General features: G+C 33.3%; 1 protein-coding gene, 1 long non-coding RNA gene, 2 other non-coding genes and 1 pseudogene across 5 annotated transcripts; 2 read left to right on the forward strand and 3 right to left on the reverse strand.

Annotated features, from left to right (window-relative positions):
• Positions 1 to 2,795: 2,795 nt before the first annotated feature.
• On the reverse strand, positions 2,796 to 4,112 carry LOC148761344 (uncharacterized). The gene is made up of 3 exons (XR_016027821.1): positions 3,986 to 4,112; positions 3,255 to 3,339; positions 2,796 to 2,871 (listed from the first exon to the last, which is right to left on the reverse strand). It is a non-coding gene; the product is annotated as an uncharacterized LOC148761344 (long non-coding RNA).
• Positions 4,113 to 12,303: 8,191 nt separating this feature from the next.
• LOC148761345 (small nucleolar RNA R71) lies at positions 12,304 to 12,410 on the reverse strand. Its single transcript, XR_016028113.1, has one exon. It is a non-coding gene; the product is annotated as a small nucleolar RNA R71 (small nucleolar RNA).
• A 5,580-nt stretch (positions 12,411 to 17,990) lies between these two features.
• On the forward strand, positions 17,991 to 18,097 carry LOC148761346 (small nucleolar RNA R71). Its single transcript, XR_016028112.1, has one exon. It is a non-coding gene; the product is annotated as a small nucleolar RNA R71 (small nucleolar RNA).
• Positions 18,098 to 46,415: 28,318 nt separating this feature from the next.
• LOC148761347 (uncharacterized) lies at positions 46,416 to 47,446 on the reverse strand (annotated as a pseudogene).
• A 2,431-nt stretch (positions 47,447 to 49,877) lies between these two features.
• On the forward strand, positions 49,878 to 53,307 carry LOC18593126 (MATE efflux family protein). Of its 2 annotated transcripts, XR_016027826.1 has the most exons (4): positions 49,878 to 50,622; positions 50,720 to 51,592; positions 52,140 to 52,821; positions 52,910 to 53,307. XR_016027826.1 is itself a non-coding variant. In XM_088808843.1 (3 exons), the coding sequence occupies exons 1-3, from the start codon at positions 50,569 to 50,571 to the stop codon at positions 52,716 to 52,718; spliced, it is 1,506 nt and encodes a 501-aa protein (XP_088664969.1). In that variant the 5' UTR covers positions 49,878 to 50,568; the 3' UTR covers positions 52,719 to 53,307. The 2 variants fall into 2 exon arrangements, 1 of the variants encoding a protein (XP_088664969.1); XM_088808843.1 differs by having other exon boundaries at positions 52,140 to 53,307.
• Positions 53,308 to 72,089: the final 18,782 nt, after the last annotated feature.

A 72,089-nucleotide genomic window follows, 5' to 3' on the forward strand; every position in this document is an offset into this window, starting at 1 on the left:
TCATTACAAAGCTAAGAGAAGGAGTTACAACTTTCATGTATACCACTTTGCCTAGTTTAGACTAGATTGAGGTGAAAATCATGTTTGAAGTTGATAGATGGATGTAGTTCTACACTTAAGGCAGCATGGATTGAGGCCGAGACCTTGAGTAACTCATGGCTGCGGTGCTGAAAGTGAGACCGCTACAACGTCAAAGAACTATGGTCATGGCATTGAGCATCTTGGGAACATCATATAAAAACTTGAGTGCGTAGTGTTGTGACGTTGAAGAAGTAATGCCTTGGCATTACCAAGAAAGGCCTTGGAGCCAAAAAATCATGGCCGCGGTGCCACCCCAATTTCCATAATTAAAACTTTGACAAAAAATTTGGAAAGTGGGGCATTCAAAGGGAGAAACGACAGCAGCTTTTTTGGAGAATTGGAGCTACAAATCAAGAAAGAATTCAAGAGCAATTGAGAGAGTTTCGAGATTTACCAAGATCCAACATTAGTTTCTTTCTCTACTTTTGTGTTATTCTTATTTTCTTGTTTTGAATTAATGGCTAAATTTCTTTGGATATTATTTTTATTAGATATTATGAGCTAAATAATTTTTCTAAGATTGTGGTGGATTTTAACATGTAATCTGAATATTTGTTTCTCTTTTATTTACTATGAAGGGGTATAGTTTTGCTTATTTAAATATATTCTTAATACTTTTGATTGCTTGGCCAATAGTTGACTGATTTGTGAATCTAATTGAGACTTGATAGAGAGATTTTAGATTTGACTAAAGTTTGAATAGTGTATGTTCACGTCACTTAGGTGATCTAATTCACGATTCAAGTAGACATATGCCAATTGCCATACATAGCCAAATTAGAGTACTATTTTGATGAACCTTATTTAATTGATTACTATAAACATATAGTGACCCAATTAAGTTAGGTATTTGTGCAAGCATCTTGACAGAGACTTGTACATAGCTTTGGATTCTAGGTTAGTAGAACCACCCATGAATGTAAATAATAAGAGAAACTGATATTAGATGAAGTGTGGAATGAACCCATAATCCTAGGTCTTTAATCTATTTCTTTTGTCAACATATTTAATTTTTGTTATTTAATTTGGTGCTTGTTTTAATTGATTTGCTAAATTTTAGTTACTTAAATAAGATTAATTTGTCATAAAGTTTAGTACTTAGTGAAACTTTAGAAAAAAATCCATGTGAGAATGATAATCTAGACTTGTTATCTATATTACTTGTTCTATACGTATACTTGTGTTTGCAAACTTGACAACATGTTTTTAGCGCTGTTGTTGAGGATTTTGTTTTCTTTGTATTTGCTAATATTAAAATTTTATAGATTAGTCTTAATTTAAGTTTTATTTTTATTTTGCAGTTCGGTTCAGATGTTGTATGAGAAGAACAAATAACTTGGAGACTATCCCCGTGTGATGGAAAAATTGAGAGCTAAAAATTGTTGCTTAAAGGATTATGTTGTTCCTTTAGTACAAGGAATTCCATCAAGCATTTGAAAGGCTAGCTATTCAAGCCAATAGTTTCGAGATCAAGCCGACCATCATCAACGTGATTCAAACTTTAGTCTAGTTTGGGGGTTTACCAAATGGCCATATATAAAACCTTTTGAAAATTTGTGATATGTTCAAACACAATGGTGTCATAGATGATGCAATTCGTTTAAGGTGTTTTCCTTTTTCATTGAGGGATAAAGCTAAATCATGGCTGAATGCAATCCCTATTGGCTCAACAACAACATGGGATGATCTTGTGTCACGACCTGGAACTCCCCATCGAGCCTGTGACAACCACCGCAAAGCCTCGACAAACATTCTTCACCCCGAATGTCGATTAAAACCTCGCAAGGATCTCGTATCAGCTTTCACACTTCCCCAATGAGCAATAGTTATCAAATAATCAAAATACGAAGGATTACAAATCATTTCCAAATCATAACATAACATATTTTTTTGCTCATAGGGGCATTTTTGTCATTTTTGTCGAAAACCTCGAAACTTGCTAAAAATGTAGTAGGTAAGCCGAAAATATATATTTAATGATTTAAAAAAAAATTAAGTATCTAAAATGTTCATTTGAAGTGAAAATTTGACCATTTAAATATAATAAAAATATTCAATAAAATAAACTATTTTCTTGTAAAATAATTTTCATAAAACTATCAGTGCATAATTCTTATAGCGTAAAAGATAATTGTATTCATATATACTATAAAGCAAATAACCAAAGCATAAAATTTCTTTTACAGTGACACGTGGGCCCACATCTATCCAAAATGCATCGGAAGCTGGAAACCTATAGCTTTTACCGATTCGAGTCCAAATGAAGGTCCTTGTCAAAGTCAGCTAACTATGGAATTCCCTGAGCCTGAAATGTGAGGAAATAAGGGTGGTGAGATTATAAAATCCCAGTGAGTAAACATATACCATCTAAACTATCTAAAGTCGAGTAAATGGAGACAATTAAAATAAGTCATCATACTGTAATTTCATTAGCTTTCAACTTATTTCAACCAAATAAAATCAATCCATATAAATCGAGTAATCAACTTGGCTTATGAATTTCTTAAAACTTTGGCTGGTGCCAAAACTCATACTCGGTGATACCTTGCGCAGGGCATCTAACCGAGTCCGCCAAGGCTATTAAATTTTGTATACACTTAAAATATATTTTAGTTTGAGAAAAATACAGCCGTTCCTTGGCGTTGGCTGAGTTTCCCTTCACGTGGTGGTTTGGCGTGAAGTGAACCCTAAGCTTTACCCCAGGAGATACCCTACGCGCCTCTCCGTTCGAGGTAATAATATAATGGAGTTTACCGTGCCCCTCTAATAGGCTGGTCCACGGAACCCCCTCTGCAGTAAATAATTAATATATACTCCACCAATTTAATAAAATTCATTCTAGCATTACATGGCAATTTATCGCAATCTAGCCTCTCAAGGCTGAATACACAATACAAATAATTCTGACACCAAAATCAATTTAGCCATTCATGCTCATATATTATCATAAGTCATTCAATTTAAAACCATAAATTTGCAACACAAGCAGGCAGTCTCCAATTACTCTATTTTCAAAACCAGTATTCGATTTTTCAGAAAATTTATAAAATTATTTTATAAAATCACAATTTCTCTTAAAACATAGCAATTTACCATTTAAACCCATTTTTCATAAAATCACACAGTTGTATAAAACTACTCTAGATAACTAAAACGATAATAAGTTTACTCACAGTATTAGGAGTAGAAATACTCCTATCTTTCGCCCTCGGGTGCAGTCTCTTACCCGAAACAATTGACTCACCACCTATCCATAATCTATGACACAAAATTCAATAAATTGTGTCAATTTATCATAAATTATTTCAGGCTCTTATCCATGCGTATGCACTAGATAGGATTTGAAATGTCTAGACAATCGCTTAATTGAGGTATCCGATCTAACTAGCCTATACACGGTGTAAATTCCTAAAATCCCCAATTCGACTCCAATTCCATCCATTTCAATTTCAATTATCCAATTATATCCACAATACCTCAATGACTGTGAATTTCGTCCAATTTATCAGTTCGGACTATAAATTACGCTTTTACCCCTAGTGGGTAAAAATTTCAATTTATTGCACCGAAAATTCCCATTTAATTTCCAACCTCATAATTCATCATTTTTTCCACCCAATTCTCTTAAAATAAAGTCAACCTCATCCTCACATACCATTGGCTAGATTCGGCTTAGAGAAATTCATGGAGAATATAAATATTTTTCTTGTTGTTTTACTCATAAACATGCTAAACAAACACTAAACACTAACATAGCTTAAAATCAAATTTATCTAACAACTTTCTCTCTTTAAACCCATATGACCAGAATTGAAATCATCCTCAAATCACATGATTCAACCATGAAAAATGATGGGAAATGCATGGGAAAGGTAAAGCACAAGACAAATTTAAGAAATGTTACCTTTTTTCACTTGATTTTTGAATTTCCACCTATTTTCCCTTTAAATTTCTTGGCTAGGGTTTTATTTTCTCCTTTCTCTCTCTTGTTTCTTGCTTGGCCGAATGTTGAAGAAGAAGAATGGGTTATGGGTTATGGGCTGATTTTTTTATGCCTTTTTTTATTAGTTTAATGAAATAATATTATTTTATTCATATTTTGAATATTTTATTAATTCAATTTTTTTCTAGCCATCCACTTGTTCTACTTTTTCCACCATGCATTCCCTTTGACTTATCCAACTCTTAAGTGAAATTTCCAGATTTTTCCAAAGTTTTAGTGGAGCAAATTTTTCAAAATTATACTTTTGCCCCCGAACTTTTCAAAAATTACATTTTTACCCCAAAAATTAAAAATTTGCCATAATGCATAATTTTCACTCCTCATACTCATTTCACACTCCAAATAATTAAATTTGATCAAAATCCTTTCAAAAATTAAATTTTCGATTTCGGATGGTAAAATTACCATTTTACCCTTTTACTCCAAATTATAGCGAAATTAAAATTTTTCACTTCTAAACTTCAAATCTTACTCCAATAAGTCAAATGGGGCCAAAAATATTTTCTAAAATTCTCATTTTATCCCCAGGTGGTAAATGACGATTTTGCCCCTAAATAGCGAAAATTCCAATTTGACTCCAAATTGATCCTCGAACTCCGAATCACCATATTAAACCATTCTGGGACTTTAAAATTCTTAATTTCATCGTAAATTCTCTATTTGATCTAGTTCGAGGTTTAACTCAACTTTGTTGTACCTCTAGGTACAATACCGACTTTTGTAAATTTTTTTTGGGACTCTCTTAGCATGCAAACATGCTATCCATCACATGTATGTCATGACAAATATTTTTATAGAGTCGAGCTTGTCATCTTGTCCCCCACTTGGATCAACCATATGATCCTTCTTCTTGACTGATTTCGACATCCGGTTAAATATTAATATTTTAAAAATTTTATCTTGTCTCTTTGGTACCTGAAATACCTTATTATGCCTCACTTGACTTCTGAATCGCCTTTTATCTCACAAATTCTCCTCCGATAAAATTATTATTATTTTATTGTTATTTTCTCACTTGCGAAATATTTTATCCTAAACTACTCATTTCGTCTTTTATCACTTTTAAACATTTTAATTGACCTCAATTTGCATTCGATCAACTTTATTTATCACCATATCAAAGAATGGGGTATTTCAATCCCCCCCACTTAAATAGAATTCGTCCCCGAATTCCCGTCGATGTTGCATTATCAATCTCCTTCTATGATTATACTCCTTGTTTCTTCTATAAGGACATTCAATTTATTCACCTCGTTCACCTTCAGTTCAATTAAATGCTTTGTTTATGGCAATTATCATCCTTTGGAACCGGATCAATAATACTTTTCACAACCATGATATCTTATATCGAGACACTAAGCATGCCTTGATCACCATTATTAAATTTGAACCATAACTTCACCTCAATTATACTGATTTCGATCACATATCATACTTACTTATGTATACCTAATCATCATTTTATTAATTCGCTCTGTACCAAATTTCTCAACCTTGATTCATCCATCTTATACTGGTCCATACCCTTCCTTTAATAGAGTTCCATTAAGAACTTAAATAATTCAAGGTTTCCTTCAAAGTCACTCATAACTTTAATCGTTCATTACATGTCCGTTAACACTTTAGCTCACTGACCTCTCTGGACACTATTTCAAAATCTCCCAATTACTGATAACCATTCTTCACTTTAGTTAGTAAAATTATCAATTTCATATATACATAGATACATGCATTTTCAAATGTCAACATCTCTCTTTATATATAGGAATCCATGTGTTCACATGCCTTGGACTACATTCTCCCTTTATTCATCCGTATCCCAATCCTAGTTTCAATATAATAATTCTTATAGTGCATGTCAACCTTCTTATTATACTTGTGTAAAACTTCATATCATTCATATCATTTCCAACCATATGTTTAAGTTTCCTTATACTATATATCATTCATCACAATGTCATCTCCATTGAATTATAATCTATTATGCGTGTATGCTTTATAATCCTATTGATGCCTCAAAGATTTATCTTAACTTGATCATTGCATCTCATGCAATACCATAATTCCTAAGAGTAATCCTTTTGTCCTTAATCATCTTTCATGCCTCTATATTACCTTGTATCTTTCTTGCATTACGATATTGATTTGTCACTTAAGACTCAAACCCATTTGAATCAGGTATGCCTTAAGCATTTTTGAATTCCAATTTTCATAATATATTAGGAAAGTTTCATTATCTGACTTCATTTTCAAGGTCAACTTCTATCATCCTTTGTTCCACTCCTTCATGTGAACATAACATCATTCTTCCTTAACCAATTTATAAATTGTACTTGAAATTGCAAAACTTAAAACTATATTCTCCTCAAGTATTTTTCAATATTAATGCTAATATCACTCTCAGGTTACAACTTCCTTTTTATAATCACATAACTTAGTGCTTGCTTTAACGAGATCCAGAGTAAAACTTCTCTTAAGTATTTCCTTGGGAATATCTATCTTAAACTTCTATCTCACAGCATGTGATCCCTTAACTTGTGATTTAGTCGTTAGGCTTCTCAGCAAGTTTTAAAAATTTTACGTTTCATACTTGCTGTGTATGATTAGAATCTCTTCTCAAAGGTGTTTATGTATTCCTAAAACACTTACTCTTAAAGATATATAAATATGTACTCATCCATTCAATCCTTAACTCATCTTCATAGGTTTCTAGGGTGTCACACAATTAGCCTCATGTTGTTCCTAACTCTTGTCATTTTACTGTATCAAAACAGATATTACAAATTCTCGTAATGATATTCTATATAAACTGATTTTCTATACCAGTCTCGTAATTCTTCCTTCACACTTTCATTACTTGGTATCTCATCCCAATATAGTCATCTCAAGAATCTTTCAAAATTTTTTTTTCTTTTAATTATATGCCCATATACAAAGCAATAAAGAAGTTTTTCAATTCATTTGGGTAAATATTCTCCAGAATATTTAAGACTCCCAGATAACAAAACACAATGACCAACAACCAAAATTCAATTTGTAAGCTCATTATCGTGTCACTCCCATCTTACTTATGCATCATAGGCGTAAGGTATTCTGAGCAGTATAACGTTGAACAGTCAATGCTGAAGTACTGTAGCTATTAGAAGTTTTCCCATCAAAGCTATTTGTCTGCATTCAAAGTCACCACATCAATCATTCTCAACTAGTGGTTTCCCTTCTAGATATATATCATGAGTTCCATAAGTATAGGTACCTTCTATTTTCTTGTCATACACACTAAGCCAGATTAATAGTTTCATCTCATGTCATCTTTTAACTTTTATCAACATTCATAAAATTCCACCTTAAAACATCCTTTCCATACAGTGTAATAAATTCATGATACATATACCACTCCACACATAAGTTGCTTACTATCTACAATTTTCTTCAAATTTATTGTCATCCCTATCCAATTATCTTCTTTGTCTTATACTCCAATAATTTTATTGACTTTCGGTATAATTAACTACGAAAACAGCCCAGCTTTCTCCTCACTTTATTCTCGCAATCCTTACTGAATCAAAATTTTATATTCCCCATATTCCATAATTTAACTTCATTGGGGTATGTTTGTGCCCAATTATTACCTCATAGTATCATGGCATCACTGAGTAATCCCTTTCATGCTTAAATTACAATCATCAACTTAATCACGTTACACATTTCGAATGTCATTTATAACCTTATTGCTTCCTTCTATAACCTTCCTCAATAATTATATTACAAATTTATCTCTATTATACTAAAAGATTCCCATACATATCCAATTATTTAAACTGCTATTTTACATTCCGTTCGAGTCATACAAAATATAAGCCACTCCTAACTCCTTTACAGAGGTAACTACTACATTTTCCCTTAAACGACACTTGCCTAGATTTATGATAATACAACTTCAACTAAAGTATTAAACATCTTTAGGTTCCTCATTGTCCTGATCTAGGCACATCAATGGATCCTCTTCCTCTTGAGATTTTCTCCTTTGTTCTTCAATCCAGGCTTGTTGTATTTTTCTACGTTCCTCATCACTTATCGGTGCAGCATTTCTTCCACAACCGGGAGGAAAATGTCGTACAATGTTCACCCCCTTCCTAAGACGAATATCTCCCCTTGCAATTGCCTTCCTCGTATGTTCTCTATGGTACTCTTAGGATTGTTTCAAAAGGAAATCTATTTCAGTTTTCAGAATATTGGAGCTACTCTCACTTTCAAAATTCTGGCTACTCTTAAAGCTTTTCTTATTATGAACCCATTCTGCTAAGTTTCGATGAATTCTATTATTAGGAATTCGGGATGGACCACCTTCCGAATCACCTGTATCAGGGTGCCATTTGCTTCTAGCTGTAGAATCTAGAGATCCCTCGCTATCACTATGAGAGGTATCGAGACTACCACCTCTTCTAGACATGGTGCGTATGTCACCAGTGCACCTCAAAACCTATATGCAATCAAATAGTAATTATTTAATTATTTTTGCATCTCAAAAGTAGGTAGATTTCTATATGAAGATGCATACATTCTATTCAATCTAACTATACTTAACTTATCTTAACTTAATTGGACTTGGGGCCACGCAGTGTCAATGTGGATTTCTTAAAACAACCTTAAAATCAAAAATTTTAAAATCCAAAGCTTTAAAATCAAAATATCTGATCTTTAAACCATGCTCTGATACTAATCTAAATTGTCACGACTCGGAACTCCCCATCGAGCCCGTGACAACCGCCGCGAAGCCTCGACAAACATTATTCACCCCGAATGTTGATCGAAACCTCGCAAGGCTCTCGTATCAGCTTTCGCACTTCCCTAGTGAGCAATAGTTATCAAATAATCAAAATACGAAGGATTACAAATCATTTCCAAATCATAACATAACATTTTTTTTTGCTCACAGGGGCATTTTTGTCATTTTTGTCGAAAACCTCGAAACTTGCTAAAAATGTAGTAGGTAAGCCGAAAATATATATTTAATGATTTAAAAAAAATTAAGTATCTAAAATGTTCATTTGAAGTGAAAATTTGACCATTTGAATATAATAAAAATATTCAATAAAATAAACTATTTTCTTGTAAAATAATTTTCATAAAACTATCAGTACATAATTCTTATAGCGTAAAAGATAATTGTATTCATATATACTATAAAGCAAATAACCAAATCATAAAATTTCTTTTACAGTGACACGTGGGCCCACATCTATCCAAAATGCATTGGAAGATGGAAACCTATAGCTTTTACCGATTCGAGTCCAAATGAAGGTCCTTGTCAAAGTCAGCTAACTATGGAATTCCCTGAGCCTGAAATGTGAGGAAATAAGGGTGGTGAGATTATAAAATCCCAGTGAGTAAACATATACCATCTAAACTATCTAAAGTCGAGTAAATGGAGACAATTAAAATAAGTCATCATACTGTAATTTCATTAGCTTTCAACTTATTTCAACCAAATAAAATCAATCCATATAAATCGAGTAATCAACTTGGCTTATGAATTTCTTAAAACTTTGGCTCGTGCCAAAACTCATACTCGGTGATGCCTTGCGCAGGGCATCTAACCGAGTCCGCCAAGGTTGTTAAAATTTTGTATACACTTAAAATATATTTTAGTTTGAGAAAAATACAGCCGTTCCTTGGCGTTGGCTGAGTTTCCCTTCACGTGGTGGTTTGGCGTGAAGTGAACCCTAAGCTTGACCCCAAGAGATACCCTACGCGCCTCTCCGTTCGAGGTAATAATATAATGGAGTTTACCGTGCCCCTCTAATAGGCTGGTCCACGAAACCCCCTCTGCAGTAAATAATTAATATATACTCCACCAATTTAATAAAATTCATTCTAACATGACATGTCAATTTATCGCAATCTAACCTCTCAAGGCTGAATACACAATACAAATAATTCTGACACCAAAATCAATTTAGCCATTCATGCTCATATATTGTCATAAGTCATTCAATTTAAAACCATAAATTTGCAACACAAGCAGGCAGTCTCCAATTACTCTATTTTCAAAACCAGTATTCGATTTTTCAGAAAATTTATAAAATCATTTTATAAAATCACAATTTCTCTTAAAACATAGCAATTTACCATTTAAACCCATTTTTCATAAAATCACACAGTTGTATAAAACTACTTTAGATAATTAAGACGATAATAAGTTTACTCACAGTATTAGGGGTAGAAATACTCCTATCTTCCGCCCTAGGGTGCAGTCTCTTACCCGAAACAATTGACTCACCACCTATCCATAATCTATGACACAAAATTCAATAAATTGTGTCAATTTATCATAAATTATTTCAGGCTCTTATCCATGCGTATGCACTAGATAGGATTTGAAATGTCTAGACAATCGTTTAATTGAGGTATCCGACCTAACTCGCCTATACACGGTGTAAATTCCTAAACTCCCCAATTCGACTCCAATTTCATCCATTTTAATTTCAATTATCCAATTATATCCACAATACCTCAATGACTGTGAATTTCATCCAATTTATCAGTCCGGACTATAAATTACGCTTTTACCCCTAGTGGGTAAAAATTTTAATTTATTGCTCCGAAAATTCCCATTTAATTTTCAACCTCATAATTCATCATTTTTTCCACCCAATTCTCTTAAAATAAAGTCAACCTCATCCTCACATACCATTGGCTAGATTTGGCTTAGAGAAATTCATGGAGAATATAAATATTTTTCTTGTTGTTTTACTCATAAACATGCTAAACAAACACTAAACACTAACATAGCTTAAAATCAAATTTATCTAACAACTTTCTCTCTCTAAACCCATATGACCAGAATTGAAATCAATCTCAAATCACATGATTCAACCATGGAAAATGATGGGAAATGCATGGGAAAGGTAAAGCACAAGACAAATTTAAGAAATGTTACATTTTTTCACTTGATTTTTGAATTTTCACCTATTTTCCCTTTAAATTTCTTGGCTAGGGTTTTATTTTCTCCTTTCTCTCTCTCGTTTCTTGCTTGGCCGAATGTTGAAGAAGAAGAATGGGTTATGGGCTGATTTTTTTATGCCTTTTTTTATTAGTTTAATGAAATAATATTATTTTATTCATATTTTGAATATTTTATTAATTCATTTTTTTTTCTAGCCATCCACTTGTTCTACTTTTTCCACCATGCATTCCCTTTGACTTATCCAAGTCTAAAGTGAAATTTTCAGATTTTTTCAAAGTTTTAGTGGAGCAAATTTTTCAAAATTATACTTTTGCCCCCGAACTTTTCAAAAATTACATTTTTACCCCAAAAATTGAAAATTTGCCATAATGCATAATTTTCACTCCTCATACTCATTTCACACTCCAAATAATTAAATTTGATCAAAATCCTTTCAAAAATTAAATTTTCGATTTCGGATGGTAAAATTACCATTTTACCCTTTTACTCCAAATTATACCGAAATTAAAATTTTTCACTTCTAAACTTCAAATCTTACTCCAATAAGTCAAATGGGGCCAAAAATCTTTTCTAAAATTCTCATTTTATCCCCAGGTGGTAAATGACGATTTTGCCCCTAGATAGCGAAAATTCCAATTTGACTCCAAATTAATCCTCGAACTCCGAATCACCATATTAAACCATTCTGGGACTTTAAAATTCTTAATTTCATCATAAATTCTCTATTTGATCTAGTTCGAGGTTTAACTCAACTTTGTTGTACCTCTAGGTACAATACCGACTTTTGTAAATTTTTTTCGGGACTCTCTTAGCATGCAAACATGCTATCCATCACATGTATGTCATGACAAATATTTTTATAGAGTCGAGCTTGTCATCTTGTCCCCCACTTGGATCAACCATATGATCCTTCTTCTTGACTGATTTCGACATCCGGTTAAATATTAATATATTAAAAATTTTATCTTGTCTCTTTGGTACCTGAAATACCTTATTATGCCTCACTTGACTTCTGAATCACCTTTTATCTCACAAATTCTCCTCTGATAAAATTATTATTATTTTATTGTTATTTTCTCACTTGCGAAATATTTTATCCTAAACTACTCCTTTCGTCTTTTATCACTTTTAAACATTTTAATTGACCTCAATTTGCATTCGATCAACTTTATTTATCACCATATCAAAGAATGGGGTATTTCATCTTGCTCAGAAATTCCTTACCAAATTCTTCCCTCCAACTAAGACAACGAAAATGCGGAATGACATCACATTGTTCATGCAGCAAGATTCGAAATTGTTGTATTAAGCATGGGAAAGATACAAAGAATTGCTTCGACATTGTCCTCATCATGGTCTCCTAAAGTGGCTTTAGTTACAAACTTTTTATAATGGTTTGAGTGGGCATGTTTGGACTACCATTGATGCTACTACGAGAGGAGCTTTAATGGATAAATCGATAGATGAAACATATGATTTATTAGAAGAGATGTTTGCAAACAATTACCAGTTGTCGACAGAGCGATCAATACAGAGGAGAGTAGCTAGAATTCATGATGTAGTTGCTGTAACAGTATTATCTTCTTAGGTAGTAGTTTTAACTAAAACTCTTGAATTTTTTGGTACTAATAGTGTGCTAAGTCCTTTTATAGCTTGTGAGTTTGTGGAAATAATCATGGAATTCATCAGTGTCCAAGTTCAATAGAGATAGTTCAATTTGTGGGTAATAATAGGCAACAAAACAACTTTTACTCCAACACTTACAACTTAGGGTGGAAAAACCATCCAAATTTCTCTTGGGTTAATAATCAAGGTCCGTCATCAACTTCAAGGCCAAATGAACCTTCAGGATTCCAACAGCAACCTTGAGATTTTTGAAGGCAGTACATGACATAGAATGATTGCATTGTACAAGCCAAACAACTCTCATTCAGAGTCAAGCAGCATCAATTCGAAACCTTAAGACTCAAGTTGATCAACTTGTCAATTTATTAAACAACCGACCTCAAGAAACACTGTTTAAGGATACAAAGGTGAATCCAATGAGAGAAAGTAAGGAACAAGTTATGGCAATCACCTTGAGGAGTGGAAAAAAGTTTGAGAATAGTGTTAGGCAAGCTAATTTTCAAGATAAGCTTATTGAGAATGAAATTGTGATTGAGACAGCTGACAAGCAAATTCAAAAAAAGGAAGTAAAGAAAACTTTACCACCACCACCACCCTTTACTCAACGCCTTCTAAAACAAAAGCTTGACAGGCAATTCTAAAAATTTCTAGAGGTATTTAAAAAGCTTCACATCAACATTCATTTCACAGAAGCTTTAAAACAAATGCCATCATATGTGAAGTTTCTGAAGAACATATTGACAGAGAAGAAGAGATTGGAGGATTTTGAGACATTTACACTCATTGAAGAGTGTAGTGTGATAATACAAAATAAGCTTCCTTCAAAGCTTCCTTCAAAGTTTCTTGTCATGCCATTGTTTTGTTTTCTTTTTGTAGAGTTTGGCATTTTCATAGGCTTGAAGTTAGAATTCATCAAGTTCTTTCAATTACAAAAGCCTTTTCTCACTAATTGCTTGCATATCAAAATTCAACTTCTTAGCAACCCAATAAGCATTGTGCTTAAGCCTTACTGAGAAGTGGCAAGCTTTGCGAGAGACTAACTTGTATAGAGACATGCCAATTGGAGTCTTGTAAGCTATTCGATATGCCCAAAATGCATCATCTAATATTTTTGCCCAATCTTTCCTTGATGGACACACCATTTTCTCCAAGATCCTCTTAATTTCTCTATTAGAGACCTTCGTTTGGCCACTTTTTTAGGATGGTAAACAGTTGCAACTTTGTGTTTAACTCCATATTTTGCAAGAAGTGCATCAAAATACTTGTTGCAAAAATGACTACCCTCATCACTTATGAGAACCATTGAAGTGCCAAATCGAGTGAAGATATTTTTCTTCATGGAATTCATCACTACCTTGGAGTCATTGGTAGGAAGAGCTACTGTTTTGACCTATTTAGAAACATAATCCATTATAATTATGATGTATTTATTATTGTATGAAAGTATGAAGGGACCCATGAAGTCAATACCCAATACATCAAAGATTTCTACTTCAAGAATGGTGTTGAAAGGCATCTCTTGTCTCCTTGATATATTACCAACTCTTTGACACCGGTCACAGTGTAAAACAAAATAGTTAGTACCTTTAAACAATGTAGGCCAATACAAATATAATTGAAAAACTTTAGCAACAATTTTGTTTCCTCCAAAGTGCCTTCCATAATCTGAAGAATAGCAATGCTGAAGTATGCTTTGAAATTCTTCCTTTGGGGTGCACCTTTTACGAATCTGATCTTTGCAATACTTAAACAAGAAAGGCTCATCCCAAATATAATATTTAACATCATGAAAAATTTTCTTTTTCTAATAAAAATTTAAATCAAGAGGAAGAATATTACTTACCAAGTAATTCATAAAGTCGGCATACCTAGTAGGGGATTTCTTCCCAATTTAGAGAAATTGCTCATTAGGAAAAGTTTCCTTGATTAAGGTTGAGTTTGCACTTGAAGTTTCATCCTCTAATTTGGATAGGTGGTCTGCTACTTGATTCTATATTCCTTTTCTATCACAAATCTCCAAGTTGAACTTTTGTAGTAGAAGATTCCATCTTATGAGTCTTAACTTAGAATCCTTTTTAGTAATCATATACTTGATTGCAGAATGGTTTGCATAAACTATCACCTTTGTCCTAACTAGAATGGAGAAAAATTTGTTAAAAGCAAAACTATAGCTAAGAGCTCATTTTTCGTTGTTGTGTAATTCTTTTTTGCCTTATTCAAAGTTCTACTGGCATAATAAATTGAATGAAAAAATTTTTCTTTCCTTTGATCCAAAACAACACCCACCGTAGTAGACACTTGCATCACACATGAGCTCAAAAGGGAGATTCCAGTTTAGACTTATGATTATAGGTGTAGTAATCAATCTTTTCTTCAATTCATTAAATGCCTCCAGACAAGCTTTATCAAATTCAATGGCACATTTTTCTCTAAAAAGTTACAAAGTGGCTTCGAAATCTTGGAAAAATCTTCAATAAATCTTTTATAAAAACTAGCTTGGCCCTGAAAACTTTTGACACCTTTGATATTTATTGGAGGTGAAAGCTTTTCAATGGTCTCAATTTTGCCTTATCTACCTCAATGCCTCTCTTTGAAATTCTTTATCCAAAAACAATGCCTTCTTGTACCATGAAGTGGCATTTTTCCCAATTCAACACTAAATTTGTCTCCTTGCATCTTTTAAGTACCTTGGAAAGATTCATGAGACAATCATCAAAAGTATTTTCAAAGATAGAAAAATCATCCTTGAATACCCTTAAATATTTCTTCACCATGTTTGTGAATATGGCCATCATGCATCTGTAGAAAGTGGTAAGGGCATTACATAATCCAAATGGCATTCTTCAACAGGCAAAGGTACCATAGGGACATGTGAATGTAGTCTTATCTTGATCTTCAAGGGTAATGGCAATTTGATTATACCCAGAATAGCCATCCAAGAAACAATAATATTCTTTACCAACTAATCGATCTAGCATTTGATCAATTAAAGGAAAAGGGAAGTGATCCTTCCTTGTAGCTTTGTTAAGCTTGTGACAATCCATGCAAACTCTCCACCCAGTCATTGTTCTTGTAGGAATCAGCTCATTGTTATCATTAGAGACCACAATCATTCTTCCTTCCTTTAATACACATTGGATTGGACTTACCCATGTGCTATTAGAGATTGGATAAATAGATCCAACATCCAACCACTTAATGATTTTTTTCTTAACCACTTCTTTCATGATGCGATTAAGCTTTGTTTGATGTTCAATGGTGGCCTTGTGGTCATCTTCTATAAGGATTTTATGCATATAAATGGAAAGGCTAATTCCTTTAATATCTGCAATGGTCCATCCTATAAATTTCTTGAATCCTTTAAGTGTCCTTAGAAGCTTGTTTTCTTGCAATTTAGTTAGAGAAGTAGAAATAATAACTAGAAGAGTGGAAGAGTTTCCAAAAAAAGCATACCTCAAATGTGTTGGCAAAAGTTTAAGGTGCAAAATAGGTGGTTCCTCAATGGCAGGCTTAGAAGCTAGAATTAATGAAGACAAAACATCTAAAGACTCAAATTGATGATTAATTTTAAACCTTGAGTGAGCATCTAACAAATTTGAATATTTAAGAAATTTAGGATCATCCCTATCAGAATTAGCAATTAAACATGCTTCATGTCATTCACTAGGATATTCTTCTAAAAATACCTTATTTGTTAGGGTACTTACCATATTCACCAAAAGAAAAAAAACATTCATCAGAATCCATTGAAATTTTAAAGCTTTAAAAATATTAAATGTTACTTGTTGGTCTTGAACTCTCAAGGTGAGCTCACCTTTTTCCACATCAATTAGAGCTCTAGTTATTATCAAGAAAGGTCTTCCAAGGATGATTGAAATTTGCCTATCTTCCTCCATGTCAAGAATTATAAAATCAATTGAGAAAATAAATTTGTCAACCTTGACAATAACATCTTCAATGATTCCCTTTGGGTAAACATAAGAACGACCAGCCAATTGCAATGGAATAAAAGTTGGTTTGCATTCCCCAAAATCAAGTTTCTCAAAGATTGATAATGGCATCAAATTAATACTTACATCTAAATCACTTAATGCTTTAGCACAAAATAAATCACCAATAGTGCAAGTGATTGTAAAGCTACCAAGATCCATGAGTATTTATGGTAACTTATTTTGGAGAATTGCACTACATTCTTCTGTCTAGGTAACAGTCTCGAATTCACCCAATTTTTTTTTCTTGGAAAAAATGTCTTTCAAGAATTTGACATAGCTTGGCATTTGTTCCAAGGCTTCCGCAAAAGGAATATTTATGTGGAGTTTCTTGAAGACATTGACAAATTTTTGAAATAGCTTATCAAGCTTTTTCTTTTGCAATCTTTATGGGAAGGGTGGTGGAGGATAATTTGCTTGAGCCTTCACTTTATTTTTAGTTTTCCCATCATCTTGCTCCTTAACTTTTTTCTCAACAATTACCTTTTCTTCATCCACATGCTCTTTTGATTCAATTGATTTCTCACTTACCCCCTACAACTTCTTTTCCACTCCTCAGAGTGATTGCTTTGCATTGTTCCTTACCTTTGCGATTGACTTGAGTATCACTTGGCAAGGCACCTTGAGGTCTATTACTGATGGCGCTGACAATTTGTCCTATTTGAGGTTTCACGATTGTGAATTGATGCTGTTTGATTTTAAATGATGGCGTCATTCTTTGTCGTGTAGGCATCAGTCTTTGTCATGAAGCCATCAGTCTTTGTCATGAATTACATGAACATCTTTTCCATAGTAGGCTTTTTCTCAAGGACATGAGGTCTTGCTTATGGTGGAAAGCTAGGAGGATTATTTGGCCTTGGATTTGAAGGTCCTGGTTTATTATTCCATGAAAAGTTTGGATGGTTATTCCAACTAGGATTATAGGTATTGGAATATGGGTTATTCTACTACTAGTTGAAGTTCCCAACAAACTTAACTTATTCAAGATTAGATGGACATTGATCAATGGAATGACTATCTCCACACAAATCACAAGTTATGGAGTTTTGGACAACATTAACTTCCATTGTATCAAATCTTTTTGTCAAAGCAGCTACTTGTGTAATCAAAGCATTCAGTGCATCAATCTCATAAATACTAGCAGTTTTTCTATAACTAGATCTTTCTAAAGGCCATTAGTAATTCTTGGATGCCATTTCTTCCAAAATTATAAGCTTCATCAGAATTTTTACCCATTAATGCCCCACCAGCAGCGACATCAATTGTGTATTTGATTGAACTGACCAACCCATTATAGAATGTCTAAACTTGAAGCCATTGAGGAAGCTCATGGTGTGGACATCTTTTAAGCAAATCTTTAAATCATTGCCACACCTCATACAAGGATTCACCATGAAATTGTGTGAATGAAGTTATATCATTCCTTAACTTTGCAATCTTTATAGGAGAAAAGAATTTTGCCAAGAAATTTTGAGCCAAGTCCTCCCATGTAGTAACAGATCTAATGAGTAGTGAATTTAACTAACTCCTTGCCTTATCCTTTAATGAAAAAAGAAAGAGTCTAAGTCTGATAGCATCATTAATCACCCCATTATATTTGAAAGTGTCACAAATTTCCAAGAAATTTACCAAATGAGAATTAGGATCATCATTGGGTAACCCACCAAACTAAATGGAAGACTGAATCATCTTAATGTAAGTACAGTTGATCTCAAAATTGTTAGCATTGATAAAAGGTCTTTCAATGCTTTAGTGCAAGCCTTGCAAAAGGGGAACAACATAATCCCGCAAAGCTTTGTTCTCTTCAATGTCTGGTTGACAACATTGTTAACATGATTATTATTATTATCTTCAACGATTGTTTGCATTAGAGTTTGAACTTGAAAATTTTTCCTTTAAAGACTTCTTAAAGTTTTTTCTATCTTTAGATCAAGAGGAGTAAGATTTAAGTTCCTCTTTAGTATACAACGACCAAAGATGCCTGAAAACAAGAAAAATAAAAATTGAATAAATAAATAAAAGAAGGTTTGAATTAAGACTAAATTTGCTTGGTATTTGTATTAGTAAAAATTCTAGAAAACAATTCCCCGACAACGGTGCCAAAAACTTGTCAGTTAATATTCAACCTACACTAGTATACGTATTGAATAGATAGTTGTATATATTGGATATTGTGACACCTATGTGTGGTGATTTAATGATTATTGTGATTATGTGGAAATCACATAAAAGGATTATTAGCTCACTAACTACGAATGGAAATACTGTGGTAAATCCTATAATTAGATCCTATATGATTTGAGTATGAACCCTTATACACGAAAGAGCGGGATTGAAAATATAGTATCAACCCTAGCGACGAAACTAATACCTGGTAACGTATAACATCTTTGATTTTCGTGCATATGATTTTATACATGCTCGATCTTTGATTTCAAATATAAGTTTAAGAAATGTGATATTTGATAAGAAGAAATATTATTAGATTTAGATTTATCTCATTTTCAAGGTTTAAAGGAGAAATCTATGAGTATGCAAAGGTGCATGCTTATTACAAAATAATGATTAGTGCTAAAACTCTTCCCTTTAGCTTGTCCCCATATCCACTCATGAAGTCTTTGTCACTCACTTGCTATTTTCCCTTATTTTTGTTTTACAGATCAATAGCTTGCTTAGTTAGGCACCATGTGGAGGAGTTACTTATCTCATACTCGGTAGATGTGATAGTGCCTTCCTTCCAACCCTCTAGTTTCACTACATTCTACAACGTGTCGAGTCAAGTCTTTTGAATGTTGATATTTGAATGATACTTGGTTATGAAATAAATATACTTATGTTTGTTATTTATTTTGAATATTGTGTTAAGCCTCGAAGATAGATTTAAACAAATGTCGAAACTATGGTGCTCCAAGTGGGGTTATTATAGCAATGAGAAAAAGACCATAGGAGATATAGGCATGGAATGTGAGTTAAACCATAAATGATTTGTATAAATGTGAATATTGCTATGATGAAAACTAGAAATCACACTTCATGTTGAGAAGTTCCATGGTTGTGTGATGGCATATATGTGATGCATGTATGTATGATGATCCACACATTGTGTTGAGAAGTTCCATAATGGTGTAAAGATGTTTATATAATTGTATTAATGTATAAATACGATGGATGACAAGCCCACACATGATCTATATAAGGCTTGCTTAGGCCTAATGGGTAGTACCATGTAGGTCCGCTCGTGAGTCATGTTTTAAAAATGAGATGTGACAAAGTTGGTATCAAAGCCCTAAGTTGTATAAGTCCTAGGTTTTTCTTGGTCATGTCATAGAGTGTCGGGGTTGTATGTCAAAATCTTGTTTTTGCTTTGTGTACTCTGGCACAAATCAGAAACTAGAGACTCGCATATGATTCCTTGTTTGTTTCCAAGCTTAGTTCCAAATTGTTGATGTCACCCATGTATGTGTCTAGTATTGTCATGAGTCACGTGAAATGGATTTACCATGTGTGTATACTTTTGTTTTGATGAGTATGTCATCTGAAACTTCAATAGATTGTAAAGATGCAGTAGAATATGAGAATCTTGCAAGTGCTACAATTAGACCATAAACACCCATTGCTAAGGGTCATGAAAGACACATTAGAGCTAGATGCTCCCGTCAAGACTATAGTAAGACCATGTATGTCTATAGAGAGAGGTCATGATTAGTGTAGTAAAGGTAAATGCTCCCATAGATATTACTACTAGACCACGTATGGCCATAGTTAGAGGTCGTGGTAAAGGCGATTGAGTCACAAGACCAACGATGGGTAGAGACATCCACTGGCAAACATGTGGAGATTATCCTCCAATAGATGAGATTGTGATGAGTTAATGTTCCTTGTAATCGAAACCCATATTTAATGCATGCTAGTATTGGTGAGAGTGTTGCCTAGGATTTGAACCATGATTAGAGGAAATTGTTGGAGCAAAATACTCCTAAAATGCAATGACAAGGTCGTGTTTAAATTCTAGTGGTGTTAATAAAATGGGTAGGACTATTATAAATGCTTGAGCATCGACAACCAAAGGTAAAAGTTCGTATGTTGATCATGTGATGATCCTTGGGTTGAATACAACCTTAGATGATGTAATAAAGAATTATGAATATTTGGTTATGGCATTAAAAATGTGGATTAACACGAACTAGTACTGGATTTTTGTATATGAGATATACATAATACTTTGATGATACCTTCAGTATAAGGTACTAGAATTGTGTTAATGATTCCAAGGATTAGAGTACACACTTCCTTGAAAGGAAGGTAAATGTATAAAATTCTTGGGAAGTTGAAAAGCTTAGTTAGTCGATAAAGTACTAAAATGTGCCTACTTGATAAGTTAAATTGTCATGACCCGGAACTCCCATCGAGCCCGTGACAACCGCCGCGACGTCCCGATAGGCACTCATTACCCCGAATGTCGATCGAAACCCCGCAAGGCTTAGCATCAGCTTCTGCATCTCCCCAGTGAGTGACAGTTATTAAATTTCACATTTCAAAAAAAAATCATAAGTCATTTCCAAATCAAAACAATAAAATATTACTTTCTGGCTCACAGGGGCATTTTCGTCATTTTTCTTCGAAAATACCAAAACTCGTCAAAAACATGGTGTAAAAGCTAAATATATTCATACATACTTTAAATCAAATAACTGAAGAATAAAATTACTTTTTTAGTGACACGTGGGCCCCCAACTGACTAAGAAGATTTAGGGCTATGAACCCTTACTTCCTATGATGCAACTCCGAGATTAATTCTCGTCTTAATTAACTATCAACAAACTGTCCTGAGCCTGAAAAATGGATAGGAAGAGGGGTGAGATTAAATAATACCAGTGAGTAAACAATTACCATCAAAAGCATCTAAAGTCGAGTAGATGGAGATAATATAAAAACGTTATATCTCAATAATGTTCATAACACAAATTTCGTTTCAATCTATACCAAACAATTTATTTTCATCAAAATTTTCCAGCTTATGAATTTCTTAAACTTGGCCCCTGCCAAAATCATTCTCGCAGGTACCTTCGTCAAGGTATCCCACAGAGACCGCCAAGGCTGTTCAATGACCCATACCCATAAACATGTTTTCACATCTAACACACAGCCGTTCCTTGGCGTTGGCTGAGTCTCACTCTCACGTGGTGGCCCGAACGTGAGGTGCACTCAAATCATACCTCAGGAGATACTTCACCCAACATTTCCCTCCGGAGGTAAGTATATAATTGAGTTACCGTGCCCCTCTCATAGGCAGTCCACGGAAACCCCCACCACTGCAGTGACCGTTTAATATACCACCAAACCCATAAAAATTCCAGTAACATAATGTGGCGAATAAAATATAATCCAGTCTATCGAGACCAATCCAAAACAGTTCATATATTTCATGCCAACCTCAAAAATTTAGCCATCATGCTACCATAGTGTCATAAGCCCCAATTTCAATAACATATAAAATCATAAATTTCAACACAGTCTCCATATACTCAATTTTTCGAAAACAATATTTGATTTCAAAACCAATATAAATCTCATTTTTATTAAAAAAAACATTTTAATCGGAAAACATAATATTTTATAATTTAAGCTCACCATTCAATAAAAGCATCAAACAAGTATAATAACTCTAGATATTTAAGACGATAAATTGTCCACTCACAGTTCTAGGAGTCGATGTACTCCTAATTCCAGTCTTCAAGCACAATTTTGGTACTTTTACCAGTGTAATTTGCTCACCACCTATCCACAATGTACAATACATAATTCACCACATCAATGCTTGACCATTATAAAATCAATTCAGGCTCGGTATATATGCATGATATGACATGCAACTTATTCGACTACCGCTTAAATGCGGTGCTGACTTAATTCGGCCTATTACCCGATTAAATTACTAACGCGTCCAATTTAATCTCAAATTAATTTTTTTCAGTTTCTATACCTCAATTGCACCCAAATTGACTTAATGTCCCTCGGTGTGGTGCAAATTATCAGTCCTGATAGCAAATTACGAAAATACCCCTAATGGGTAAAAATTCATATTTTTGCTCCAAAAATTTCCATTATTTTTCTAGACTCATAATTCATCATTATTCATCATAATTCCTCAAATAAACATCAAGATCATCAGCCAATATTCCCCTAGAAAATTGAGCCAATAATGGTAATGGAGGAAAATAAATTCTTTTCTTGTTGTTTTGTTCCTAAATATGCTAAACTAACTTAAAACACTAACATAACTTAAAATCAAATTAATCTAACAAGTTTCTCTCTCCTAACCCATTTTTCCAGAATTGAATTCATCCTCAAATCACATGATTCAACCATGGAAAATGATGGAAAATGCATGGGAAAGGTAAAGCACAAGTCAAAATCAAGAAATTTTACCTTTGGTCACTTGTTTCCTTGAATTTTCACTAATTTTTCCTTGAATTTCTCCCCCTAGGTTTTTGTTTTTCTTTTCCCCTTTGTTTTCTTGCTATGGCCGGCCATAATGAAGAGAAAATGGTGGTGTGGGCTGATTTTTATAGTTAAATAATATAATAATCTAAACTTGCCACATGTCACTACATTATTGGTCCATTTTTTAAATTCTTATCTTTCAAGCTTTAAATCTCCACCACACATTATTCCTTAAAATATCCATAACTTAGATAAAATTCTCAAACTTATCCAAAGTCTTGGTGAAGTAATTTTTGATATTTACACTTTTACCCCCGTAAAAATCAAAAATTACATTTTTGCCCCAAAAACTGAAAAATTGCCCATAGACATATTTTTTATCCCTTATACTCATATCATTCCCCAATTTGTCAAATGTGATCTAAATTCTCTCAAAATCTCAAATTTTGTCCGCAGATGGAAAAATTACAATTTTACCCCTATATAGTGAAAATTTCAATTTGACTCCGAATTGATCCTCGAACTCCTAATTACCATTTTGAGTCATCCTTGAACTGTGAAACTCTTAATTTCACCTTAAAATTCCTATTTGAACTAGTTCGAGGCTTAATCGACTTAATGATACCATTAGGGGCAATATCGTCTTTTAACGATTTCTCGAACTTCCTAAATATACAAACATTCTATCGAGCATGTGAATGATATTATAATTATTTTACAAAGCAGGGTTTGACATAAATACCTTATGATCAAGGCATGGGAAATTCATATGAAAGAGATGATTTTGAATAACTACCTTGGATCGATGAGCCAAGTCCCAATAAGAGAGCATAATGTGATGTAAAGGCTTAGTATATGACTTGGTATATGGCAAGTCCATTGACATATTGTAGAATTGTATAAATGGGAATCCTAGATACCTATTCAATATTGGAGATAATAAGAAAAGGATATGGTAATCACCACACCCTTAAGAAAGGTGTTTGTGACAAGATATGAGTATAGAGCTTGTGTAGTTCAAGTTAAGGAAAGAAACACTCTAGCTCATCTAATGCTCTTAGACATGCTAGACTTTGATGTGTTACTTAGGATGGATTGTTTATCTCCTAACTATGTGAGTGTTGTCACTACAAGAGGGTGAAATTTGAGTGCCCTGAAGAGACACCATTCTATATGCAAGGAGATCATAACAAGGCCTTGAGTAATGTGATATCAGCCATGATTACTAGTAGATTCATGAGACATGGATGCCAAAGATATTTGGCAGTAGTTTTGGATATCCATGTGGATGTGGGTAATGTGGCAGATGTGCCAATTAAGAAAGATTATGTTGATGTGTTTCCAAAAGAGTTACTTGGATTACCTCTAGAAAGGGAGATAGGGTTTTGCATAGACTTGGTGTAGGACACCAATTCGATATTTATACCATCTTACTAGATAGCATCTGTTGTACAATTTTCTACTCACGCAAGTGAACGTATCGCAAATGTAATATAAAGTTAAGTAGAGTTTTGATCCCACAAAGAATTGAATTAATCTTTATTGTTAACTACAAAAATTAACATACCTTAATTTTATCTAAACAATTAAAATTAAAAAGAAAGATTTGAGACTAATAAACTAATAATTAAAAGAAAAACTAATCTAAAATCTATACAAGTTTACTTTATTAAATGTTAGTGACTAACAAACCTAAGATTATGATATCCCTCAATACTTCATCTGATTATTGTGTCTCTCTCTTAACGTAGTTTAATGGATTAAGTTGCTAACCCAGAGTCCTAAATTATTTACAAGTCTTTGTCAAGTTTCTTATAAAAATGCCTCTCTCAATTAATTTACTATATGTCTATGCAAATTATATTGAAAAAATACTCATTAAGTTTGTGCTCTAATTTTGGCTACGTATGGCTTGTAGGTGTATGTCTACCCTATATGCAAATCAAAACACCTAATCAACTAAGTGTATTGGATCATACGCTATTCTATTCAAGGTCTACCTAAATCTATTTCGTCAAGGTTTAACATAGGTTTCCAATTCAATCTAATTAGTGGCCAGTCAACTAGAAGCATCAAGAATAGAATAAAATAAATAACTTAAATCTATCAAATATAAGTGAAAGGGTGATAAATAATTCAGACTACATATTGAGTTCAATCATAATCTTAGATTAACAATTTAGCTCCCCATCAAGTCACACATCATCATTGAATAAAGTTTAAACATTAAGAACAAAACTAAGAAAATAAAAGAATAAAAGAAAAGATAGAAAAACTCAAGAGTTGTATTCTTAATCTCCAAATCTCCTTGAATCTTTCAAATTCTTCTTAGCTTCAATGACTCTGTGGCTTGACTCTCAAATGTCAATCTGGTGTTTCGTTTTTTTTTTAAGTCATCCGAAAGGTTGTTTTTACAGGCTTTGAAGTTAGGCCAAGTTGGGTGAGAAAAAAGTCAATTTCAGCTGGAATTTCCTCACCAGACTATGTGAGTCACAGCTTTGCCCAGTTAATTAATAGAAATCGTAATCGCTCTAGAACTACTATAGTACATCAACTTTGATATGATTTTGAACCACCTTCCATGTCGAACTGGGTGAAGTGGTAAACATAAAAGTTGTAGTTTTTTCTCTTGTCTTTCCAATGGCCAAAGAATATCATCATTTAAAGCATCGTAGTGAGAGTATGGCCAAAATACCGAAACATATGTGGTGGAAGTTGGCACCTTGAAATTGCTCTCATTCTTTTACTAAAATTCTTTTTTCAAACACCTACAAAAGCATAAATAAATCAATAAGAACCTATCTTAACCACATTAACACCAAATTAAGCATAAAATTATCCATGATTAGATTGACTCACCTAAAATAACTACTTTATAATAATTAAATAAAATATACTAATTTCTATATGTTACTACAAGAACTAAGCTAAATTACTATCAAAATTAAGCTCAAATAACTCTATATCATAGAGTTATTAGCATCAATCGAGCTTAAGGAGCTTAAGGGTTAGTTAGAGAATTTGTTAGAAAAAGGTTTCATAAGCCCTAGTGTCTCACCATGGGGTGCATCAATATTATTTGTGAAGAAAAAGGAAGGTTTGATGAGACTTTTTATCTACTACAAATAGTTGAACAAAGTGACCATCAAGAACAAGTATCCTCTCCCACGTATAGATGACTTGTTCAATCAATTCCAAAGGGTCAAACATTTTTCTAAGATTGATCTACAATCAAGCTACCACTAGTTGAGGATTAAAGGTGGAGACATGCCTAAGACTATTTTTTGCATGAGGTATGGGCATTATAAGTTTTTGGTTATATCATTTAGATTAACTAATGCCCCTGTTACTTTTATAGACATGATGAATAAGGTGTTTAGATCATACATAGATAAGTTTATGGTAGTGTTCATTAATGATATATTGGTATACTCGAGGAGTCAAAATAAGCATGAGCAACACTTATGGATAGTGCTACAGACTTTGAGGGAGCATAAATTATATACCAAGTTCTCCAAGTGTGAGTTCTGACTTGATAATGTAAGCTTCTTGGGCCACATGGTGTCTAAGGACGAAGTAAAAGTGGACTTCTTGAAGAAGATTGAGGTGGTGGAAAAGTGGTCAAGGCCCACATCTATGACAAAGATCCATAGTTTCCGAAGATTGACCAACTATTACCACAGATTCGTCAAGGATTTTTCTAAACTTGCTACTCCTATGACTAAGCTAACACAAAAGGGTGTTAAGTTCATATAGTTAGATGCATGTAAGGAGATTTTTGAAAAGCTCAACTATTGAGTTTGCCATGCGGTATAAGGGGTACACAATGTATTGCGATGCTCAACTATTAGATGTCTGTTGGGATAAGCATTACAGCTAATTGAGATTGGTCAAGGTTTGGTTTAAATCATGCATCGATATCATTCATATTGAACGATTAAAGGGTTTTTTTCATCAATAAAACATTAATTATAATAAGTTATAAGTCAAATTAGATGAAGTCCATGAGATTAATATACCTTACAAGGGAATTGTAATGGGTTGCAGTTATGAGATCTTTATGCATCAATGCATAATCTCAAATCATTCCTAGTCAATGTATAATTGAGATTGACGTTAATGATGCTTAGAGATTGGTACATTCTATGTTTTTACATTACAAGTAAGCAATCAATCTCATACATTGAAGTATATATATACATGGAACTAAAATGCACGTGCTTGCCTAGGAGAGCAAGTTCACTGAAGATGACTTGCCATGAGAAGTGCATTGGTAATATAAGTGTCCATGCAATACTTCTCATGTGTTAATCGTGTAAATACTCCCTAGACTTGAAACACCAGGTTATCTTATATGTTGAGTGCTATACTCTAATTTCATCCTTATGGGGTGCTTGACCAAAGATGCTTAAATAGGATTCTATTGGGTATAGTATGAAGCATGTGAAGAAAAATGAGTCGTCAAGATAAGAATCATCACCTCAAGTGTTTTAAAAGACATATCTATTAATTCTTGGTTAACCTTAGCTTATTAAAGTCCTTGGCCAAGGTGACTTGGAGATTATGAAAAAAGTTTCATAAGTCTCTATAAAGCTAATGTTATAATTGCAAGAACGAATATGGAGGTCAATAAGAATAGATACTATTATCATATCTAGGATAAATGATGAGGGAATGAATTACACTGATAGACTGTACATTGAAAGATTGTCAAAGAACTCTTTGATTCTCATAACAATTGGGTGGCTGTGAAGCATTGTTAATTGCCAATCTTAGTTCATGGAATTGATTATAAATTAATTGATTGAAATTTATATTAATCAATTAAGTCATTAATCAATTCCATTGTCAACATGTTAGGAACCTAATGGGTCACACACAATGATTGCATTTGAATTAAATTGGGAGAGTGATGATTTAAGTTAGTCTTAAATCACATGTTAGGTAATTGAATTCTATAAATTAAATTAAAATGAGTTTAATTAAGTTTTGGGCATAATATATAAATAGTTATAATTATAATGTCGAAATTGCAATAATATAAAGGAAATTATTTCAATTTATTTTTCATTGAGCTGAATTAAAATAGCTTAATTAAGTAATGGGCCTATATTGTAACGTGTTATAATTTGGAGGGCCTTATTGCAAAATTAGAGTTAATTTTAACCTAACTATATAAATCACATTTAACTATTTTTCCAATAATGAAGAAAAGAAGTTGTCAAAAAAAAAAAGGTATTCTTTTTGTGTGCCATCACCTATTTTGTGAAAAAGAAAACTTGTTTTGAAGTAATTTTTCAAGTGTGTGATTTGGCCATCCTTGTGAGAAGTGAAAAAGGAAAAACATTGTCCTCTTTTGCTAGCACAAAAGTATAGTTAAAATCTCCCTCCTTTGCTAAAAGGTTCAAGTGAAATTGTGTGTACTACCGTTGGAAACCAAGAACTTGATTGGCTAGGGTTTTTACTTCTTGTGGTGTTCACAAGTTACATTGAGGAGATTACTATTCTAATTAGAAGAACATTGGAAAGGTTAGCTTCTGATTTTATGATTTTATATGATATTATATGTGTTAAAATATCACCATGGTAATCCATGGGTGGAGGTATGTTTTTTTTTTTAGTTTTAATTTTCTTTTCATTGTGTAATTTCGAGCATGCCATCCATAGCCAAACCTAACAAAGGTATCAGAGCCATCTTTGGCTTAATTTTAGCATATTAAGATGTCTAACAATTGTTGAAAGGGTTGTGAGGTGTACGAGTTTTGTAGGAAACAGAGAAGTAAGTTTTAAACTTTACAATATGTTTTAGTTATTTTGATTTTTGGGTAGATTTTATTGTGAATTTTAAATCCTACTTCTCACCATACTAATCTAATTTTAATTTCAAATTTTTGAAGATTAGTTAGTGCATAAGATGCATAAATTAATTATGCAATTAAAGTGGTAATCCGATGACATTGTGGTGCATTATTTATGGAAAAATCTAATTCTGTCTAGTTTTTGTAATGGTCTGGTTTTCAGCTTTTAAATAAGGTTTAAGTGACTTATAAAATGTTGAAAAATTAAGGAATCAATATATAATGAAAATGGTCCAAGATGAGTGATTATGTGTGGTTGATGGTAGAGGTAAAGTTACCAAAACGTGGCTAAAACAACTGTTGTTTACAGTAGTGACTGTCACGGTTTTGTTTGGCTTCGCAACCAAGAAATGCCTAAATTTGTGCAATTAGTTGCACCAATTGGCTAAAGACTTTTTTTATGGAAAGGTTCCATAAATTATCTAAATTGTTTCCAAGAATTTTAAGGATTTTAATCCCTAGAATTAAGCTTTCATAAAATTGAGTTGGTGGAGTAAAAATCATGGTTGCTTTTGTAGGAACAAGCCACGGTTTTTTAATTTTTGGTAGCCAAAAATGTTTCCTAAAATCTTGGAAAATTACTATGGAAATTTTCGATAAGTTGTCTATCAAGAAAATTTTAATTGGGAATCAAATTCCTAATTTTATTCCACCAAATAACTTCAAAACAAAGACAAAATCGAAATAGCCTTTACAAAGAAAGGTCACGGTTTGAATTTTTTGATAGCCAAAAACACCTAGTAAAATCATGAAAAAATATTTTAGCAAGTTCCATGAGTTATCTATTAGGATAAATTTTAGTAGGAATTAAATTCTTAAGTTTAAGTTACAAAGAATTTTAAAAGCACTTAAGAACCGATTCTACCACTTGCAGATAATGGTCACGGTTTTTGAATTTTTTTGTATGGCCAAATCACCATTAAATCCTAAAAATTTATTTTGGAATAGTTACATGAGTTATCTATCAGGTTAAATTTTATTGGAATTAAAGTCCAAAAGATAGGCCACCATAATGCCACGTAATTAGGACATGTCTACTGCTCTCTACAACAAGACACTGTCTTGGTTAAGACATAGGATTTGTCCAAATTTTACACTAATAAATGATCAATTAAATTAGTCAATTGGTAGAGGATAAGTTATGGAATTAGTTCTATAATTATGCTGATTTTTGAAACATTTAATTTAAGGAATATGATTCCTAAAATTAACAATGTCAAAGAGGATGCATTAACATCCATAAATAAAGAAATGTGATTTTTAAAATTATGGAAGTTAAAATATCTTCATTAGCTAATTAATTATTTATGGAATATGTTCCCTAAAGATTGATAATTGATTTAGTGCTTATTTGGCCTAGCTTTTTTTTTGCTTATCCACCTCTTAAAAGTAAAAGTCAAACCAAACAAGAATTTCGAGAAGCTTTTAAAAAAACAAGCAATTTTTTTTAAAGAATAAAATTTTGAAAAATAGCTTTAGACAAAGCTCCAAAGATGAGCTTTCTTTCCTCTTTTTTAAAGAACACGCCTCTTTTTTAGGAAAATTTTTCTTTTTATTTCAAAAATATCTTCATCTATTAAAAATAATTCCAACATTATCTGTTTTCATTTTTATATGATTTATTCTTAATTATAAAATTTATATTATATAAAAATACTTTTTATACTTTTTATAAATAAAAAATAAAATTAACTTTTTTCCATTATGAACAAAAGAATTTGTGATTAATAGAAAATTATTTATTAAATAGCTTTTATGGTAATTTTAATTAAAATTAGAACTTATATAAATTATTTTGTCAAACAACTTATTTATAAAAAAGAACTTATAAAAGTAAATTTACGAAACATATTTAGCTTAATTTTAAAAGTTATTATTTTTTATAAGAGCTTCATAATAGCTTTTAAACTAAAAAAAAAAAAGCCAAGCTAAACAAGCTCTTAATAAATTATGGACTATAATTCCTTAATTTAAGGGTGTCAAAATTTAAATAATTTAAGACAACATTAATCTAGGAATTAGATTCTTAGTAGTAATGGGAGTCTAAGTATTTATGGACAAATTTGGTTTTGAATTGACTTCGTAAAAGAAGATAATTCTAATATTAAATTTAAAGATTAAATTGTCTAAGATATTTCCTAAAAAGATTAGGTAATAATAGACTTCATTCTTCAATTAAATGAGATTTATAATTGGTTGCCTAAAATGTTTAGGAACACAAATTAAAATTGTTTTAATTTGTAATTTGTAATATAATTTTAATTCTATTCCTAATGAAATTCGGAGTTAAAGAATTACTAATTTTGATTAGTAAAATCCTCTAATGTTAGAAATAGAAAAATTAAAAAAAATTAAAAAAAATTAATCTCAAATACCTCATATGATTAGTAATTTGAATAAAACATGTTTTAAACTTTTGTATATTCATGTTGATGAATGTATGTAGATATTTATTGACTTAGGCTCAATATGATTGTCCATTAATTGGAGTCTATATTTATCTCAAGTAGTTTGCATGTTTCAAAACCTTATATGATTTAAAAAATGCTATGTAGGCAAAATGAGACCTTAATAAATTTGTAAAACAAAATCTCTCATGAAAATAGTGAGTCACGTGCTATGCATGACAAAGTTGCATTCCACCACACAGTAAGATAACCTTGCTGCTCTTTTAATCGAAGGCTTGTTGAACACTATAAAGGCCACACTTTTACACTAGTATGTTTGAGCTATTAGTGGGTCTTACTCAACTAGTTTCACAAAATCTAGATGCTTGGAAACTTGATTATTATGGAAATTAGAGGCAATGGCTAGGCGAAATATATATAACATGTTTAGGCAATGTGTTGTCACTTAACTTATATAGGAGTCACATAAAAGATGTGATTGATAAACTAAGTTGCCTATATACATGGCTAACAACTTTTCACTTTAGAGCATCTTGGATGCAAATAAACTCACTAGCCCAAACTTCCTAGATTGGTTTCGGAACCTCAAGATCGTCTTCAAACATGAGAAGAAATCATAAGTCCTGACACACCTATTCCACTAGTCCTTGTTAATGATGCTAGGGTTGAGGATAAAGAGGCATATCAACGTCATAAGGATGACGATGATCAAGCAACGTGCATGATGATAACTCGTATGACCTTTGAGCTCCAAAAGTAGTGTGAGCACATTGATGTCCAATCCATGATTCTTTACATTAAAGAATTGTTCAATAAAGAAGGGCACATTGGGAAATATGATATCTCTAAGGAATTGTTCTGGTGCAGGATGACGAAGGGAGTTTTATCATACCCTATGTACTGAAGTTGATTAGACTCATTGAGAGGCTTGAAAAATTAGGATTGGCGATAGATCATGAGTTGAGTACTGACTTAGTTCTACAGTTTCTTCTTAACAGCTTTAGTCAGTTCGTGTTGAACTTCCATATGAACCCCTTAGAAGCTACTCTTCCCAAACTTCCGAACATGTTGGACACGGTAGAGAAAGCCATCAAAAGGGACAAGGGAGCTTTACTTCTTGTTTCTTCTTCAAAGGCTTAAATGAAGCAAAAAAAGAAGAAGACCCAAAAAGGAAAGAAGGTAACATCCCAAAATCAAAAGGCATTGAAGCCTAAGAGAGGTGTCAAAAAGGAAAAAAAAAAGGACATTTGCCATCATTGTGGCAAACTTGGGCATTGGAGAAGGAATTGCAACTAGTACCTAGTTATTGTAAGCAAAAAGAAGAAACTTATTAAAGTTTCTAATTAAGGTACCATTTGTTAAGATATACTACTTTATATTATAAAGGTATATGATACCTTATGTTAGTTCTAATATGTAACATATTACAAAGACCAAGGACAAAGATGAGTAGGATCTTAGTTGAGGAGGTGACCACATTGATGCACTCTTTGAATCATTGGATGCTACATATGGATGGCTGCACTTCTTTTTTAACTTAATGATTTGATTTGTTGGAAAATTTGGTTAAATGTTTTGACATTTATTGGCATATGAATGACTTGTGAAACATTTATATTAAGTATTTGGATGTTAAGTTTAATGTTTCATGTTTGGATAATTATTTGGAATAATTATATCTAACTTTATGATTATCCACATTTCATACTTCTCCTTGCAATGGTATTTGATCAATTATAAATTACGATTTATGTCAAATTAGTTTGATTAAAATAAAATTAATCAATTAAGATTAATCAACTAATCAAGTGACCTTACTTAAGATAAGATCTTAGTAAAAGATTGTTTTGAGTTTGTGATTAATTGATCAAAGGAATGAATGTCGATTCATGTAAAGATGGAACTTTCTTATGAATAGAACATAGAGATATCTATCAAAAGAAAGAAAGCAAACTCATATTGTGATATGATTTGGTCCACACCTCTCCAATACATTAAGCCCATAATGGTATTCTAAAACCAATACAATTCCAAGCATGCATTAGTATGTATGTATGTAACTTCGTGGAATATTCAAAAGAGTTTGAATATTACTCTCACAAAGAATCTTGGATTTTGTGGGAGCATAATGACATCAAGAAATAGTTTCTTAACATTACTATGTTGCATTTGAATTCGATACTAGAGATTTTGCATTAAGTTGCATAATCAATATAATTGTATGAGAACTCCATGGATTTAGTAAGATATAATGAGATGTATTATTCATATTAAATGAATCTTCTAAACATGATTTAATGGAATTTCACACTTTATTCTATTTAATGAGATCCAAAGAGTTGGATGTAATAGAATACATTAGTGTACTTGTCTCATACACATGAAAAGGTTAGTGGGAGTGAATATAGATCTTTATTGATACAATTACATAAGATGTAATATGTGTATAACGAAAAGGCCAAGTTTTAATAAGTAGTGGATGGCACAATACTAATTGACAAAATGCATGTGATGCATGAAGCATAACCAAGTTGGAATAGTTCCAAAATTAGAAAAGGACCATGAACATGTATATAAATAAGGTAATATACATCCTATTAAAAGCTCGAGTAGGAGGATATTTAGATCTTTAGCTCATGGAACTAATAAAAGGTTCTAGCCATTGTTAATATAACAATAGAGCCACACCAAGAACCCGAGTCTCATTAGGTCTAAATATAGTAATATGACAAGATGTTGTGACATTACAAACACAAGAGCAATTAACCACATTAAAGGGCACAAGTGAGTCTATAAAGAGACATGATTGCTAAATGGATTAGATCCACATTGTGATGAGGTAGCAATTGGCTTTGTGCTAGTGGGAGAATATTGGGATGAGCCCTACAGCCAATTGAGATTGGTCAAGGCTTGGTTCTAATTATGCAACGATATCATTCAAATTGAATGATTAAACGTTTTTCTTCATCAATAAGACATTAATTATAATAAGTTATAAGTCTAATTAGATGAAGTCTATGAGATTAATATGCCTTGCAAGAAAACTGTAATAGGTTGCGATTATGAGATCTTTATGCATCAAAGTATAATCTCAAAATCTTCCTAGTCAATGTATCATTGAAATTGGACATCAATGATGCTTAGAGACCGATACATTCTATGTTGTGTAATTTAGAAGTAAGTAATCGATCTCATAGATTGAAGTCTAGAGATACTTGAAACTAGAATATAGGTGCCAGCCTAGGAGAGCAAGTTCATTAAACATGACCCACAATGAGAAGTGCATTTGGTAATACACTCTAGTATCTATGCAACACGTCTCATATGGCAGTCGTGTAAATACTCCTAAGACTTGAGATACCAAGTTGTCTTATATATGGAGTGCTATACTTTAATTTCATCCCTACAAGTGCCTAACCAAGGATGCCTAAACAGGATGCTTTTTGGTATAGTATGAAACATGTGAAGGCAAATGAGTGATCAAGATAGGAATCATCATCTTAAGTGTTTTAAAGGACATATCTTATCAGTTCTTAGTTAACATTAGCTTATTGAAGTCCTCGGCTAAGGCGACTTGGAGATTTTGAAAAAGGTTCCATAAGTCTTTATAAAGCTAATGCTATAACTGTAGGAACGAATTTGGAGGTCAATAAGAGTAGACACTGTACCAAACTCTTATTATCTTATGAGGGAATGAATTACACTGATAAAATCTACATTGAAAGGTTGTCAAAGAACCCTTTGACTCTCCTAACAATTGGGTGGCCATGATGCATTGCTAAATGCTAATCATGGTCCATGGAAGTGATTATAAATTAATTCATTAAAATTTATATTAATCAATTAAGTCATTAATCAATTCCATTGCCAACATGTTAGGAACCTAATGGGTCACATACAATGATTGCATTTGAATTAAATTGGGAGAGTACTTAAATCACATGCTAGGAAATTAAATTCTTTAAATTTAATTAAAAAAGGTTTAATTAAGTTTTGGGCCTAATATATAAATAATTATATTATAATACCGAAATTGTAATAATATAAAGGAAATTATTTCAATTTAATTTCCATTGGGTTTAATTAAAATAATTTAATTAAGTCATGGGCTTATATTGTAATTTCTTATAATTTAGAGGGCCTTATTGGAAAATTAAAGTTAATTTTAACCTAGCTATATAAATCACATTTAACTATTTTTCCAATGATGAAGAAAACGAGTTGTTAGAAAAAAGAAAAAAGGTTTTCTCCTTGTGTGCCATCACCTACTTTGTGAAAAAGAAAAATTGTTTTTGAAACAAATTTTCAAGTGTGTGATTCAGCCATCCTTGGGATAAGTAGAAAAGGACAAATGTTGTCCCCTTTTGCTAGCACAAAAGCATAGTTAAAATCTCCCTCATTTGCTAAAGGTTCAAGTGAAATCATGTGTACCACTGTAGGAGCCCAAGAGCTTTATTGGCTAGGGTTTTTGCTTCTTATGGTGCTTGCAGGTTACATTGAATAGATTGCTAAGCTTCTAATTTTATGAATTTATATGTCATTTTATGTGTTAAAATATCACCATGGTGATCCATGGGTGTGGTATGTTTTGTTTATTTTTTTTAAGTTTTAATTTTCTTTTCGCTACTTAATTTCAAGCATACCGTCCATAGCCAAACCCAACAATGTGTATTGATGCAGCATGGGAATATGATTGCATACACGTGGAGATAACTCAAGAAGCATGAGCAGAATTACCCTACCTATGATTTGGAAATGGTCACCATAGTCTTTGCCTTAAAGATATGGTGGCATTATTTGTATGGTGAGACTTGTGAGATCTACAGGGACCACAAGAGTCTCAAGTATATCTTTGAATAAAGATATCCCAAACTTAGATAACATCGATGGAAGGAGTTGGTTAAGGATTATGACTACACTATATTATATCCTCGCAGCAAAACTAATATAGAACAAGATGCTTTAAGTTGGAAGTTTATGGGGAGTTTAATCCACATCTCAGTTAATAAGAAATCATTGGTGCAACGTATGCACGAGTTGGGTGATATGCGCATCTGATTTGAGGTCGATGATACGAAGGCATTGCTAGCCCATTTTAAAGTGAGACCTATCTTGATGGATCGCATCAAGGAAGCCCAAGACAAGGATGATTTCATGGTTAAAGCAATAGAGATCCTTAAAGGAGGAAAGGACAATTATTCACTAGAGGAACAAATGGACTACTCAGATACAAACCTAAAGTGTGTGCACTGGATGTTGATGATTTAAGGCTAGAGATCTTAAAGGAGGCCCATATGGTAACCTATGTAGTACACCTAGGCACCTCCAAGATGTATTATGACTTGAGGGAAATGCACTGGTGGGAAAACTTGAAGAGAGATATGGTCGAGAATGTGGCCAAGTGTTTTGTGTGCCAATAGGTTATGGCTGAGCATCAGTGGTTTGTCAAATTATTACAACCTTTGCCTATTCTTGAGTCAAAATGGAAGCATATTTCTATGGATTTCATGACTTGAATACCCTATACAAGCAAGAGATATGATTTGATTTGGGTGATAATGGATAAAATGACTAAGTCGGCTCATTTTCTATCTGTGAAGACCACCTATGGAATGGCACAAAATGCTTGATTGTATATTAAGGAGATACTATGATTGCACGGAGTTCCAGTCACTATAGTATCAAATAAAGGCACACAATTTACTAATCGGTTTTAAGCGAAAGTTTAGGAAGCATTGGAGACTAAGTTAAACCTTAGTACTACTTTCCACCCATAAACGGATAGGCAATCCGTGAAGACTATTCAGACTTTAAAGGATATGTTGAGAGCTTGTGTCATAGACTTTGGAGTCATTTGGGACTGACACTTGCCATAGTAGAGATTGCTTATAATAACAATTTTCAGTCTAGTATTTGGATGGTGCCTTGTGAGGCTTTAAATGGATGAAGATGTACATCATCCATATATTGGTTTGAGGTTGGTGAACAGAAGTTACTTGAACTAGAGATGGTTCAAGAGACCATCGACAACATATAGTTGATTATAGAGATGATGTTGATGACATAGAGTTGTTAAAAGCCACACATTGACCATAGACATCAAAATTTGGAGTTTGATCTTAGAGATCATGTATTCTTTAGAGTCTTGCCAACTAAGGGCATTAAGAGATTTGGTAAGAAAAGCAAGTTGAGCCCACGATATATTGGTCCCTTTGAGATCATTGAGAGGATTGGCGCGATAATTTATTGACCAAAACTTTTGTCAAATCTTGCTAGCATTCACCTAGTTTTCAACATTTTGGTGTTTAGGAAGTATCATCCAGACGTGTCTCACGTAATTCGATATGAAACCATTCCATTGGGGAGTGGCCTCGAATATGGGTACATGCAAATGATGAGACTATGGTTGATGAACCATAGCAATATAAGTACGGGATGCGTGTCAGATCACAGTTGTTATGACTTTATGACCATTTATATGAAATGTGATAAAAACCACACTTCATGTTGAGAAGTTCCGTATCATGGTGGCCTTGATGAATTCTTTGCATATTTTTAACTATGAATGGAAATGTATGTGAATGCAATGTATGACTAGCCCATACATTATTGGTTTAGACTTGCTTGAGTCTAGTGGGCTATACCCATATAAATTTATGTGCCAATCACGATTTCCCTAGAAAATGGGATGTGACATTATTGCTTTTTTTTTCTTTTTGTGATTTTTTCTTATCTTGGCAAAGCAAAAAAAAAAAAAGAAAAACCTATAACTGCCCGCTCTAGTACTAAATCAGAATATTGTGCTCTTGCACTTTGCTGATTTTGAATTACTTTGTCTTCATTGATTACTAAAGGATATGGATACCACACAATCTTCGGAAACTATCCTTCACTGTGTTTGTTTAAGTGCTACTCAAAAGGCTTACGGTGATGTGTTTCTGGAACTTAGTTACCATTTTATGCAACATCACATTACTGGAGGGACTATTCATCTGATTTTTTTGTCCTTTTCAGATCAAATCGCCATTCTTCTTACCAAAGCACATCTTCTTGATCGTTTTTAAGAGTTAATTTTCAAATTCAAGTTAGCAAAATCTTGAGTTTGAGAGAGTTGATAACATAATTGTAACAATTGTATGAATTATAAATTAAATCAATGAGATCACGTTAAGATTATGATATTGTTAAATTAACATTCTCTCTTAAATTATTGACAATTTCTTCTATATATATATAATTCTTTTTGTTAAAAAGCATAATTCAATATTCAAATTTTCTCTAACAAATCATAATCTCTAATTAACCTAATTAAACAAAATGTAAAACAATTTGTACGTGTACATTGACTCTATTTAAAAAGTTTGATCTCAATGCTCTCTTTCACAAAATAATAATAATAATAAAAGATACAAAATACCATTACTTTAATTTAAAACATCAAATAAGCATCTAATTCGAAGTCCTTTTGAATGTTGACAACATGGGTCCCTAAATATGGCTTAAATACGACTAATGTTGCTTTACCCTCCTAATTACACTCACGAAGCAGACAATCTTTGCAGAGTCTCAATGTTCCAGAGAAAAACAATGTTAAACTGTTTAAATAAAATTCAGTGCAAATTTTGTAGCAGATTCTCATGTCTAAATTAAGTTAATGGTCCTGAAGTAAACATTTAAATAAAAATCTTGGTTCCCCCATCCTCATGGAATCTATTTTCTTTAGAATCATGCCTTTTTCACAAAAGCGAATTTCTTGTCACAAATTCTAATCTTACTCATCTTTTTTTGATCTGTTTTTATTTGCATGTGCATGAAACTTTTGACGCAACAGTTGCAATCATAGCATAGATTGAACGGCCATATATAAAATTTATATTCTCTTTAATAAATAATTACTGCAAGAAAAAGGAAAAAGGAATCCCACAAAATAATATTGTCTATTCCATTTGCTTTTCCTCTACCCTTCTCCTCGACTTTAACCTTAATAAATATATATTAACATTCCCTTTGCAACAAAATTTTCTATTCAATTAATCTATATTTTGGTATTAGAAAATTTTATGAATAATAGGGTATAAATTCAAATTATATTCTTACTTCTTGCAGGCTTATGTAATATTAGATAAACACTATATTTTAACTAATGGAAAGGGCAAATTTTATAAGTTTCTTCAATGCGCTCCGCCTCGGCCAAGTTATCATGCCATGTGACAAAAGTATGTACCCATCCCCTTTTCATCATTTCTTTTTTCATTTTGGAAATGTAACAAAATATGCACTATAGTTTAATCAATGACTCAACATTTATGACTCTATTATAAAAGAAAACGTAGAAACGAACCGGTTTATATGATATTCAATTTGAATTTATTGGCATAATAACTAAAAAGTTTTTGAATTATTTAAAAAAATTTTAAATAAGTCTTTATTTTTTTATTACGCTCGATCAATCTTTTATATATTTATTTTGAGTCAAATAAACCCTTATGACTGATTATTGATTAACTGCATTAGTCAAAATGTCACTTGTATTTTTTATGCCAGGTGACGTTGATGTGGAGGATGAAATGTGATGTGTTCATGTCATCATGCCACATCAGTATGCTACGTAATCATCCATTATGACATATCAGTATTATATATCAACACCATGTGCATAAAATGACAAGTGATGTTTTGACAATTAGTTAACAGTTAATTATAAAAACTTATTTCATCAAAAATAAAAGTTGAGGAATTTAATTGAATGCAATAGAAGAATAAGAGTATGCTTGGTTGGGGGGAATGGAATAGTCATTCTTCCCCTATTCTCATTCTTGAGATAAAACTACATTTGGTTAAATGGAATGGCTATTCTTTAGAATAACCATTCCAAGAGAAGCTTGAATAGCCATTACCAAGGCTCCTCTTGGTAATAGCTATTCCAAATTGTTGAGAATAAGAAAAGAAGTTGATTAGACAAATATACCCTTTTACAATTTAAAAAATTACTTTATAAAAAATACTAAACCTATTTTTTTTCTCTCTCTTCCTCACTCCTCTCTCTAAAGCACAAAACACACAAAATATTTTACTTCATTTTCAAAAAAAGGGAAATGGAAATATTTAAATATTATTTAATATATTAATATTATTTTAATATAATAAATATTATAAAGTATATTACTTAATATTATTAGTTGAATATAATAAATGTAATAAAGAATATTATTTATTATTATTTAAATTTAATGAAGAATATATTTTATCTTTTAATATTAAATATTATTTAATTATAATAAAAGGTTTAATTATCTTCTAATTCAAAATATTATTAAATTATAATAAAAATATGTTTGCATTTTGGCGAAAATATTATTTAATTATAGTAAAAGTTATTTTGATTTTATTGCTCAGAATATTTTTATCTTTTAACAAAATAAATTCTTTAATATTAATAAAGAATATTTATTTCTCATCATAGTTTTTTATTTTTTGAATTAAAAAATTTTTAAATTTTAATAAAGGGTATTTTTATCATTTACCCATTATTCCTTAACCATTCTTAAATTATTCCTGCCAACCAAATAATGGAATAAGTAATAATAGCAATTTCTATCCTATTCCATTCCCATGAACCAATCTACATAATAGCTATTCTTCCTCTATTATATTCTCTTGGAATAACTATTCTATTCCTATTCTATTCTTTCCAGTGAACCAAGCATGCCATAAAAGTTTTTATTTGAATTTTCTTGGATTGTTGATAGATTTTTTTGGGTATTATCTCAAATAGAGAGAAAGAGAGTTGATAGTACGAAAAAGTCTACCAACGGCAGCTAACACCTTGAGCACCATCCTCATCTAGATTCTAGCTACTAAGGATGAATCCATCCAGTTCTCGCCAACTTTAATTCAGCTTGCTCAATTGGTTTATTTTACTTTTTTTGACTCGTTTTCAAATTTTGATTGTTTTAAGTTCAAATCATCATTGGACTTTGAGTTTATTTGTTAGGTTAATTTGAATTGAGATTTAGACAAGTTAAATGAATTTTTCAACTTATTATCAAGTTCTTGTAAAGTTTTACTTTATAAACAGTCAAATTTTACAATTAGTAAATACTTTATTAAAGTAGTGGATTTAGTTCTTATACAATAATTTGTAAAAATTGAGTCCCTAAACTTTTCAAAATTGATAATGTCAATTCAATGTGTTAAAACTTTTCTGTTATTTATAATAGTATGGCATTTGTTTGTGTTGACATCGTATTTTCTTGCTGATGTGACATCAAATCCGGTGACATGACAATAATAATGTGACATTTCATGAATGATGCAGTACTAGTACTAATATGATGTGACTAAGTGTCACGAACTACTTTCCTTCGCTTAAGTTTACAATAGTCTATACGACACTTAAGTGGACATTTCCACACAAGCCAGCCAATAACTCGTTTATATGTAATCAAACATCAACAATAGCAACAAATTAGAATAAGGTAATGCACATCAAAATCTTAAGGCATACTGAATGCCATATACGCAATTACTGAAGCCACATAAAGGAAAATGTTTTATTAATATGAAAATGAGTACAAAGAGACCAAGACATGCCATTGTCGGGCCATAGGGATAGCCCTAGATGATTCACTACAAGCATACCTTTACTAGTGATGTAGTTCAACAATTCGCTAACTGCTCACCTCCTATAAAGAGTTTACGAGATTTTACAAATATTTCACCAATAGCCATTACAATGCTTACGACAGGGACATCCCTTTCTTAAAGGGTCTTCCCTTTAAAGACTTAACAAGAATTTCTACAAATGTTACAAAATGCCATTACAATGTTTGAAAGGGGGACATCTCCTTTGGAAGTACAAAAGACTTAAACTCCTAAGGAATTCTACCTTGTCATGGCCTTATACAAGGTTGGCTTGGAATTCTTCAATCTTTTTCTTGAAGGCGCGAAGATCGACTTCCTTTTGCCAAGTGATTTCATTTGGCCTTAAACTTTCCCATCTCACTAAATACTCCAATGTTGGTCATCAGTTGATTATCATCATTTTTCTTGCCAGAATCTGCTCCACTCTACGCTGTGACAGTGGCTTCGTGCTAATGGCAGCTCTAATGGCTTGACTCCTGCTTGCATCTATTGGGTCTGCATAAAACGACTTTAGGTTGTTGACATGAAACACGAGATGTACCTTCATCCACTTAGGTGGATCAATCCTGTAAGAAGTCTTCCCCACCTTGGCCATAATTGGTACTATACCTTTATAAATTCGCACTAGTCTTCGATTTCTTTTCCTTAGGAATTGGAGTTGTTCGAGTACCAACTTCACTAACACCAAGTCTCCCACCTTAAAGTGTTGCTCCCTTTGACCTTTATTTGTCCACTTTTTCATGTAGCTAGATGCTTTTTTAAAATAAGCTCTAGCGATTTCAATGTTTTGTCTCCACCTTTTAGCAAGTTGAATGCTTGAGGACTCTTCCCACTATGTGATACCATTGAGGTATGGGAGAGTTTAGACTATTGTCTAGTGATGACTTCAAAAGGGGTTTTATTAGTGGCTGAGCTTTTCTGCGAATTGAAACACAATTGACCCACATTTAGCAAGTTAGGCCAATTCTTCTGGTTCGTTTGTACAAAGTATCACAGATATTCTTTTAATAACCCATTGAAGCATTTTATCTAGCCATCTATTTATGGGTGGTAATTAGAAGAGATGTTGAGTTCTAACCCTAATAACTTGAAAAGCTCTTTCTAGAAAAAAACCAGTAAACCTTGGGTCCCTATCATTGATAATGCTCTTAAGAGCACCTTAATATTTTTCTACATGTTTAAAAATTGTACAAGTCGTTTCTTTTGCAGAACCCAACTTCTGCACCAGGATAAACATTGCATACTTTGAGAAACAGTCCACCACTACCAAGATCGTTGTCATGTCTCCTACTTTGGGAAGTCCTACTATAAAGTTCAAAAATACTTTCCCACGATTTGGTCGGTATTGGTAAAAGTTCGAGCATTCCCGTCGGTCTTTGTTTGTCCATTTTGTCTTGTTGGCAAATTAGGCACGTCTTGATATAATCCATCACATCCTGCCGCATATGAGACTAATGGTAACCTTGTTTCAATAGTGCAATGGTCTACTGCCAACCTGGATGTCTTGCCCAAGGGGTGTCATGACATTCCTGCATCAACTTCTACCTCAGCTCTCCTGCTTTTGGAACAAATATGCATGGTCCTTTTGTTAGTAGGAGTCCATTTTTCACCCAAAAGTATTTTGACTTTTCACTTTCCACTAACTTCATAATGGCTATTGCTTGGGGATTTCGATGCAATTTTTCTTCAATAAGATTACGGATATCTATGGTCACTTTACTAACTGTCATTTGCACGATCACCCCAAGAGTTGCGAATTCAGCCTTCTTATTGAAGGCGTCTGCCACACGATTCGCTTTCTCAAATTTATGTTCGAGGGAGAAATCAAACTCAATCACGAACTCTTGCCATCTCTCTTACTTGGCTGTAAGTTTTGGCTGGGTGAGGAAGTGACTTACGATAATGTTGACAGTCTTAACTATGAATTATGATCCTAGCAAGTAGTGTCACTAAGCCTGTAAATAGTGAATCACCGTAAATAGTTCTTTCTTCTGTGCCATGTGTCTCCTCTCAGCTTTATTCAACTTACAACTTTCAAATGCAACCGAGTGTCCTTCTTGTAACAAAACTCCTCTAAAGGCAAAGTCTGATGCATTTATCTGTACTTCGGAAGGCTTTTCAATATCGGGGAGTGCTAAAACAGGGTCTGTCATTATCACATTTTTTAGACATTCAAAAGTCCTTGGCACTACTGTGTCCAACTCCACATTTGTCCTTTTTTCAGTAATTCTGTGAATGCTACAATCCTTTTTGATTATCTTTCCATGAATCTTTGATAATAATTGGCTAGCCCTAAGAATGAACGAAGCTTAGTTGTATTCTTATGGGTGGCCTATTCTTTGATTGCTTTCACCTTTTGCATATTCATCTGAATGTGCCTTTGTTAGATTTTGTGGCCAAGGAACTGAATTTGGGTTTGCACGAATGCACATTTCTCTCTTTTCACATACAACTAGTTGTCACGTAACTTTTGGAAGACCTACCACAAGTGCCTTTGATACTCCTCAAAGGTTGAACTATACACCACAATATCGTTCAAGTGGATTACCACAAACTTGTCTAAATAATCATGGAAACCTGATTCATCAATGTACAAAAGGTGGCAGGAGCATTGGTTAGTCCCAATGGCATAACAAGAAATTCAAAAACACCATATCATGTCACGTAGGTGGTTTTTGGTTTATCTCTCTTGGTAACTCTTACTTGATGGTAGCCTGATCTCAAATCTAATTTGGAAAAGTACTTTGCACGACTTAATTAGTCAAAGAGATCTGCTATAAGGGGAATTTGATATTTATTCTTAACTATGACTTTATGTAACATTTGATAATTCATGCACAATTGTAAACTCTCATTTTGCTTTTTCTGAAAGAATATCAGGGTTCCAAATGGTGCCTTTGATGGTCAGATGAATCCAGCTTGAATCAACTCATCTAATTGCTTTTTTAGCTTTACTAACTCTAAGGGAGCCATTCTGTATGGCCCTTTTATAGGTGGCTTGACACCTAGAAGCAATTCTATCTCATGATCGACAACTTAGCGAGGTGGTAGGACCTTAAGTAGCTGTTCTGACATCATATCTTGAAATTCTTCTAAAACTAGCTTTACTCCCTTAGGTATTAGACTTGTACTATCTCCATCTTTGTAGATAAGTATGGCCACATATGAAGGGTCTCCTTTCTTGATCCCTTTCTTGAATTGGATAGTTGATATAATCTTCTTCCCACTCTTAGGTAGAATTGTAGTTGGTACCACACATGGTTGTTCCCTGAAGAACATTATACAACTTGCAGTAGGGAAAATGATGGCCTATGTTTCTATCATCAAGTCCAAGCCCAAGACAAAATCAAAATCATCTATAGTGGCTATAGTCATATTCACGTTCCTCTCTCAAGAACCAATCTTAACCTTTACATTTTTGGAGTTTCCCATAATAGTTAAAGTTGGCGAGTTGACTGTTTTCATCTGCCCAAAGTCTTTCTCAACTTTAAAACCGCATCTCTTTACCTCCTCAGAGTAATAAAAGTGTTTGAGGCTCTAGTGTTGAGCATGGCTTTGGTTCTTTTCTCATTCAACAACACCTTTACATATGTTAAACCTCGTCAGGGCTTCTTCTCCATCTTTTATAATTGTGCTTGTAAGGTGTTGAGGAAACGAATGAAACCTATTCGTGCCAACTCTTCCTTGACTTTTTCGACTGTGGTGTGAAGTGGTGGTGTTTCAACATTAGCAGTGCATATCACACTAAAGGCTCCTCGGTGAGGATAATCGGTTACTTAATGTAGTTCTTTGCATAAAAAACAAGGTATCAAAAGTCATGGCTTGAAGTTCCATGTTTTGTTTGTTTTCGGTTGGGGTAAGTCTCTAGCAAGTGGTCTCTTGTCGCATCCCCTACTTAAGGGTCTGTCAACTCTTAGAAATTTTGTCGCACTGTTTGAGTTAGAGCTACTGGTCTTGGATGAATAGTATTTCTTTTTGTTGGAATTTCATTATAATCAGTAAGGCACACGGCAATAGCCATCACCGAAGTCAAACCTATACCTTTTGTCGCTATAACTCTATCGTCGCCCATGGTTTCAGACCCTTAAGGAACTAGAACAATCTATCCTTTTCAATCATATCCATGATATCTAGTACTAGAGTAGAGAAGTTTCTCACGAACTCCCGAACTAATCCCGTTTGTGACAACTCTTGTAGCTTTTACTATGCAATAAACTTAACATTCTTAGGAAAAAACTTGTTCTTCAGTTCTTGCTTGAGGTTCGCCCAAATGGTAATGCAACACTCACCATTAATGAATTTGGAACGCCACCGTAACTTCGCGACCCTAGCAAGATACATTAAAGCTATCACCATTTTGTCCTCCTCTGACTCTGTGCGCACAGCTAAGAAATGCTACTTTATATCAAAGAGGAAGTTATCCAACTCTTTAGCATCTTTAACCCTTTCGTATCGCTTGGGCTTTGGCACTTTGGCCATTTTACCTCGATCTCCTGAGTTTGCACCAGTATTACCTACAATAATAACCAAAAGATTTACTTAAGCTTGCAATTCTCCAATCTCGCTTTGAAAAGTGCTCAACACATCCCCGATTATCACGAACTACGCTCATTCGCTCAAGTATACGACAGTTCATGCGATACTTGAGTGAACGCTTCCACGCAAGCCAGCCAATAACTCATTTATATTTAATCAAACATCAACAATAGTAACGCATTAGACTAAGGCAACGCACATCAAAATCATAGGGCATATCGAATGCCATATACGCAACCACTGAGCCAAATAAAGGAAAATATTTTATTAATATGAAAATGAGTACAAAGTGACCAAGACACGCCATCGTTGGGCCATAAGGGCAGCCCTAGATGATTTGCTACCAACATACCTTTACTAGTGAGGTAGGCCAACAATCCACTAACTGTTCACCCCTATAAAGTGTTTACGAGATTTTACAAGTATTTTATCAATAGCTATTATAATGCTTGAGATTGAGACATCTTTTTCCTAAAGGGTCTTCTCCTTAAAGATTTAACAAGAATTTCTACAAATGTCACCAAGTGCTATTACAATGTTTAAAAAAAGGAACATCTCCCATAGAAGCATAAAAGACTTAAACTCTTAGGAAATTTTGCCATGTCATGGCCCTATACAAGGTTGGCTCATGATACCGGCCTCATCACTTAAGGTATTAATCATCTCGAATAGTTCTCGCTGGACTGTCTCAATTTCATATATTCGCTAGCATGGGATTATTTGAGCTTTTACTGTGACCACCGCAACCTCTAGCTCATCAATCCTCTGATGGCCATGTAGGGAGTTCCATGTGATCACCAAGTTTACTCTTTAGCTCAGCATGTTTCACCTATGCTCTGATACCAACTATCACGAACTACTCTCATTCGTTTAAGTATGTCATAGTCCATGCGACATTTAAGTGGATGCTTTCACACAAGTCAGCTAATAACTCGTTTATATTTGATCAAACATCAACAATAGCAACAAATTAGACTAAGATAATGCACATCTAAATCTTAAGGTATACCAAATGCCACATACGTAACTATTGAAGCCACATAAAGAAAAATATTTTATTAATATGAAAATGAGTACAAAAGGACCAAGACATGTCATCGTTGGGCTATAAGGGCAACTTTAGATGATTTGCTACAAACATACCTTGACTAGTGAGGCAGCCCAACAATCCACTGACTACTCACCCCTATAAAGAGTTTATGAGATTTTACAAGTATTTCATCAGTAGCTATTACAATGTTTGAGATGAGGACATCTTTTTCCTAAAAGGTCTTCCTCCAAAAGACTTAATAAGATTTTTTACAAATATCACCAAGTGTCATTACAATGTTTGAAAGGGAGACATCTCCCTTGGAAGTACAAAAGACTTAAACTCCTAAGGAATTGTACCCTGTTATGACCCTATACAAGGTTGACTCATGACACTAAGCACTAACATAAAGTTTATAAGTGTAAACATGAAATTATTCAATATGAGCTAATTGTTTAAAACATGATTGAAAAAGAAACAGATAAAAAATATGAATAAGTTTTTAAGATTTAGGGAAAAGTGTTGTGAGATACAAAAGAATTGAATTTTTGTGCTTCATAATTTAAAACAATGAAAGGAATATTGTGAAATAGATAAAAAAAAAATATCACATCATCATATTTAATGCAACATCAGTAAAAAAAAATCATATTAGTACCAATAATAGAAAAATTTTAATATTGTTAACAATTGAATTGATATTGTCAATTCTAAAAAATATAGAAACTCAATTTTTATAAATTATTGTACAGGGATTAAATCCACCACTGTGATAAAGTATAAGGACTAATTTCATAATCTACTCCTTTACAACATATAGTAATTAAGCTCATATTTATTTCAGTTTCATTTTCTAGGTTTTCCAAATCATAATTATTTTAAATTTGAATCAAGATCTCATTTTCTCTTTTGTAAAATCAAGTCGTATCAAATTGATTTTTTTTTTTTTATTTTAGACAAATCAACGGATATATCATGATATCAAATTTTGTTTTTTTCTTTTTGGATAGATTGGGGTATGAGTAGAGATTTTAAGTTCAAATTTAATGTTTTATAACTTTATAAGTCGGAGATACAGGCATTTTACTAGTTAACTAAATATCCAAGTGCAAATATTTTTAGTAATTATATGAAGTTTATAACATTTAACATTTAATGGGCCACCTTATTGTAATTGTCAGAAGTCGACATCATAATTAGTTGAAATTAAAATTTTTAATGGATTGAACCAAATAAAAGATGAGTGACTTACGTGCACATATAAAAAAAATTAATGGCCTCAATAATAATAGATAAACAATACCCCAAATATTTAGCAACAAGAAAATAAAAATGCTTATATGAAGTCTTTTTTGTATTTCAAAATTTATAAAACGTGTATACATAGACTGTGTAATTTTTAAATTCTATAAGCAAATTTAGATGTTAAGTTATTAACAAAATATGTGGAGTTTAAGAACTTCACCATAAAATTGTATAGGATGAGGACACTAAAAAAGATTTTAACTCCACAAGTGGGGTTATAGGGTTGTCACACATTCCATTAGAAATATATATTTAACGAATCAACCCTAATTTCGTTTATAAAATTTAAAAACTTAATTTTATAATCCATAACATAATTTTCATTTGCCTTTTTTTTTCTTTCTTTCCTTTCTTATCCATCTTCCTTTTTTCCTGGCTTGGGCAAAAATGACCAATGAGATTGTCAACATCATGGTGCTTCCAACGGAGATTGATTTTTACCTTATAAAAGGGATCCAATTACATGGGTGTAAAAACTAAATTATTATTTTACACTCTCCTATAATTTCAAGAATAATTAATATTTTTTATAAAAAATTATTAAATTTAAAAATATACTCGTATCCATGACGTATATAAAAATTTCACATCCGTCTTTCTTAAATAAATATATATATATATATATATATTTAACAATTGAAATCTTATTATTATTAAAAAAATAGTTGAATATTTTCAATTAACATAATATTTGACATGCGTGATCTACAAGTATAAAACCCAATGGACTTAACAAAATATAAACCGTATAGAAAAAAATATGAAATGATGCAAAACTTAGAATATTGCAAGTTCAAGGAAATATGCACTAGTATGGAAATAATAAAAAGGGCATTAAGTATTGTTAAAAGTAAATTAATGAGAAATCAATGGAGATAGGAACCCCAACTAAACCGACCTTCCAATTTCTGCCCCCTCCCCCCTCGCTCTGCACTGTTATAACCCCCAAAGCTATCATATTGAGTAATGCAAAGCTTCATGAGGAGGACCCCCACTCTGTTTCCTCTCTGTCTTTCTCTGTCGCTTTCTTTCTTCCAACTCTGAATCAACTTTTTCCTTCCTTCTCTTTATGTATCTCTGCCTCGCCGCCATTAGCAAAGTCTCTTCCTTTTCCAATTTCCCTTTCTTTCTCTGCTGTAAAATCTCGAGCCCTTATTTCAGTACTATACATACCCCTGCATATATTTTTTATAGCAAGCCTAAGCTACAAGATAGCAACAAACCCCACTCTTAAACTACTCTTTTCTTTTCCTGCTTTTGACTCATTAAATATATTGCACCCTCATCTTCAGTCACAACCCTTCTTCTATTTAATGCCTCCTCTCCTTTTCAAGACTTTTGCTTCTTGTACCCCATTTTTCTTCTTTCACCGCGGAGGGATGGTATAGGGCAAAGACAAAGACAAAGCCAAATAGGAGTTTGTTTTTCTCAGCTCTAGCTTTCTTTGATTTCTTGCTTTCTGTTGAAGTTCTTGATCATATAAATTTAGGAAAAGAAAGAGTATATTGAGAAATAGAGACTTAGGTATCAAGGCCAGTTCTGTTCTAGTCTTAAAACTTGAATTAAAAAAAAAAAAAAGAAAAGGGAAACTTGGGCTTGTTTTTGTTTTTACTGTTTGATTAGATCACTCCATTTTAGATTTCTTTTTGTTGCAAAACCATTTATTTGTTGACACTCATGGCAGAAAAGGACATAGATTGCTCTTCCCACAAACTCCCCTCTGCTTCACAGGTGAGCCCTTAGGAAGGGATTATATATATATTTTCTATCTCCTTTTTTTTTTTTTATTGGTTTCTCTAATCATATTCACATTTGGTGAATATCTCAGGTTCTTGAAGAGTTAAAAGAGCTGTGGGGCATGGCTTTACCTATAACAGCCATGAACTGGCTAGTTTTTGTTAGAGCAGTGGTTTCGGTGCTGTTCTTAGGCAGACTTGGAAGCCTTGAGCTAGCCGGCGGTGCTCTCTCCATAGGATTCACCAACATCACTGGCTACTCTGTGCTTGTTGGTCTTGCCTCAGGGCTTGAACCGGTGTGTAGCCAAGCCTATGGGAGCAAGAACTGGGAGTTACTCTCCCTCTCTCTCCAACGCATGATCATCATATTATTTCTTGCAATCATACCAATCAGCCTGCTATGGGTGAATCTTGAGAGCATTATGGTGTTCATGGGACAAGACAAAGATATCACAGCAATGGCAGCAACTTACTGTATGTATTCTCTACCGGATCTTTTGACAAACACGTTGTTACAGCCATTGAGGGTTTTCTTAAGGTCACAGCGGGTGACAAAGCCTATGATGTGGTGCTCTCTGGTGGCTGTGATGTTCCACGTGCCACTTAACTATATGTTGGTGATGGTGATGGGGCTGGGAGTACCAGGTGTGGCAATGGCGTCAGTGGTTACAAACATGAACATGGTGGCTCTGATGGTGGGGTATGTGTGGATGAGTGGACGGTGGGAGATGAGATGGACGGCTGGGATTGGAGGGGTGTGTGGTGGGGTGGTCCCACTCTTGAGATTGGCAGTGCCCAGTTGCCTTGGGATTTGCTTGGAATGGTGGTGGTATGAGATAGTGACTGTCATGGCTGGTTACCTGCCGAATCCCACACTGGCTGTGGCTGCCACTGGGATCCTTATTCAGACCACCAGCATGATGTACACTGTTCCCATGGCTCTTGCAGGCTGTGTCTCTGCCCGAGTAAGTTCCACTGCAAACTATGCCATGACTCTGTTGCGTTAATTCGTCTTTTAAGACAAAAAGAAACTCAAATTGAATGGCTTAGAGCCTAACAGTAAATAGATCAAAGCATCTATAATCTCTTACTTTCTTTGATTAGTTGAATTATCTGATTCAAAAATGGTCTTGTTTTAATGCCTAAATTGGAATTTGAAGTTATCTTTCAACAAGAAAATATAAACAGATCTATCATCAGGTCACGACATCATTGGAGAAGTATAAATGGTTATAAACAGAATGGGGAAAATGATTGTTCGATCTCAACTTGATCTGTTGGTGATTGCATCACCTTTTAAGGACTTATGTAGGTCATACTCATACATGTAATGTGATTGGACAGAATTAGTAAAAGACAAGCAAGAAGTTGTTTGCTTTATGGTATCGAAGCCCACATTCAATTGGTGTGTGACAAAACCATATAACCAACAAAAGTGAACCAAATGGCCATTTTTGCCTTGCAAGTATGTGAAATATCCCCTTACGCATCTTTTGTGCAAAACAAATGCAGGTAGGAAATGAGCTGGGAGCTGGTAAGCCACACAAGGCCAAGCTAGCAGCCATGGTTGCATTGGGCTGCGCCTTTGTGATTGGGATACTCAACGTGGCTTGGACGGTCATCCTCAGGGAAAGATGGGCTGGTTTGTTCACCAAGGATGATCTGGTCAAACCATTGGTTGCAACAGTCTTGCCGATCATAGGGCTGTGCGAGTTAGGAAACTGCCCCCAAACAACAGGTTGTGGCATCCTACGTGGCACGGCCCGTCCTGCGGTGGGGGCCCGCATAAACCTGGGTTCGTTTTACTTTGTGGGCACCCCAGTGGCAGTGGGCCTAGCGTTTTGGCTAAACGTTGGGTTTCCTGGGCTGTGGTTTGGGCTACTGTCTGCCCAAGTGGCATGTGCTGTGTCCATTCTGTGTGTTGTATTGCTCTATACAGATTGGGAGGCTGAGGCTTTGAATGCTAAGAAGCTTACCAGCATGGAGATGAGCTCATGCAATAATGGACATGGAGAGAAAGGATATGAAATGGACGAAGAGAGCAGAGGGTTTTTGGGAAATGGAAATGACAAAATAGATGACGGTTTGTAAAGAGAAAAGGACAGGGATTGTGGGGGTGGTGGTGGGATATGTGCATGAGATGGTGCTTAGCTTTATGGGATACTGGTTTTGTTGTCTAGTTGCTTTCGGGGAGGTAGCTGACTCATGTTTGATTTCTTTTTTTTTTTTTTTTTGTTATCTTCGTTCTTTGTTGTAATGTTTGCTTTTTCTTTGGTTTTCAGGGTTTAGTGATTTGAGGACCTATTCTTGGGCTGTTCCGTTGCCAGGAATGTCACTCCCCATACAAAATGTTAAATATTTATGAACGATGGCCTACATTTTGCTGCTACTTTTTAGAGTGGGCTTTTTCTTTTATTTTCCTTTTTCCGTACTTGTTTTGGGGGGAGACTGGGGAAGCACCAAAATAGTCGTCGTGGTTTATGTGGCAACTAGCTGCGAGCTTTGTTGATTAAGGTACGATGTGCCCATGTACGAAAGCAACATCTTTTGTTGTGACGCACCTCTCGTGTGACAACCCTTCTGCTTGAATTTTGAACTAAGCATCTAATAGTCACGTTTACAATCTAAATTAGCCAAATTGCTTTGGGGTGTTGAAAATAAACATAGATCCGTCCTCTTATCGGAGTTTGACCCGTTAAAATGTTTAAATAGAAATCTAAACCTTCACTGGAGAGGAATTAGAAGTGAAGTTTCGATATCTTGCGATTGTAGATCATGAAAAGAAGTTTTTCAATTATGAATTATTTTTGAAACAATTTTGAAAGTACTCATCTATGTTCTACAAATGTGTTCAATAAAGGATTTTTATTTGTTTTCTGTTGTACTAAATTGGTGTTTATAGGACGGTCATTGCAACTCAAACTCTTAAAAAAGGTTTAAATCCAAAACCTGCTCCTAGAGACTCAATGGTCATCAACTCTTGCTAAAAAACAAAAGGATGATGAGATCAAAGAAAGGCAGATTATGTTCAGAACTGTTCAAGGGACCGCTTCCCCACCGACCCTTTCTGGGGTTCCACTGCTCCACCTCCTAAAACAACTACTACTTGACAAGGCATCACTAAATCTAGCTTTTTGTAAAGGCATATTTGCATACGGTTCAAAATATTAGTAACAAATACAAAAGTGAAAAATATAAAAAAAAAAAATCCCAACATCTTACTCGAGAGGATAATAGTACAGTCGATTCCACGGTGAGATCGAAGGAAGCAAAACTTTTGGCTCCTTTTCAGCCAGAGGGAACAAGAGAGCAAGGCGCTGCAATCATAGGGATTCATGTTGCAGCATTATTGGGGAGGTTATTGTCACAGGTGTTGTAAGCAATAATAATAATATGAATAGTACAGAAGAGAGAAGAAGGTTTGCCCTTTTTTTCTCTTATATATATAAACATAATAGCAGGCCCTGGAAAGTAGTGGATGGGGATCGATGATCAGTGGTTTGGGTGTTACTTTATGCAGGCCCTGGAATGTGACGTCTGAGTTCAGGCTTTGGGATAGTGGCTAGGGGGTCGGGGGAGGCTCAAAAATCCCTTCGCTTGTGTCTCACACTGCTGCATATGGTGAGAGCTGGGCAGCTGGCACATTTCCCAATTGAAAATGATGTTCGTGGACTGTCCTTGTCAAGCTGTTTATTCGGTTCTCCATCACTACTTATGTTATTTATATATGCTCTCAAAATTTTGCGCATATTTTTTCACCTTTTTGTGATTAATTTCATTTCAATTAACAAAACATCAAAAGATAGCATGATTTGATAGTCTCTCTTCTCGTTCATGTACTCTTACCAATGATTCCCCAAGTATAGAATTACGAATAGATTATGGAATTGAAGTGATGGATATCGCATTAATGTGTCCTTGGCATATGTAATCAAGGAAATGTTCTAGAAAAAGAAAATACCATGCCATATCTATAAAAGATAGCTAGAGTAGCCATATCTATAAAACTATAGCTAGAGCATACAGACAACGGTAAGAATAACAAATATATTTACGAATTAAATTAGTTGACGCTGCCAAATGGTTTGGTTAAGTGGTAAGTATGCTTTGTCAAGTTTGGAGTTCGACTTGTGCCACGAACGCTTGCTGAAGATAAACTGACTCCTCTCTTCAAGGTAACCAAAGGGACTTTTATCTGGTGAGGGTGACAACGCACCCTGGTGCCTTGGCAGGTATGCGGAGCAGTCTATCTACGTACCCATTTTAGTGACCAAGTGAATCAATGAGTTAGGCCACAACCACAATTTACCAATAACGAAAGCTCAAACGGCCAACTTGGGAGGCCGAAAATGAGCCCCACGGTAAGCAAGAAACAATATAAAAAGACAATTGTTATATTATAAAATTATGTAAATTATAGAGAAATTTAAATTGTGTATGTTACATTCATACATATATATATATATATATATATATATGAAGTTAAAACTATTCATAATTCAACTCTAATTAATTAATAATATTTTAATATAACTCTAACTGAATATTGTAATTAAATTAGATAATAATATTGTATAATAATTCTAACTAGATAATTTGTATAATACCTTAGCAAATGTATTTACAATCTTGTTGTAAGTGATGGGTTCATTGACTAAAATTTTCGAACCTCGGATGAAGTGCTAGCGCAACTCTTGAAAAGTAGGGGGGAAAAGCACAAGAGCCCAAAAACTTTTTACATGCGCATCAATTCCCAACTAGATTAGAAGACTGTGGAAATCCAACTTTATGCTGCTTACAAAGAAAATGAGATTTCATTTTCATTGTCATTGGCCACATGTGTGAAAAGACAAACAAAGAAGTCAATTGGAGTTCCTCTTGATCTGGTAAAATGACCAAATGCTAATGCCCTTTGTTTTCTCTTCATATGTTCTGTGCGTATTCCTCTGGTTGGCCTTTGATGGGTTCCTATACCTTAACTCGGTGAAGATCTTTGGGAGGCCGCCTTAACATATGCCTCTGGTGCCAAAAGATACACACATGAAAGGGATCCTATATATATATATATATATGGGCCGCTGCGTGCACCTTCTTTTCTCTATTTGATTTTCTATTTCAAATTAATGTTACTATGGTCAGTTATACTTATTTGAGGTGAAAGTTAACGGAGGCCAAGGGCAAACGTCTAGCTTCAGAAAATCCGAAGGGGGGGCCTCCTGGCTCCGACCTGGCTATTAGAGCTGGTTGAAAATGGCGCAACTGTTTCAGCAAATTGGAGGACAGTATCCGCAAAATCCTAGAGTTGACTTCGGACATTCGTTTTGGCCACCATGAGTTGCCGTCAAGATCAATTGATGGTCACCAACGAGGATACCAACAAGAGTAGAAAGTGACAAATGTGGATGATCAAGAAGGTTCTAGCTAGGCAAAATCATCATCGGCCAGGGTCACGCAGCTCCTAATAAGTCCATATTTCTAAGCCTATCAAATCTGATTCTTCATTACTAACAACAAAGATTGAATTTTCCTTGGCTACTTATTGTAAAGTGGTTGTCAAGTCAGCTAGGTTAACAACACCTAAAAGTTGAAATGCAGCCTGCCATCTTCTGCTTGCATTTAGGACTTACTAAGTAACAATTAGCTATGGAGTAAGAAAAAAAAACATGGAAGATACTGAATAAGTCAAGCAATGGTTAGAATTTTGCCCTTGAGAATAAGGGTGGTCTAAAAGGGGAGAAATTGTTATGTGCATGATTACATGGATCATGAATGGAGTCCATTCCAAGTTTTATATAATCCTAATTGGTATTATTGAAATATTTTACTTCATATTAATTTCGTAATTTGTATTATGATGACATTTTTTTTTCTAAAAGAACCATTTATAATTTCAATTCTTTTATATCATCATGAGTTGACAAAATATTTAAATTTTCACATAATATTCTTTTTCAATTCCATTGATGACCAACATTACACCACAAAATTAATCCAAAGACAAAAAAAACTCATACTAGCAAGAAAAAGTTTGATATTAAAACATTCTTTGCATTATGACCATTTGTTCAACTACATCACTCACTTTTTACAACTTTCAAACGAGCCTTTAAACTTCAATTTAGGTCCAAACAAGCTCTTAACCTAGATGAAATTTAATTGACAGTAGAGCCAATATTAACCGACCTTTTTTCCTCATGTGGTCAAAAGTGTCTTTTTTTTTTTTTTGCCATGTCAGCTAGCCAAGTTATGCCACTTGGATCTAGTATTGGATTTAATAACGATTATATTTTTGTTAGGCCTAAGGTTTTGTTTAGATTTAAATCAAAGTTTAAAGGTTTATTTGAATGCAATAAAAGGTGAAAGACTAAATTAAATAATTTAAAATAGTAAATATAATTTTTTATGGTTTATGTTAACTAGAAAAGTTTTTGCCCCACGTGGTGGGATTTATAATCAGAATAATATGTACATTTTTAATTGATTGAATTAAAAAAAATACATTTTTGTTGTCACAATTTTTTTTTTGTAAAGTTTGAGTAATGTGTAATTTTTAGTATAAAATAAATAGAAAGTGGAAATTAATGTGAACAAAATACTTCTGGACTAAGCAAAATGCTAAGAAAAAGACACACTATAAGAAATAAAAATAGTAAATATTAAACCTTATCTGCTAAGAAAAGTTATCAATGCATCCTAAAGAAAAGGACATTTTAGAAGTAGGAGGAATAATGCATCATATAGAGTAGAAAATGTTACATATTGTGAAACTCCAACCTTGCATTAAGTAAAATTGTTTAAATTTTAAGTAATTGAATGATGTCGTAATGTAATTATGTTGTTGGATGAGTTTTTCTAACTATTTTGTGTTAAATTTCTCCCTAATATTGTGTTGAATTGATATAACTTGATGGATGTAAGAATGGGAGGAAAAGGAAACCAAAAGGATATATTTTTACAAGTTAAGGCATGAAGGGTCGATCAATGGAAGTCTTGAGACTTAAAATAGCTATTGGAAGTAAAAAGATCGATCCTTAGTGAGGAAGGTTCGATCTTTGGACAACAGGGCACTTAAAGTAGGTTCTAGAATGGAAAAGATTGACCCCCAAGCCATGAAGGGTCAATCCCCATAAGATGGGAACTTTAGAATAGCTTCTAAAAACACTAAGATCGACCCCCAAGCTTTCAAGGGTCGAACCCTACAAGTCAGAATCTAATTTCAACCATTGGACCTAAAAAGGATCAACCCTTGAGATAAAGGGTTGATCCTTGTAGTTTTGGTAAAAACAAATAAAATAAACCTAAGGATCGACCCTAAGCTTTAAAAGGTTGATCCTTAGGCTACAATAGTGAAAAATAAAAGCCCTAGGTCGAGTTTATTTTCTCAATTCTCATTTCTCTCAGCCTCTAAACACTTTTTCTCACTATCTAAACCTTCTTATAGCCTCTAAGACCACATCTAAAAAGAACTAAGCCTTCCAACTAAATCTTGAGGTAAGATTTAGCCATTTTTTAGTTTAAAACCCATGATTATAGCTTAACTCTCATTTTCTACGAATGTTTGCATATAACCCTGATTTGAGATAATTTTTTTTTGAGGTTTTACCCTCCAAAGAAGATGTTGATGTATGGATCTCCATAGTTGAACAATATACACTTTAAGTTTGAAGCTTCATACTCAATGGATTTAAAACGAAGAATATGGATTTACTCGACTAGTTTCGAATAAATGGATTTGCTAGCAAATTAGGAAACTCATTTTAAAATTTATAATGTTAGGATTTGTTGAGCTTGAGGATCGTAGAACGAGCAAACTTTGACAAAGCGATGCCTAGAAACATGCTTTTGTTAAAGTGAGTAGATACACTGATAACTCTATTATATAAAGTTATTTTGACATATTTTAGGGGCTTAAGTAGCTAGATTTTAGGTTCGAATTTTAGCATTTTATGTGTTTTTCTAGTTAAGTTGGATTACTTGTTGAGTTGTTAATTTAAGTTATTTTAGTTTAATTTTACTTTATTTTTGCTCTAAGTTACTTTAAGAATAGTTATTGTTGATTTCTCTAATTGCTTTTGTAGAATATTTGATGAAAAAGGTTCATTTGATGAAAAATTACACAAGTATGGTTATGGCTTGAATCATACACGCTGCAATATTTCAAGAATAACTTGAGCTAAAGAACTCTAATTGATACAACTCTTGATCCATTGAAAAGTTAAGAGAAAAGGCTACTTTCATGTTTACCACTTTGCCCAGTTCAGATTAGATCGAGATGAAAATCACGTTGGAAGATGATGGACTACTGTAGTTTTGCACAAGACAACATGTTGAGTGAAGACTGTAGCTTTGAATTGCTCAAGGTTACAACATCAAGGAAGCCAAGGCTACAATGCTGAGGATAGTAAGGTTGCTACGTTGGTAAAATGAAAGGCATCATACAAATTCTCAAGGCTAAAGTTCTACGACGCTAAGCAGAGGAAGGTTGTGGCATTATTGTAGCAAAAAGGGCAGCCTCTTGATGCTAAGGAACCCAAGGTCACGATGCTAGAGAATTTTTTTAAAATAAAAGTTTGATAGGATTTTGAAATTAGGTTATTTAGAGTATATTGAAAGGACCTTTTTCAGAGGTTTAGAGGGGAGGATGACAAGCAACTATTATGGAGAAAAAGAGCCAAAAACAGAGCAAGAAAGCAAGAGAATTTGAGAGAAAATCAACATCAAAAGCTTCAATCATTAGTTTCTTTCTCTACTTTTGTGTTTTTCTTATTTTCTTTAACTTGAATTAGTGGCTAATTTTCTTTGAATGATGTTTTATTTAAATATTATGAACTAATTTACATTTCAAGGATTGTGGTGGATTTCAACATGTTGTTTGAATATTTGTTTCCCTTTTAGTTACTATGAATGGGTATAGTTTTGCTTACTCAAATCTCCTCTTAATGCTTTTAATTGTCTAGTCAACAATTAATTGATTTGTGAATCTAATTAAGACTCGATTGAGAGATTTTAGATTGGATTAAGGTTTGAATAGTGTATGTTCACGTCACTTAAGTGATCTGATTCACGATTTGGGTAGATATACACCAATTGCCATATTTAGCGAAATTAGGATATTAGCTTAATGAACCTTATTTAGATGATTACTATAGAAATATAGTGGCCAAATTAAGTTAGGCATTTGTGCAAGCATCTTGATGGGGACTTGTATGTAGCTTTGGATTTTAGATTAGTGAAACTACCCATGACTATAAATAATAGGAGAAGCTGGAATCAGATGAAGTGTTGAATGAACTTATAATCCTAAGTTTTAGTATATTGTCGTTCTTAAGTAATTTTAATTTTTGTTAGTTAATTTAGTACTTGTTTTAATTCAGTTTTAATTAATTTTTTGAAAATTTTAGTTTCTTAAATAAGATTAATTTGTCATAAAATTTAGTATTTAGTAAAGTTTTAGGAACAAATATTCATGGGAACAACACTTTACTTTTTCACTATATTACTTGTGTAAAACCCGACCCTATAAATACATGTCATGACATGCATGCACTGAGTAGTATGTTATTATGCTAGGAAAAACACCTAAGAATAGACGAAACTTTGTATTGTACCTAATGGTACACTTGAGGTGATTGAACCTCGAACTAGTTCAAATAGGAATTTTATGATGAAATTTAATATTTTATAGTCTAGGAATGACTAAAAATGATTGTTCGGAGTTAGAGGGTTCATTTGGGGTAAAATTAGAAATTTTGATATTCAAGGGCAAAATCGTCATTTTGCCACCTAAGATAATAATTTGATCATGGAGTGAAATTTTTGACCAAGATTAACTATTTGGAGTATAATTTAATGATAGGAAGTGAAAAAGTTTAATTCTGGTGATTTTTGGAGTGTAGGGGCAAAATCGTAATTTTGCCACCCACGGACAAAATTTGAGATTTTGAGAGAATTTAGATCAAATTTGACAAATTGGAGAATGGTATGAGTATAAGGGATGAAAAATATGTCTATGGGCAATTTTTCAATTTTTGGGGCAAAAATGTAATTTTTCACTTTTACGGGGACAAAAGTGTAAATTTCAAAAATTACTCCACCGAGACTTTGGATGAGTCTGAGAATTTTATCTAAGCTATGAATATATGAGACAACTGTATGGTGAAAATTTGGAAACAAATGGATGAAATTTTAAAAATGGGCCAATGGGAAAGTGACACATGGTATTTTTTTAATGAAATAATATTATTTTAATGAAAAGTCAGCCATTTAAACCCAAATTTTGAGTGCTGGCCGGCCATAAGGAAGAAAAAGAGAGGAAATAGAGAGGAAATGAAGAAAAAAAGAAAAACCAAAGAGAAACAAGAAAATTCAAAGAGAAATTCGCGGTTTTCGACCGTTTACGCGTCTAACTGTAAGATTTTTCGATTTTAACTTGATTTCTACCTTTCCTATGCCTTTATTTCCATTTAGCATGCTTGAGGAGAGAGATCAAAAAGTGATATCAAGGGCTGGACGAAATTCTAGGGGAGAGAAATTGAAATTTTTAGGTTTTGATTTTTAGTTAAATTGATAGTTTTAGTTAGTTAAATGTGTTTAGAAATTAAATTGGGCAAGAAATCATTAAATTTTCACAATACCCACTCTTGGCTGGATGCTCAATGCTGTACAATGATGATGAATTGATTTTATTCTAAGGGAAATGAAGAGAAAATGATGAAAAACGATTAAACGTGATAGAAAAAGAAAGTAGAAAATTTACCGAGTTAATGTCCCATTTTTGGCCGAATTTTCCAAAGAAGGGAGTGAGCTGATTTTATTGTTTTTAGAAGGTTATTGGCTGATATTTAATGGTTAGAAATGTTGGAGAGAGAATGGGATGATTTAGAGCTAAAATGGAGCGCGTTAGCAATTTATCGGGCAAAGTGCCAAAAATAGGTTAATATCGCATTTAAGCCGTTTTAGGCTATTGCATTTCATACCATGCATTAGTATAGGATTTAAGTTAATTATATAGTGATTTAGCATCAATGTGATGAATTGTGTAAATTTTTGTAATGTGTCTAGGAGGAGAGCCTTCCGGAAAAGGCAAAGAAGTCGTACCCGACGAGTAGTGATCGGGGCGCTTAGAAAGCTTTTAGTTTGTACAAACGGTGAGTAAACTTATTATTATTCTAAATTATCTGGAGTTTATTTTTAAATGCCCTTTATGTATTTTATGAAATGAGAACGAGATTAAAACGGGATTTTTGATGTTTTAGGAATAAATGTGACAAATAAAAATATATTGTATTGATTATGAAATTGAGTAATTGGAGGCTGCAAATTGACTTGAAAAATATATATTTTCCTAGGAATGGCTTATGAGAAATGAGTATATGTGGCTATATTTTGTGAATGCATTGGGAAATTTATGTAAGTTGTTTTACTATGCAGGCTGGATAAATAAATAAAAGCCACGTTATACTGTCGAAATTTTATTAAAATTGGTGGGTTAGTCACTGCAGTGACGGGTTTTCGTGGACTGCCTATTAGAGGGGCACGGTAAACCCAGTTATATAGTTACTCCGGTTGTAGAGGCGAGGAGGGTAACTCCCGGGGTAGTATTAGAGCTCACTTCACGTCGAACCCCCACGTGAATGTGTAACTCGGCCAACGCCAAGGAACGGCTGGTTTTTAAAAATAAAAATGTGTTTCACGTGTGAATATTTTAACACCCTTGGCGGACTCGGTTAGATGCCTCGGCCAAGGTATCCCCGAGGATTAGTTTTGGCTTGAGTCTTGTTTTAATAAAAGACATAAGCCTTAACAATTGTTTTGGTAAATTACAAATATTTTATGGTTTAAGAAATAAATTGAAAACATTATAAAATGGGTTGAAATTTATTGTTTAAACTTGCCTCCATTTTACTCGCCTTTAAATATTTATGATAATGTCTGTTTACTCATTGGGATTACAAAATCTCACCCAACTCCTTTCCACCCATTTTAGGTTTAGTATAGACTGTAGATAGCTGATCTCATCGAGGACTACCATTGGATCTGCATTTTCCAAACCGTAGGTTCACAGTCCTCTTTACTTTTGTTTATTCGGGGGCCCTCTTGTTATTGTAAATTAAATTAAATATTTTGGCTTATTGTATTTCAGTATGTATAAATTTATTTAGCTTTTACGCTATAAAAATTATTCACGTATAACTCTATAAATATTGTTTTATAAGAAAATAGAATATTTCCCTTAATATTTCTTTTATTTTCTTATTATATTCAAATAACCGTAATTTCGTTTTAAATGAAGATTTTAGACTTTTAAACTCATTTTGAATATGAATTATGTATTTTGTAATTGTATATTACGTTTTAGCCCGTTTTGAAATTTTTGAGAAAAAAATGACCAAAATACCCCTGTGTGGCGAAAATTTTATTTTGATTGTTTTTTATCTAAAATAGTATATATTCTCTAAAAACTCGATATTTAACAATGATTGCTCACAGGAAAGGAAAGAAACTGATATGTAAGCCTTGCGGGGTTCCGGTTGGCATTTCGGATAATGAGTGTCAATCGGGACGTCGCGGCGATTGTCATGGGCCTGAGGCAGGTTCCGGGTCGTGACAACTTGTTTACGGTAATATGCACTTGCGTGAAAATTCAACAACAAGTTTTTGGCACTTTTGTTGGGGATTTTGTTTCTTTTTTATTTGCTAATATTAAAATTCCACAGATTAGTCTTAATTTAAGCATTTCTTCTTTGTTTTGTAGGTTTGTTTTGTTGTTGTATGAAAAGAGCAAAAAGCTTGGAGATTATACCTTGTGATCCAAAGATTGAGATAATATTTCGAAGATTTCAACGAGAAAATGAACAAAATTTTGCTCGAACAAATACAATGGCAGATCGATAGGATGAATAGTAAATCCAAGAATGAGTGATAGCTGAAAATTGTTGCTTAAGGGATTATGTTGTTCCATTGTTGGAAGGGAATCCATCAAGCATTCGAAGGCTGGCTATTCAAGCCAACAATTTCAAGATCAAGCCACCCATTGTCACCATGATTCAAATTTCAATTCAATTTGGGGGTTTACCAAATGATGATCCAAATGGCCATACATCAAACTACTTAGAGATTTGTGATACTTTCAAATACAATGGTGTAACAAATGATGCAGTTCACTTGAGGCCTTTCCTTTTCTCATTGAGGGATAAAGCTAAAGCATGGCTGAATGCGCTCCCCACTAGCTCAATAACAACATGGGATGATCTTGCTCAAAATTTGGTTGCTAAGTTCTTTCCTCCGACCAAGACAGCGATGTTGTTGATTTTGCTCAAACAAGTATACGTATCGAATAAGTAATATAGTGATGAAGTAAAGTATTGTTCCCACGGAGATTTATTCCTAAATTTATACTAAGTACTAAAATTTATGACAAATTAATCTTATTTAAGTAAATAAAATTTTCAGAATATTAATTAAAACAAAATTAAAAAAAAACACTAAGTTAACTAGCAGAAATTAAAATTATTTGGAAAAGGTAATAGACTAAAATCTAGGATTATGGGTTCATTCAACAATTCATCTGATACTAGCTTCTCTTATTATTTATATTCATGGGTGGTTTTATTAACCTAGAATCCAAAACTATGTACAAGTCTCCGTCGAGATGCTTGCATAAATACCTAACGTAATTGGGTCATTATATGTCTATAGGAATCAATTAAATAAGGTCCATTAAGCTAATGTTCTAATTTGGCTATGTATGGCAATTGACATATGTCTACCCGAATTACGAATTAGATCACCTAAATGATGTGAACATGTACTATTCAAATCTTAGTCCAATCTAAAATCTTTTTGTCGAGTCTCAATTAGATTCACAAATCAATTAATTGTTGGCCAAGCAATCAAAAGCATTAAGAACAAATTTAAATAAGCAAAACTATACCCATTCATAGTAAATAAAAAATAAACAAATATTCAGATTACATGTTGAAATGTATCACAATCCTAGAAAAATAGTTTAGCTCATAATATCTAGTAAAGGCAATATTCAAAGAAATTTAGCCATGAATCCAAGTCAAAGAAAATAAGAAAAAAGACAAAAGTAGAGAAAGAAACTGCTTACTGAAGCTTTGCAATCTTAATTCTATATCAAATTCTCTTGTTTTCTTGCTTAGTTCTTGGTACCTTTTCTCCAAAATAGTTGCTTGCTGCCTCCCCTTTAAAACCTCTGAAAAAGATCCCTTAAATAGGCTCCAAGTAACCTAAATTCCAAAAGCCTGTCAAATTTTTATTTTGAAAAATCGAGGTAGCGCCGCAGCCATGATTTCTTGGTGCATGGAGCCGTGACAGACTTTGGTGGCGCCGCGACGCCATGCTCTCTAGTTTTTATATGATGCCCTTTTCAAGCTTAGCACCGTGGCTATAAATTTCCAGCAATTCGATGACGGTTCCTTGAGCACCATAGCCATGAGTAGCTCAGCACCACGGCCTCAGTCGCCCTACTGCCTTGTGTAGAACTGCATCTATTTAGCATTGTCCAACGTGATTTTTACCTCAATATGATAGGAACTGGACATAGTGGTAAACATGAAAGGTTTATTCCTGTCTCTTAACTTTCCAATGGCTCAAGAATCACATCAATTGGACTTCTGGAGTGAAAGATATGCTCTAAATACCACATCATGTTCAATCCATGCATACTACTGCAGTGCTCCTATTTAGACAAATATTTTGACCATGATCCAATCATAACTGGGTGAAGTAATAAACATAAAAGTTGTATCCCTTCCTCGTAGCATTCTAGTGGTCTAAGAATAATTTCATTTGGAGTTATGTATAGAGAGATATGGTCAAAATACTTAAACATATACAAATGAAACCATCACCATACTTGCACGGATTTTCATCAAATGAGCATTTTTCATCAAATTTTTGACAAAAGCAATAAGAGAAAACCAGCAATAACCACTCTTAAAGTAATTTAAAACAAAATAACATAAAATTTAACTAAAATAACTTAAATTAACTACTCAACATGTAATTAAACTTAAACTAGAAAAACACCTAAAATGCTACAATTGAACCTAAAATCTCAAAGATCAAGCTGCTTAAGCCCCCCAAAATGTGTCAAAAATAACTCTATCTAATAGAGTTATCACACCCCCAAACTTAAGATTTTGATAGTCCTCGAGGAAAACATAAAACAACATGTAATAACTTAAACATGAAAACATTTAACTAGAATTCATGTGCACCATTTCTTTAATGACCTTTAATATCCTCAAAAGTTAATCCATATTCATAACTCTAGGCAACACACAAATATTATTCAAGTTCATGTCTCAACTCAAATGAAACTTATCATTAAGTGAAATTTTGTGTGTGTGTGTGCAATCTTTTCACTTAGAATATTGTACAATCCGGATAAGTTTACATTCATGCAAAATTCAAATTAATAATTAAATTCCATAAGTTTGCTTTCCATCTCTCCCTCCACTAACGTAGACTAACACTAAATTAAGGATCAATAGGATTTTAATTAGCTTGTAATGTGAGGCTAGGGTTACGGTGGGATATGGGATAATGTCTAGCTCAAATCACCCTGAGCACATAGTCAATCTAGGACCTATTAAGAGCTTTATTTTCCTTCACCGAGTATACCCCTTTTTCATCAACATTTTTCTTTTGTTCAACACTTCATTCTTTCTTTCTTTCTTTTTCTCTTTTTCTCAATTTCACACCCCTAAACTGATTTCTTTTATTGGGTGGTGAGATGAATACAATCATATTTTTGAATCTTTCATCATTTTTCATCTTTACTACTTTTTCCACCATTTAGCTCATAACTTCCTAAATTGACTTATGCACTTAGGAATGAGGGGTTCAAGAAATTGAAACTATTTATATAAGGATTTGGGCTAAAAATTTAGTGTTCAAACAAAGAAAAGGTGTCATTAGGCTAAAAAAGGAAAACTAAGGATAAATTATGTAAAAGAAGTTTACAAAAGGCTCAATTGGTCTAAAAATTGTCTAAATCATTTCCTTAACTAAGTAAAGCCTAAGATTTCGCCTCAAGAGTTAATTAAACAAATTCTAGAACTTAATACATAATTCAAAAATTTGCATTCACATAAACCTTTTCTAAATATATACAATGAATCTAAGTAAAAGACATAGTGTTCAAAATGTAGAAATTTTAACTTAACAGTCAAGCTTAGTATGAGAATTTACATAACACTCAACCAATATTCACATGTTTCGAAGAATCAACATAGGAATATAACTGAGTTTTCATCATTAGATAGGTAAATTAAATGAAACTGACACAATTAAATCTACTTCAAATGCAAATGCACATGCATAAAAAAATTTAATGAAAATAAACTAACCTAAACTAGCACAAAAACTAATAACAATAAAACCCTCCCCCAAACTTAAATTGCACATTGTCCTCAATGTGAAAAGCTAAAAAGAATAAAAAAAAAGAAATTCCCCTATCAATGGTGACAGTGCATTGAATGCTCTAATTTTTGTCCTCTTTATCTTCATGCTTTCCAAACCTGCAAACTTGACAAACAAGTTAGGGAGAGGTTAGAACTATTTATTTAAATAGAAAAGCAAAACTAACAAAAATAACTACTAAACTTAAAAGGATATAACTTGAGTTGCCTCCCAAGAAGCACTTCTTTTATAGTCATTAGCTTGACTATGATACCTCTTTTTTCACTTTTTCATCCCCGCAAAAATACTTGAGGCTTTGTTTCATTACCTTGAATGCTCCAGTAAGTGTACTAAAAATTTCAACATAGCCATATGACAAAACTTTTACCATTTTAAAGATTTTTCACCAATATGGTTAAAGTTGCCATGGTCAAAGGTTGAGGTGTGAACTATAATGTGTTACGTGTTGTCCAACCTCAAAATCAAGATCACTAGAAGGTGGTAGATTATGCTCACCATAACACTGCTTTGTGTTGAGATTTAGTGGCAATGGCTCTGACTCATGAGTTGGTACTTGCTTACTTGTAAGTGGTAGAGTAAGATTACTTTTACTTTCATTGGCTAAGTCCACTCTATAACATTGAGTTGTGGAGGAAGGGTATTTAAGAGCATTGAAAATAATAAATTCAACTATCTCTTCTCTAACTTTGAGAGTTATTCTGCCTTTCCTTGCATTGATTAGTGCACTTGCAGTGGCTAAGAATGGACGTCCCAGTATGATTGGAATCTCTTGATCTTCCTCCATCTCAAGTACAACGAAATCCATTGGAATGTACAATTTCCCAACCTTAAGCAAGACATCCTTTATAACCCCACAAAGGTGACTTATCATTCTATTAGATAGTTACAAAGTGATTGTAGTAAGTGATGGGTTTGGCTATGGATGGCATGCTCAAAATACGCAGTAGAAAGAAAATTAAGACTTTAGAACTAAACAACCAAAACATGCCTCCACCCATAGATCACCTTGATGATATTTAACACATAAAAGCACAAAATTAATTATTATTCAAAAAGTTACCTGACCAAGTAATTTCGTAATCACAATGGCACTTCGCGAAGCAATCCTACAAACACCACAAAGAGCAAAAAATTTAGCTAATCAAGTGCTTGACCTCAAACAGTAGTACACACGATTGCACATGAACCTTCAACAAAGGAGGAAGTTTTTAACTATACTTTATGCTAGTAAAGAGGAAAACAATTGTCTTTTTCTTTTTTTTCATAATCTTAACTGAACTTCTCTTGAAAATTGCCTCATAAGCAATTTTCTCTTTCACACAAAGGGAATGGTGGCAAAAAAAGAAAACGCTTTTTCTTTTTTTGACAAAAATTAGTTTTTTTTTTCAATTGTGAAAAACTCTCATATGGAAAATAGTTAAAAGGTGACTTATATAGTTAGGTTTAAATAACTTCAATTTTGATATTAAACCCTCAATATTATAACACATTACAATATTGGGCCCATTACTTAATTAAACTGTTTTAATTATGTCCTTGGAAATTAAAATCAAAATTAATTTCTTTTATATTTTGCAATTAAGGCCTTATAATTATAACTATTTATAATTACACCTAAAACTTAATTAAACTCTTTTAATTAAGCTTATAGAAGTTAATTACTTAGCATGTGATTTAAGTCTAACTTAAATCACCACTCTCCTAATTTAATTCAAATGTAATCATTGTGTGTGACCCATTAAGTTCCTAACATGTTGACAATGTAATTGATTAATGACTTAATTGATTAATATAAATTTCAATCAATTAATTTATAATAAATTCCATAAACCAAGATTGGTATATAGCAATGTGTCATGGCCACCCAATTGTTAAAAGAGTCAAAGAATTCTTTAAAAACCTTTCAGTGTATAGTCATCAGTATAATTTATTTCCTCATCATATATACCAGAGATAATAGAAGCTTGGTACAATGTCAACTCTTATTGACCTCTATATTCATTCCTACAATTATAGTATTAGCTTTATAGAAACTTATGAAACCTTTTCATAATCTCCATGTTGCCTTGGCCAAAGACTTCAATAAGTTAATGTTAACCAAGAACTGATAGGATATGTCCTTTAAAATACTTGAGGTGATGATTCTTATTTTGACTACTCATTTACCTTCACATGCTTCATATATACCTAGAAGCATCTTGTTTTGGCATCCTTGGTAAGGCATAGGTAGGGATGAAATTAAAGCATAGCACTCCACATATAAGACAACTTGGTGTAATTAAAGCATAACACTCCACATATAAGATAACCTGGTGTAATTAAAGCACAACACTCCACATATAAGATAACCTGGTGTCTCAAGTCTAGGGAGTATTTACACGATTGACACGTGAGAAGTGTTGCATAGACATGGGAGTGTATTACCAAATGCACTTCTCATGGTGGGTCATGTTTAGTGAACTTGCTCTCCCAAGCAAGCGCCTATATTTTACTTTCAAGTATCTTTATACTTCAATCTATAAGATCGATTGCTTATTTCCAAAGTAAGGAACATAGAATATACTAGTCTTTAAGCATCATTGATGTCCAGTCTCAATGATACATCGACCAAGAATATTTTGAGATTATGCTTTGCTGCATAAGGATCTCATAACTGTAACCCATTACAGTTCCCTTGCAAGGCATATTAATCTTATCTAATTAGACTTATAACTCATTATAATTAATGTCTTATTGATGAAGGAAAGCCTATAATCATTCAACATGAATAATATTGTTGTATGATTGGAATCAAGCCTTAACCAATCCCAATTTACTGTAAGGCTCATCCCAACAGTAGGTTGAATCTCCTACAGTCCAATTCTCTTAGCAACAGACAAAGGCATAATTGAGACACTAGCACCTAAGTCACACAAAGCTTTCAAAAAATTAAAATTACCAATCAAGCAAGGAATAGAAAAACTCTTTGGGTCCTTGAGCTTTGAAGGAAGCTTGTTTTAGATTATTGTGTTACACTCCTTAGTGAGTGTAATTGTCTCAAAATCCTCTAAGTTCATCTTCTTTGTCAATATGTCCTTTAGGAACTTCATATATGATGGAATTTTTGGAAGTGCTTATAAGTTGTGGTGGTAAAGTTGTCTTTGCTTCGTTCTTTTGAGTTTAGGGTTTAGATGTCTCAATCACTGTTTCATTCTCAACAGGGTTATCTTGATGAGTAGCTTGCCTAACACTATTGTTTACCTCTTTTCCGTTCTTCAAGGTGATTGCCATAACTTGTTCCTTACCTTATCTCCTCGGATTCACCTTTGTATGGCTAAGCAGTGTTCTTTAAGGTCAATTGTTTAATAAATTAGCAACTTGACCAACTTGAGTTTTAAGGTTTCAAATTGATGCTGCTTGACCCTGAATGAGAGTTGTTTGACTTTGTATAATGCTATCATTTTGTGTCATGTATTACCTTACCAAATCTTCTACAATTGGCTCTTTTTCTAAGATAGGTGCGCTGGCTTGCTGTTAGAATCTCGGAAGCACATTTGGCCTTGACGTTGAGGAAGACCCTTAATTATTAGCCCAAGAGAAATTTGAATGGTTCCTTCACCTTGGGTTATAAGTATTAGAGTAGAGGTTATTCTGCTATCTATTCCCCATAAATTGCATTGTTTCTATTGAGCTTGGATACTGATGACTTGCATAATTATCTTCACAATAATGGCAAGCTACAGAAAGACTTTGCCTAAGGTTAGTACTAAATGATTCAAGAGTCTTAGTTAGAGCTGCTACCTGTGCACATAAGGTTGAAACAACATCTACATTTTGAATTATAGCTACTCTCCTATGCATTGCTCGCTTTGTTGGCCACTAGTAATTGTTTACAACCATCTCTTCCAACAAATCATATGCCTCATCAATCGATTTAGCCATTAAAGCTCCTCCTACAATAACATCAATGGTAGTTTGAATCTGCCAACTCAAACCATTGTAGAAAGTTTGCACTTGAAGCCACCTTGGAAAACCATGCTGAAGTAGTTCTTTGTATCTTTCCCAAGCTTTGTACAATGATTCAGGATCTAGCTGCATGAATGATGTAATATCATTCCTCATTTTCGCTGTCCTAGCTAGAAGAAAGAAATTGGCAAGGAATTTATAAGCAAGATCATCCCTAGTTGTTATTGATCCAGTAGGGAGCGCATTCAGCCATGCTTTAGCTTTATCCCTCAATGAGAAAGGAAAAAGCCTCAAACGAATTGCACCATCTGTGACACTGTTCTATTTGAAAGTGTCACAAATCTCTAAAAAGTTTGTTATATGGCCATTGGGATCATCATCTAGAAAGCCCCCAAATTGAATGAAGGTTTGAATCATGGTGATGATAACCAGCTTGATCTCAAAATTATTTGCTTAAATAGTTGGCCTTCGAATGCTCGATAGAATTCCTTGTACTAAAGGAACAACATAACCACTTTAGCAACGATTACCAGCTACTACACGCTCTTGGATTTGTTGTTCACCCTGTTGATAAGCCATTGTATTTATTAGAGGAAAACCTTGTTGATTTTCTTGTCGAAGTCTACGAAATGTTCTTTCAATTTCGAGATCACAAGGTATAATCTCCAATCTTTTTGCTCTTCTCATACAATGACTAGACACAGCTGCAAAACAAAGAAATAGAACTTAAATTAAGATGAATATGTGGAATTTTAATACTAGCAAGTAATAAAGAAAAAAAATCCCTGGCAACAGTGCCAAAAACTTGTTGTCAATTTTGCACACGCAAGTATATGTATTAAACAAGTAATATAGTGATGAAGTAGAGCATCATTCCCACAAAGATTTATTCCTAAATATTTACTAAGTACTAAAATTTATGACAAATTAATCTTATTTAAGTAACTAAAATTTTTAGAAAATTAATTAAAACAAGCACTAAGTTAACTAACAGAAAATAAAATTACTTGGAAAAGGCAATAGACCAAAGCCTAGGATTATGGGTTCATTCAACAATTCATCCAA

Source organism: Theobroma cacao, chromosome 8, assembly GCF_053813885.1.
Source record: "Theobroma cacao isolate CCN51 chromosome 8, ASM5381388v1, whole genome shotgun sequence".
NCBI classification, from domain to species: domain Eukaryota; kingdom Viridiplantae; phylum Streptophyta; class Magnoliopsida; order Malvales; family Malvaceae; genus Theobroma; species Theobroma cacao.

Bases quoted from the DNA above. Each gene is read 5' to 3' on its own strand.
- LOC18593126 (XM_088808843.1), top strand. From the start codon at position 50,569: ATGGCAGAAAAGGACATAGATTGCTCTTCCCACAAACTCCCCTCTGCT. The intron at 50,623-50,719 runs GTGAGCCCTTAG...TGAATATCTCAG, and splicing joins AACTCCCCTCTGCTTCACAG to GTTCTTGAAGAGTTAAAAGA. The intron at 51,593-52,139 runs GTAAGTTCCACT...AAACAAATGCAG, and splicing joins CAGGCTGTGTCTCTGCCCGA to GTAGGAAATGAGCTGGGAGC.